Genomic DNA, 53,660 nt, shown 5'->3' with positions numbered 1-53,660 from the left:
TTTTTAAGTTATTGACCACATTGGCCGTATTATCTTTTGACTGACTATCGTCAGATCCAAACCAACCCATTTTGTATATTTTTTTTTTTTTTTTTTTTTTTATTTTTGGGTTTTGGTTTATTTTACTTTAAAAATATGTTGTTTTGATTTTTTTTTTTCAATATAGTTACATTTTCCTGCCTAATTGGTGTGTGGCTTTACGGGCCATTCTTCTCATCGGGCAGAAAAAGTTCCGCTCAATGTTACAATATTTTGTGTAATATTAATATGCAGCGCAGTGCATCGAGGGTGGTGTGCCACGCAGGGCAACAACAAAAAAAAATATATTTTGTTTTTCAGCTCCTACTTGTTTCACTCTGACCCTCCTTGCGTCAGCTGGACGTCGCCGGGGTTGGCACGCTGACACTCCCTCGATGACGTAGTGAGCGGGCTGTTCACCACGTTGATGATGATGTCCTCATTTAGGGTTATGTGCTGGGGCTGCAATGTCTGCACGTTTGGGAGTTGGAGTTTTGTTAATTGTTAACGATTTTATTTGTTTTTCTGAGTGAGCGGGTGTGGTGGGATTTTTTTCTTAGGATATTCGACACAGTGGTCTAGCTCAGCTTGTAGTTTTTGAGCTTTCGACCATTGGGGCGGTGGAGTGTTCGTATATAATAGCCACTTTATGTGCGCTATTCTCTTTTTTGCTTTATTTTGAACACCGCCCCTGTTTTTACCCATCACACCAACACTCTACTCACTCAGATCGCTGTTCCAAAATTGCCGCCGTCTTTGGTGGATAAGCATCGAATGCCGGGCATGCTGATCCTCTCACGTTCAGTGCTATAACGGTCCTGTCACGGTCGCCATGTAATGATGAACTCCAGTTAAGAACACAATTCCGTTTTGAGTTGAATGCAGCCGTCGGGCTGACTTTATATTTATTCAATTTATTCTTTTGATTTTAGAGTAGGCAGAAATGGTTCTGCCAGCTCAACGTCTACAGAGTATCTGATTTTACAGTTTTGAATATATTTGGACTTAGGCTAATCCGCGTAGCTGCGCTGCCGGGTACGCCAGCAGCGGAGCGGCGTTCTTATGTATATCTTATATATCTAGGCTTATCGGGAGAGCGAGCTATGTATGTACGTATGTAATACGCATTGGGTCGGCGTGTGAATGCTGACCATGCACTTATACTTTTTGGCCTTCAAGTGGGCGATCATGTTACATCCGCCCTGGTCTAAACTGCGTGCATAGACATAAACATAAACATAGCAACCAAGTGCTGCCATATGTTAATATGCTATTTTATTTAATTGTTCTTAATATTGCATAGGCACATACTACAGAATAAAAACAAAAATCTTCACTATGGATTTCCTGATTTTATGAAGTTCATCATATATTCATAGCAGTTATTTTTTTCTGATTGCTTATTTTTAGAAAGCATTTTATATATCCATTGATTGTACATTAACTTTATTTATGCTTAACATAAATTGTTGTTCTGTTTATTTTATATATTTCACTTAAACCTGTTATTTATTTATTTATTTGTTGGTTTATTTTTGGCGCGCCAAACTTACTCACTATTCCCCAATTTTATTGTTCAAATATATTTGTTTCTGGTGATTAGATTGGCTTATGGGATATACTTCATGTGCATACTAATGAGCAGAGCACATGCTTAAGGGACAAACCCATTTGATTGCTGTGTGGTCCCAGTTAATCAGATTGATTGGCAAACCAATTACCGAAATTCCGCGCCAAACTTCAGTTAAGACAGGGGTTTTAGCCTCGAGAATTCTGGGTAAGACACCACCACTTCACCCGCGGAAATGAGAAATTCATAACTTCAGCATGGCATGGCACAGCCATCTGCCAAATGTGATCGTCTCGTAGCAGTCATGGAAGGAAGCAGCTGAGTGAAGACAGGAAACGAGGACCTCCACCTCAACCTTCAGCGACAAGGACATGGAATTCGGATGAAGGGAGGCGGCGGCGCCACCCAACTCAGTCATTCCAATCAATTGATTCTTGGGCGCCGAGAATTTCACATTCTCCGGATGACGCCTAAGTCTGTTTGCCAACAAAGCAATTACGCTTTATTCCACAATAAACTTTTGCCTAATCCGTGGCTGTGGCCATCGACCACCGCTGTTCGGCAATTAAATCGAATTATTCCGAATATAAATTTGGCCAACGAGCGCTTCAATCAAATTAGGCAATAATCCGGCAGTTACCTTAAACAAAATCACACTCAAAATGTGGATACACACACGGGGCCCTCAGTATCTGCGAGATATTTTGCCAATTTTTCGTTTTCGTTTCACAGTTGCGGAAGCTGGCACAGCCAGGTTTCCGTGGGATCTGTTTTTCCAGGTGCACATTTCAGCCCGACCAAGTAGCCAAACGGCCAAGTGGCCAAGTGGCCCACAAGCACTTACACTCTCTTTTTAATGTTCGGGCGTTGTGTAAACAGAAGGAACCGCGGAACTCTAACAATAGCAAGCTTGGATGATTAATTGTGCGGATTCTGTGGCCAGCTCTTCGATTTCCATTTGCAGCAGCCCGAGCAACCGAAAACGGTCTGCGAACACCGAGCGCTGGAGCGAAAAGTTGGCCCAAGTTCGCCGCAATTGGACCAAAAAGCTGGCCCTGAGCTTGCGGAAGCTTTTCCGCTTTTCCTCTTTTCATTTCGAGTGGAAAACGCAGCACTTTCGCTCAACTTTTCTTTTCATTCATGGCTATGGCTTCTCCTTGGGCCAACCCTTTCTGCATCCATTCGACATGCTTTACGCATCAGCGCTGGCGAATTAGCTGGTTAGTAGTGGCGCATTCGATAAAGCCACTTTGGTGCCTCCACTTGAGTGCATCTGCCTGCATGAGTTTTGCCTTTTTGGCTCGGGCATGTGCAGATTTGATTTCTCTTTCTTTCACCTCCGCCCCGAGTCTTTGGCTTAATGTGATTTCGCCCACCGGGTCAAGTTCGTCGGTGCGACTTTCGCCTGCAGCTCCAGCGAATTGGGCCCCTCGACCAGCCTTGTTTGGGTAGCAAAGCTACTACGATTAGCTATGCAAGCATTTCATAAAATCTGTTTTACCTAGATTAGTGGCCTGGCAGTAAAGGAAGCGCTCTGCGAAAATATGCGTTGCATATGAACACAGGATAAAAGCTTCACTTTCCGGTTTCAAAAGTTCGCGTTGACCGTCGAGTGTGAAGACGTTTTATCGAGCTCCGCACAAAATCGGTTGTTTTGAGTGAAGTGAACGCCAAATAAAGTAAACTAAATAAAAGATCCGAAAGCGAAAGAGACGCTCTATGCGATGCAAGATCGCTTAAATATATAGTGATTTGTTACTTAAATTAAAAACTATGAGTCAGAACGACACCGCGCTCAGCGACAGCGGCGAGCAAGACGAACGCCGGCTCTCAATTCAACGCAACAACGCGTACTTTTCCTACGTCTCACCGACAATCCAAACGCAGACATCGAGCGGTCAATAACCCATAGCCCAAGAAACCTTCTTCTACAACAAATCAAGAAAGAGCGGCCCTGCTCCCCCGCTCTCCTAGCTCCGACGAAGCCCCGCTACTCCAACAACAACAGCTGGAGATAGACGGACAGCGCCGCTCTACCTCGTCATCGACCCGCTCACGCTCTGACTGAGTCAGCGAAAGCAAAACCGCAAGCAATAAACGGTACTGCTGCACTACCAGCAAAACAAAACGAAAACGTAAACAAAAAAGCTGGTCGACCTGGCAGACTGGAATGGACCGCTACATTACATAAAGCGAAAGCTCAGCCCGGAAAAATCAGATCTGGAAAACAAGCCGAAAAATACACGCGACAACTCTACCTTGATCAAAATGTAGCCCCTGCAAATACAACAGATTTGCCTTGCTGGTAGATGCCGCTGGGATCCGTTGATATCGAACCGAAGAAAACAAAACTCCGCCAATATACATCCGCGAGAAGACACAAGCGGTTTTGTAAATACTTTGATTGGCCTTATTGGAAAAGATAGCTTTCATATAATTCCTCGTAAGAGGTACTATCAATGAAATCAAACTTCAGACGAAAACGGAGGACAACTACAGAAAAGTCACAAACTATTTTACCGCACAAAAAATAGGCTTTTACACCTAGCAGCTTAAAAGCAGCAAGGGCCTGCAAGTAGTCCTGAAGGGCATTGAGTCTGATGTTACGCCCGAAGAGATAACTGAAGCGCTAAAGGAAAAGGGATTTTACGCCAAAAGCGTGTTCAATATCAAAAACAGAAACAGGCAGCCCCAACCACTCTTCAAGATTGAGCTTGAACCAGAAAACAGCCTCCTAGAAAAAACGAGGTTCACCCAATTTACAAACTCCAGCTCTGCTCTGCACCGTAGGATCACGGTAGAAGAGCCGCACAAACGTAACGCTCCTGTACAATGTACAAACTGCCAAGAGTATGGCCACACGAGGTCGTATTGTACACTTCGCCCGGTGTGCGTAGTCTGTGGAGATCTCCACGACTCCAAACAGTATCAAACTAACAAAAAAAATGCATGTGAGAAAAAATGCAATAACTGTGGGGGCAATCACACAGCAAACTACAGAGGCTGTCCAATCTACAAAGAGCTGAAAATCCGTCTTCACAAAGAATGAACACGGCGCGGGCACACCAAGGAAAGCTACGCTGATACCATCAGAGACAGTCCTGAAGTAATTTCTCGAAAGCAGCAAGTTTCGCTCCCTGGCCTACATCCAACACTAGCAAGACAACATTTGCAAACGTTTTAAAATCAGGTATACGCCTCCTACCCAAAATTCCCGAACTCCACATGAAGTGCACACAAAATTAAACCACAACAAAACTATAACCAGCTGCGCAGCAGGAAACAAAACTGAAGCTATGATGCAAGCCTTACAACAGAGCATGATGGAATTTATGACATTCATGAAGACCACCATTCAAGACATGATGCGTAATCAAAACCTTTTGATACAAATGCTTGTAGCCCAACAATCAAATAAATAAGGGCTACCTTACGCATAGCTACGTGGAATGCCAATGGCGTCTCACAGCGCAAACTTGAGCTAGCTCATTCCTACATGAGAAGCATATCGACGTAATGCTTCTTTCGGAAACTCATCTCACAAGCAAATACAATTTTCAAATAAGAGACTACCTCAACAAGCTGTCTGAACCTGATCGACTTCGCAGTTACGAAAATATTTCCCGCAGTTTGGTTAAAGCTGAATGTCTGCCGATCTGTCATCTGATCACTCGCCTGTACTAATTCACCTCCGCCTGTACGCAGAAAACGTGAAACCACCATTCAGATTGACTTCTCACAAAACAAACTGGCTCAGGTATAAAAAAATATATAAGTTCACATATTGAGCTAAGCCAAAACTCAATAACAATCCATCCTTACTGGCAGCAGCTCTTACTGCAACACCCAAAATAACAAATAATACAATTAATCCAAAAAAGACCAACGTACAAATCGAGCAACTCGTCCACGTAAAACGACGCTTACGCAGAGAATGGCAATCTTCAAAAGCTAAAAGTAGCCACACGGAAACTGGCCAACGCTCTGAAACAAGAAGAGGACGACGATCAGCGCCGATACATAGAGCAACTCACCCCAACAGGCACAAAACAAAAGTCACTGTGGCGAGCCCACTCACTCTTCGCCCCCGACTGAAACCGTTTTGCCGATAAGGAATTCCTCAGGTGGCTGGGCACGTAGTGATGAAGACAGAGCCACCACATTTGCCGCTCACCTACAAAATGTGTTCACGCCAAACCAGGCTACTAGCACATTCGCGCTACCGTCCTATCCCGTAAACCGCCACCAGCAACACACCCCAATTGTGTTTCGTCCTAAAGAAGTAACTAAAATAATCAAAGACAATCTCAGCCCAAAAAATTCCCCGGCTGCGACTTATAACACCGGAAATGATCATCCAGCTGCCACATTCTGCAGTTCGCTACATAACCAAGCTCTTTAATGCCATCACCAAACTTGGTTACTTTCCACAACGATGGAAGAGGTCGATTATCATAATGATTCTAAAGCCTGGTAAGAACCACACAGTCGTTTCATCTTACAGACCAATAAGTCTACTCTCATGTATTTCGAAACTATTCGACAAATGCCTGCTGATCCGACTTAATCAACATCTGAATCTACAACGGAAATAAGAACTGCATTTGAATATCGCGAATACTGTACAGCAGTATTTTAGACGTATCCAAGCATTCGACAGAGTCGGGCTCGACGGCCTAATGTTTAAAATTAAAACATCCCTACCCGAAAGCACACACAAACTTCTAAAGTCTTACCTCTATGACAGAAAGTTTGCAGTGCGGTGCAACACTGCCACTTCCACTGATCATACAATTGAGGCTGGAGTCCCCAAGGCAGCGTTCTTGGGCCAACCTTATACCTCATTATACAGCCGACATCCCTACAAATAGTCGCTTAACGGTATCCACATTTGCCGACGACACAGCTATCCTTAGCCGTTCAAGGTCCCCTATCCAAGCTACAGCACAGTTGGCACTGTACCTCATCGACATTGAGAAGTGGCTCTCTGACTGGCGAATAAAGTAAACGAGCAAAAATGCAAGCACGTGAGTTTACGCTAAACAGACAGACTGTCCTCGCTATTGTTGAACAACATACCACTCCCGAAGCAGATGAGGTAGCGTACCTAGGAGTACACTTGACAGAAGACTCACATGGCGCAGGCACATTGAAGCCAAAAAACCCAACTAACTCAAAGCCAACAACTTAACACTGGCTCATCAACTCTGGTTCTCCGCTCATCCTAGATCACAAGGTCTTGCTCTACAATTCTATATTGAAACTATCTGGACCTATGGCTCACAGTTATGGGGCAATGCCAGCAACAGCAATATTGACATCATACAGCGACCACAATCAAAGATTCTGAGAACATCACTGGGGCACGTGGTACGTTCGGAGTGAAAACATCAAAGAGACTTAAATATCCCATCAGTTACCACGCAATCACGGAACTTAAGGAAAATACCATAGCAAGCTTTACACGCACCCAACACCTAGCGCGAGGTCTATCCAGCTCAGCAGCCGTTCCGTCTCCGGCGAAAGGACTACCAACCGTTTAATCATAGAACAGTTGGAAAAATAATACAACTGTTCAAAAAATACTTGTTATAGTTAAGATTTTTAAACTTATTGTTAGTTCTTATACAAGAAGATTCAATAAATAAAAAAAAAGCAAAAACTTTCCGGTTTCAATTTTTATGTTTTCTTCAGATTAAAAATAAGATAAATCAAGCGATTAACGTAAAACTGTTGCGTGAAAATACTTAACACTAAGCTCTTTTATAATTAAGTTAGAGCGATTTCTAATCTTATGTTAGCCCTTTCTGACAGATAATACAATTCATAGTTACATTGAGAAATTGACCCTTAAGATATAAGTGCATAGCAATCCTTGCTAAGTGATCGATATTTTCTTTCAATTTCATGCTAGCATTTTTAAATTTTTTTCTGTGCGCAGTATTTATTCTTAATATTGTATTTCCCTGCTTTTAAAGCGTTTAAAGTAAGCAAATTAGTGAAAGCTGCTTCCATATCTAAATTTTGTGCTGATTAATTCTTGAATTTGCATGTATGTATTTTTTATTATATTTTCAAATGCTCCTCAGAATTCGAAATTCCATATTTGCTCTTTGAAAAGCCAATGTAAATTCAATTAAATGTTTACATTTTCTCTTGGAATAACGATATGAAGATCTAAACAAATTAGATTGAGCTGAAACATTTTTATCGTTTCGTTTAGTTCTTAGGTGTGTGTTAAATATAAATATATTCTTAAGAATATAAGTATTATATAATCGTATTATAAATGTTTTGCATTCGTAAGAATGATTTGTTATTAGTTTGTATGTAATAAAGTTGTCTTTTTTTAATTTACCATTATAATTTAATTGTCAACATATTGCATGGACTGACTAGCTCACTGCCGTAGTCACATTTATTGTCTTACGCGGATTGCTCGCTATCGGCTGTCAATTTGGGCGATTTACCATAAGCCAGTCAGGCGACTGCTACGGCTCTAAAAGCCATCAGTTATCGGACTAACCGGTGCGTAAGAGCGCTCGGCGGTCAAGCGTATGAAAGCTTTGAGCTCAGTCACATGCGTGGGAAATGCAGACAACCACAAGTGGTTGGCATGCAAACAGATGCAGACGTCCATGTCGTGGCAGCAGCGCAGCGGCAGCGCCACGGGCGGCGGCAGTCAGCTGACCGGATCGCGTGCGACGCCAACAGCTGAGAGGCAAAGAGAAACCGCTCTCCGGGAAGAAGTTCTTTACATGCCACAGCGCAGGCGTGGTCAGCTTTGGGCCAGCTTGGAAAGCTCCTTCGGGGAGCTTAAAGCACAAAGGGTAAGGGATTTTCGGAGGAGCCGAGGCGATTTTTCAGTAGACGAGCAACGCGCAAGCGCCACGTTGTCCTTCGCAGCCCGGAAAAGCAAGGCAGGAAAGCGGAAAAGCCAGGCGTCGTGGGCGTGAGCGGGCGTTGAAAGTAGACAACACAGTCCTGCTGGCTGGTGCCACGGTGCGTTGTGCGAGATGTGATGCTGGGCCCAGTGAAATCCGATACGGAAAGCTCAATCTGGGCGAAAATTGTCAGTGAATCGAAATTAACAGAATTTCGGAAATTCTGCTAGTTCAACACAATTTAAAACAACTAAAATTGTCAGTGAAAACAGGGGAAAAAAGGGATAAAAGTTCGTACCGTGTGCGTGTGATAAAAGTTGAGTGGGTCTGTGTGCGCGCAAAAAGAATAGAGAAAGCAAAGCATCCCGAAGGAGTGGCACACAAAGTGTTTGCATAACATAATAATTATTCGACATGATGATTTCAGACAGTCAGAAGAAAGGACTGCGGGAGTTACTTCTAAATGACAATAACTTAACTGTCTGCTACAGTTGGCCAAATGCGCCACAAAAATGTGTGCAAAACCGAAGACCGGAGGAGGCCTTCGTCTGATCACTACACACATTCCAGACATTTACGTACTGCTTTCCAAGCGCGATATAACGAAGGAACTCCTCTTTACGTATTTGAGCATCGACGCGCTGACGCAGCCACAGACTTTAGCAAGGCAGACCTCATAGAAAAGGTTATACAGTATTGGAAGCAGGAGCATCAATCAAGCATAGAGCTTTCCGGAGACCAGACATCCAGCTCACTTCATAATCAGAGCGAAGAGGATTATCCATTAACAAGATTGCGCGCAAGTTCGGCGAGTGGTTCTTCGAAAGCTTCAACGCAGACGCCCTCAGTCTGGTGGATTTGTGGGCAGATGCGACCCTACATCTCACGATCAGAGCCAGTGATGGAATCAATGAGTGGGAGTGTACGACGGCTGCCGAGGTGTTATCGGCACTAAGGAGCGCTAAGCAGTAGTTTGACTTTTACTTTAATCCGAACCTGACGCACGCCGGAATTCAAGGTCGAATGGACTCGTACGGGCAGTTGTTAGTGATCTGCTGCGGCACTCTGCACTCCCGTGACAGCTGCGTCGGAATCTTTGGATGTGCCTTCGGGCTACTGTGGGACCCCTTGGCTGACAACAACTAGAAACCGAAAAAGTGAAGTGCTTACTTAAAAGGGAAGCTCAGCCCCCAGCCCCCTATCTGTGCTCGAGCGAAATTCTGCACACAGCTCTGGAGCTGCCTGTATCCACTGATGACTTGAAGATTTCTCAAGATATTCTGCCTAAGGATTGACTTTGTACTCACTGTAAATATACTATATTCCGTGTAGGTCAGTTAGTGAATGAGTTATAATACACGTGTATAAGTGTTTCCTAATTAATATTTAATATGGTAATGGCTAGCATAGGATTATCTAGTATAATACATACGATATATGTATGCTAAACACAAGTATTTATTGAAATATTGCTTAAGTATATTATCAATACAAGGGGTATTTGTTAGGATATACATCGAATCCTCAGAAGCGACGAATATTCCAAAGAACTCGAAAGTCCGTTGAGCAAACAAGAATATTTCTCGAATTCTTTCTCTTGTTGACCTACCTAAATCCAAATAGTTTCTCAAACTATAATCGTCGCTCATGTTCGAACAGAACATGTTTGAACAGAACATGTCCGAAGAACATAATCGAACAGAACATGATCGAACAGAACATGATCGAACAGAACAGAGCATGTTCGAACAGAACATGTTCTAACAGAACATGATCGAACAGAACGTGTTCGAACAGAACATGTTCGAACAGAACATGTTCGAACAGAACATGTTTGAACAGAACATGTTCGAACAGAACATGTTTCGAACAGAACATGTTTGAACAGAACATGTTCGAACAGAACATGTTCGAACAGAACATGTCCGAACAGAACATGTCCTAACAGAACATGTTCAACAGAACATGTTCAAACAGAACATGTTCGAACAGAACACGTTCGAACAGAACATGTTCGAACAGAACATGATTGAACAGAACATGACCGAACAGAACAGAACATGTTCAAAAAAACATGTTTGAACAGAACATGTTCACGCCAGAAGGGCGCAAACAGTTGAGCGGCAGTGTAAGCGGCCAATGCTTGTACTCGAAGCTCCTCCACGGCTCGCAAGCACCGCTGCTCGCGCTCTCCTTCTCTTCTCTCGCTCTCCTCCCTTCCCGCAAGGTATTCAGTAGGGAGTACTAACAGTATTTCTACTGTTAGTGTTAAGGGAGTCTTAATTTACAAGTGCGCGAATAAAGTACGGAATTTTCGTGAAGTCGATCCCGAGTGTTTCATTTCAGGGAGACTCAGCAGCAGCCGCAGCAACTACAACCACGGCAATTTTCCGCCCACTCCATTTCATGGTCCTTCGAGCCGGATGAGCTCTGATCCTGCCAGCGCTCCTTGCGGAAAATTCAAGATAAGTACGGCTTTAAATCCTATTCCGTCCGTGGTCGCCATTTTCGTTTTTCCAACGGCGTTTATTCTTTCCGTCCATCCGTATCAAGTGAAAAGAGAAAATATATAAGTACATGCGCCCAGCCACCGTGATTACTTTTTTTTAAGTGCATAACAAGCACTTTGCCAATACCGGCCCCTAATTCGTCTCACGGTGCTCCGCTGATATCCAAGCGCATGTACATATATATATATATACACTGTCCAAATTCACTGTTATCGTCCGCTGCTAAACTGCTGTTTTTTTTTGTGCCTCAATAAAATATACAACCCAATACAAATACAACAATACAATACAATATACAAATTTAAGCGGAAAATTCAAGATAAGTACGGCTTTAAATCCTATTCCGTCCGTGGTCGCCATTTTCGTTTTTCCAACGGCGTTCATTCTTTCCGTCCATCCGTATCAAGTGAAAAGTGAAAATATATAAGTACATGCGCCCAGCCACCGTGATTACTTTTTTTAAGTGCATAAACAAGCACTTTGCCAATACCGGCCCCTAATTCGTCTCACGGTGCTCCGCTGATATCAAGCGCATGTACATATAAGTTAATCTTTTCCTTTGTGGAAATTAAACGAGTCCAATTTGCGAGGTTGACCTTTTATTTCGGATTCAAATTAAGAACTAAACATTGAGAATTAGAGTAAGCCCTAAGTAAGCTGTGGGTGTCTGGCAGAGGCGTCGGCAGAACGTTGTCGTCGTCGCTGATGGCGTGATCGGCAGCTAGGCGGAGCATTGGAGTGGTTTGAACTCGATTGAACTGGATCGAATTGCAATCTCTGCAATTTCGGTGTTGCGTGGGTTCGTCGCGGCGGATGTTTATAATATTGTTGATTTAGGATTTTTGAACTCTTGTATTTCTTAGAATACTTTGTTGCACAATTCTTGCAGGAAAGTACTAAGGGTTCATTGTATCGGCCGTCGAGAGGAGTAACAAAAGTTTCTGTTGTTAACTCTCCCCCCTCAGGATCCTACTTGTCCTCAAGTGGGTGTTAGAAATAGGGAATATTGTTGAATTCGGGCTGTATCGGCCTTGGCTTAAGTTTATGGTACTATTAAGCGTGGGAGGCTCTTGTTGAATTTGAATGGTTACTTTCTCTCTGGGCTTAAAGTGGATTTTGGAGATTATTGAAAGAAGTATGACGGTGCACAGTAAGCACAAGATCGCGATGCGGTTTATGGTAGAGTGTGTTGTTACGTTATTTAAGTGCTTTATGTTTTTGATGTTGAGGGCTCCAGTGATTCCAATGACAAAATTTTTAACCTCTCCACTTCTATGGGTGACATTTGAATTATTGGTGTTCCGGGTTTTAGGATAGATTTTTCTTTATTGTTGAATTGCTTGCTATTTATTTGAACGGTATCGTTCCAGAAATGAACCAGGTATGTTCCTTTTAGATTGTAAGTTATGTTGTTGTGTATTAAGTTGCCGGTGTAGTTGTTAAGTAATATTAAGCTGCCATCGATCTCCTCTATTTTCTGAATATGTTCTGCATTACTGAAGTCACACAGCGCTTCCTTTCCCTCAATTAACTTAGCAATACATTTTGTTTGTTTTAGATTTACAGTGTTTTCTTTTTTACATATTTTTAAGTAATTGGATATTTTACAGTTTTTGAGTACATTAATGATTTCTTTTTGCGCTATGAATATTTCATTCGTTTCTAAGTGTACAATAAAGTTATTTTTTATAACGGGTTTTATCAACATATCTTGATAGGTAGTGGGGTCTAGTTCTGGTATTTTGATGATATAGATAATCGCTGTTTTATTATGTAATACTGAAACATCAACAAATTCTAGCATTTCTTCGATTGATAAAGAGGTAATATTGTTTTTTTGAAATATTTTATTTACTTCATTTAGTTCAAATTCGTTTAAAAGGAGTGTGTTAATTACGTTAATTTTTGCCCATTGAATGGCATATTTAATGTTTACAATTTCTTCTTTTATCAATCTGACCTGATTTTGCAGACTCGTTGCTATTTCATTGTTAAAATTGTTATCCTTTTTTATTGAGTTCGTAAGCATATTTGAGATTGTTGTTAAATTATTGATTCTACTTTGCAGTTGTTTATTAACTATTACCTGATCGTTATTGTTAGTTATAAGGCTATTTAAATTATTTTCGATCATAGTTAAGTCGTCATGATCCGGATTTCCTGCCACAAATTTCCAAGCGGAACCAATCCAATTGATTGATCGAGCTTTGCGATATTTTGAGGTCAGAGTACTTAATGCGGTAAATGCCTGAGCTATTTCGTGTGTTAGTGTATGGTAGAGGTAGCTTCCTTTTAAGTCATTAATTGTGTGTTCTCGTATTTTGTACAATTCTGTTTCTAGCTGTTCTAGGTCTATTAGATGGATTAATTTAGTTGATGATATTTGTAGTTTCCCTAATCCTTTGTACACTGAGACGGTTTGAGCGTCGGTGTAATTAGTGATTTCCATATTTGCCAATGCTAATGGCAGAAGCATTAAAAATAAGAAAATCCTGTAATGGGGAAAAGGAGAAGAAGAAAATCATTTATTCAGTGAACGAATTAATTTTTTACGGGTATAGGCCGATCCCTCACGATCGGATCGATACCCGCAAACGGACAAAAATACTGAGTTAGAGGGTATTATTACTCTTGTTTTATGTTACTCTTGTGAACGATTCTTCCTGTTTCTGTGATAATAGTTGTATGTCTATTTTCTTTTACTGTTTCTTTCTTGTACCGTGGGGAAAGTTTAGAACCTAGTCTTGTCTTTTGCTTTATAAACACTATTTGCCCTGGCTCATAGTCTTTGATCTTATTGCGTTTTTCATTATGGTTTTTTAAGTCTGTTGCTTGTTTTGATTTCAGTTTTTCAATGTTATCTTGTCTGCTTTGTCATATTCTCCTGGGTCAGTGGTTATATTTCTGCCAAAAAATATTTCTAATGGACGCTTTATCGTTACAGAGTGAATTGTGAAGTTGTATTCGTAGACAGCTGAATCTAATAGTTCTTCAAAAGTTCGGTGTACCTGTTTAGTTTTTAAGCATCTCATAATTTCAGCGAGGGTAGAATGAAACCGTTCTATTTGTCCGTTTACGGAACTTTTATAAGGGGGTGCTTTAAAAATTTGTATGCCCAGCTGGTCTCTCATCATAAAAGTTGATGTAGCGGAATTAAAGATTTTTCATTATCCATTACGACGTATTTTGGTACGCCAAAATAGAATAGGATGTCATGTAAGGGTTTTCTTATGTCTTCTATTGATTTTGAATTTATTAATTTAGCTTGCGCAAGTTTAGAAAATTTGTCAATTGCCGTTAGTACCAGTTTTTTTTCTGTAGAGAAAATATCTATATGGATTGTGTGTCCCGGAAACTCAGGAATTGGAGTTTCCATTATTTCTGGGTTTGTGGGATGCCTATCATATTTTCCTTCCTTGCACACCTGACACTGTTTTACTAATGTTAAAATTTTAGATTTCATTTTGGGAAAATAGCATTTTTCGGATAATTGGATTTTATTCTCTTCAGCATTTCTATGTGCCCTATTATGAGTTTTAAGGATAAGTTCGTCTTGGTCTGTTTCATTAACTATGTCTTCTACCCGGTTTTGACTAAATCTGACTTTAAAAGATCGAAAATGTTCTGGATAAATTCGTTGTATTTGGCCCATTATATCTTCTGTTGTGTGAATGCCATTAATGACTGTGGGATAAAGATGTTTTCTTAAAATTTGTATTAAATCATCGTCTGAGTATGTTGGCTGCGATACTGTATGCCTATGGAATGTGGGAAATGGAAGGGTAAATTTATAGTCAGGTGGCTCTTCTTTAAGTATAAAAATTTGGTTTTTAAAAACATTAATCGGAGATTCAACATTTCATATCAAATTGTGGCTAGAACTTTGAGTGCTATGTTGAGTTGCTGTCAATGAATTAATTTCAACTTGTCTTGGTGCCCTCGATAGTGCGTCTGCTACTACATTTTCTTTCCCTGGCTTGTAGAGCAATTCTTTATTATATTCATCCAAATAAGACTTCCACCTTCTAATAGCTATCCCACCTTTCCAATTGCAATCGTGCGTAAGTGGTTCGTGATCGGTATAGATTTTGACCTTTGAACCACCGTAAAGATATCCCTTGAAGAAATTAACAGCCCAATGTATTGCTAACATTTCTTTCTTTGCCGTTTCGTATTGTTCTTCAGTTTTGGAAAGTGTTCTAGATATAAATGAAATCGGTCTGTTGGATTGTGATAATACTGCTCCTATCGCATAGTCAGAGGCGTCTGTCGTTAGTGTGAATTCCTTATCAAAGTCTGGGTATTGGAGTATTACATCTTTGGATATCAGTGTACTGCGCAACTGTTCGAATGCTTTTATTGCTTTATCGTCTAAGTGAATCAATTTCTTTGCCGACATTCCTTTGAAATGCGTCCGTCTTCCCCTCTAAGCAAATCGGTCAGTGGCTTGGCCATTGTCGCATAGCCCAGTATAAACCTCCTGTAGTATCCTGATAGCCAAGGAAGGATCTTAATTTCTTTAAGGTCTTTGGTCTCGGATAGTTAGCTATAGCTTCTACCTTTGTTGGGCTAGTCTCTATTCCTTTATCTGATATAACGAATCCTAAGAATTCTACTTTGTTCTTAAAGAACTCGCACTTGTCTAGTTGGCATTTAACGTTTGCTGCACTTAGTGTTTCAAAAATTGTTTTCAGATTTTTGCAATGAGACTCTTCGTCTTTGCTAAAAACAATAATGTCATCAATGTAAATGTAGCAAATGTTTCCTATGTGTTCTCTAAGGATGTCGTCAAGGGCGCGTTGGAATATTGAAGGGGCATTTTTTAAACCAAAGGGGAGCCTAGTAAACTCGTACTTTCCATTGTTTACGGAAAATGCTGTTTTTTCTATATCTTTCTCTTTTAATGGAATTTGGTGAAATCCGCTTTTAAGGTCTAAAACGGAAAAAAGCTTGTTATTACCTAACTGTGCAATGACTCCGTTTATGTCAGGTATAGGGTATTTGTCAGCTATTGTTACATTATTCAGTTTTCTATAATCAATGACCAGTCTATATTTTTTTACGTTGGAAGCATCCTGTTTTTTTGGAACGATCCACACAGGTGAATTATATGGGGAACGCGATGGTCGTATTATATCATTCTCTAAAAGGTCTTTAATCTGTTTGTCAACCTCAGCTTTTAAAGCCATTGGGTACTGATAAAATCTAGAGTAAACTGGTGTGTCAGTATTTATTCGTATTTCGGCTTTCACATTTGTGAGGTAGGTCAGTTTGTCATCCGGTTCGGCAAATAAGGTTGGGTAATTTTTGAGTAAGCGATTTAATTCAAATCGCTGATTGTGTGTAAGGTGATCCAACCTTGGTATTATTACATTGACTGATTCAAATTTTTTTCTTTAATGGGAATATTCGAGCCATTTTTAAATGCATTATTTGGTTTTTTGTGTCAATGACTGCGCCTAATTCTTTTAAGCTGTCATTGCTAATATCGCGTCAAAAGTTTTGAGGGTTGGTAATAGGAAAAATTTAACTATTGTATTCAGATCGTTAAATAAATTGGCGTTTTTGTGATGAGTTATTTTTATATCGCCACCTACAGAGACAGCATTGAATATGGTTTTGTTTGGTAACGGGTTTGAGACATGTTTTGGTTGAATATAATTTCGATTAGAGCCGGTATCAATTAATATTTTTAAGATTTCTCCACTCCTCACCTTACATTCAAAATATGGCAGTGAAGAGTCAGTTACCCTAAAAAATTGAGATAGGAATAGTCATGCTCTGGTTCTTGGTCATTGCTGTCAATCACTTCTGTGTATTCACCAAGTGTTTGTTCATAGTCTGTCTGTTCATTTTGTTCTGCTAAAGTCTGTTCGTAATCGGCCATTGTCGGTGCTCCTTGTTCTGCCTCAGTTTGTTGTTCGATTTCAGTTTGGATATTAAAATTTCTTTGTCTTTTGGTTGGATCTGTAATAGGTATTGGGGGTCGTTTACCAGAGGCATCAAATTGAGGCCTGTTCATATAATTAATTTGCCTAGATTGAAGGCTTCTGTCCACGTCCATTGGCTCTGGTCGTGGTTGGGGTTTTGTTGCAATCGGACGAGGTGGTGGATACGGTTGGTGTGCTGGGGGTTGTGCTATCGGAGCTTGTCGGAATTGTTGCCCAAAATTATTCGGTGCTGGTCGGTATTGTGGGTGTCCAAAGTTAGCATTAAACACTCTGCTGGCATGGGTCTGGGTGGTAGTATTGGTCTGGTTTGGTAACCCATATTATTGGGTATAGGTAGTGGGCGTGGAGGCGGCCCTTGAGGTGTGCTTCTAAAATTGTTCTGTTGAATTTTGCCCGAAGCGTGATTGATACGGTAAGTCTGGTTTTCCAATTTTAGGCACAAGTGCAAAGCAGATGGCAAGTCAGTGGGTTCTTTTATGCCCAGCAACCGGGGAAGGTCGCCACGGAGACCTCGGATAAAGGTATCTAAAGCTTTATCCCTGTACAACTTGGTCATAACCAATTCTGATTCCCTGCCCAATTCCATGCAACTTATTTTATTGAGTATTAGAGACAAATGTCTGTAAACAACTTGATGGAATTCTTCAACTGTCTGATTGGGCTTTTGGAATATTGTTGTCATTTGATATTCCAAGGTGGAAATATCTCGTTTGTCTGCGTAATGTAATGTTAAGCACTTTGAGATTGCTGCCCAGTTCAACGGGACATTATAAGAATCGAGGGCAATGTCTGCGATGCCTTTTATCTTATTTCGAATTGTGTGCAAAATACCGAAATACTTTGCTGTACTACGGTGTGAGCATAAGTTTCTAATATTCTATCTACACTCCTTTTCCAGGAACCGAATTCAGCTGGGTCACCGGAAAAATCATGCAAAGATCTTACAATATCGGGGACTTTGTCTAAATCTTGTAAATTATGTTGATGTTCTGGATTAATACCCTGGTTCTCGACATTTGCGAAATCAAAGCTAGAGCTTTGACTTTGATGCAAGAGAGTTGGGAGTTGTTCGGCCAGAATCTGACGAACGATTTCGGCTAGTTGTTCGGGCTGTGCCATTATGTTTCTGTTTTGTTGGTGTGTTTGTTGTCTTGCGACTTGTCCGTGTTGTTGAATTAGATTAGGTGCGTTAGGTTCTGTTCGGTTTATTGCCTCACATTCTGTTTCTAAGTTGAGCACTAGTGGTCTAATTAAATTGTTGAAATTTGCCATAAGGAGAAATTTCCATTGAGGTAAAGAATTACTGTGATATCGAATAGTCAACTTGTTTAGTATGGTTACGCGTAGCTAAGTATGGTTATAGCAATAGAATCAATTATTTAAGTGTATAAAATGAATGAGGGAACAAAATATTTTAAATTGTGTCACTTAAGATTTGTTGATAGATCCGTTCAATTATTTAGTTAATTTATGTTTGATTTAAAATTTAAATAGGTCTTAATAATCAATAGTGTTTAGTAGCAAAATTTTATAGCACGTTAATATTGAAACTTACTCTAATTTAATTATTTTATGGTAAAATTTAATCGCGTATTAAAAATTTTATTTAATTGAAATTTAAATTATGAATCATAAAAATTTTTTTTTAAACCTATTTAGTTGCGTATGAATTGTAATTTCTTTTAGTTTCGAATTTTACTTTATTTAGTTTTAGCAAAGGAACGTGATCAAAGAACTGTGTTCTGTTTAAAGTGAATTTAATTTATTTTAATTGTTGAAAACCAGTGTCTGGTTTTGCTCTTTTACCTTGGAGGGTCCCTTGGGATTCGCAAGATTGAGCTTGTTATACTGCTTTTTTTTATTGGTAGTGCAGCGATATTTTATTTTATTGCTTTACGCCTATTTATTTTATTCACAAACTTTCGTCAATTTCTTTAAACACTTTCACTTTGTTTTTGCTTTTAACATATCGCTATTTTTACTTTGAATTATTTTAGTTTTCTTGACTTCTTATTACGTTTTAGGTAATCTGATTCACTTAACTCTACTTACATTGCTAACTTGATACGGCTACTCCTCCTGGTGATCCGGATGTTGTCCTTTTTACGTTGTTACTCGGGATCCTGCGATGCACACACGTAGAGGATGTTCTGCGGTCGTACCTTACAGAACACGTAGACCGCCTATGGGTTGCCTTTAGTAAATCCGCGTACCAAAGAATGCAACAGGGGTTTTTGGGACTGATGGAGTCGTACTAATGTATAATCTGACTTAACAAGATTTCCTTCTCATCAGGTCCTGTTCGGGCGCCAGTTAATCTTTTCCTTTGTGGAATTAAACGAGTCCAATTGCGAGGTTGACCTTTTATTTCGGATTCAAATTAGAACTAAACATTGAGAATTAGAGTAAGCCCTAAGTAAGCTGTGGGTGTCTGGCAGAGGCGTCGGCAGAACGTTGTCGTCGTCGCTGATGGCGTGATCGGCAGCTAGGCGGAGCATTGGAGTGGTTTGAACTCGATTGAACTGGATCGAATTGCAATCTCTGCAATTTCGGTGTTGCGTGGGTTCGTCGCGGCGGATGTTTATAATATTGTTGATTTAGGATTTTTGAACTCTTGTATTTCTTAGAATACTTTGTTGCACAATTCTTGCAGGAAAAGTACTAAGGGTTCATTGTATCGGCCGTCGAGAGGAGTAACAAAAGTTTCTGTTGTTAACTTATATATATATATACACTGTCCAAAATTCACTGTTATCGTCCGCTGCTAAACTGCTGTTTTTTTTGTGCCTCAATAAAATATACAACCCAATACAAATACAACAATACAATACAATATACAAATTTAATTAAATTCAATTAAATACCATATACACATACATATAATCACCAAAATTTCACATACACACAAATATACATAGCCATATACATACATTACGACATATCCATTGTCATACATAGATTCCAACGATATTCACATAGACACAGTCGCGACTTACACAGACTTGCCAAGTGCAAGTTCTTTCGTCTCCTCTTTGTTCGTTATTGCCCTGACAAAAAACCAGCGCATAGCGACGAGAGAATACCCTATTGTCGAGACATAAAATAAAATAAATAAGTCCGACGATAAAATTTAAAAATAAATAATTTAATAAAAAAAATAAAAAGGAAAGAAACGATTGTTTTAATTATTATTATTATTGATTATTATTTAATAATTATTTAACCCAATAATAATTTTTTTTTTTTACAAGCTATTTCTGGCTCCCATTTCTGGTTCCTAAATTAAAATAATAAAATTGTGGTCGTAAATCCGGTAGCTATTTTTATAAATTTAAACTGAATTTTCTAGCTATATTAGCTATTTTATATCTGTTTTCTAGCTATTTTCTATATTTTTTTTTTTTTTTTTTTTTTTTTTTTTGCTTTTCGGGATTTTCAGTCGGTAGCGATTTTTATAAATCCTTGGCTATTATCCAGACTCCAGCTGTAGCTATTTTTTAGCTATTTTTCCAGAAATTGCAATTTATAGTCTTTTTATAAATTTGAGCTACTGTTTTTTCTAGACTCCAATATAGCTATATCTTCTTGTGGACTTCACTCTAGCTGTTGCTGTTTCTGAATCCTCCTAGCTATTTTTTCACACTGAGTTTTAGCTATATGAAATCCGGTAGCTATTTTTATAAATTCAAGTTTATAGCTATTTTCTATATTAGCTATTCTTTTTCGGAATTTCCAGTCGATAGCGATTTTTATAAATCCTTGGCTATTATCCAGACTCCAGCTGGTAGCTATTTTTTAGCTATTTTTCCAGAAATTGCAATTTACAGCTTTTTTTTATAAATTTGAGCTACTGTTTTTTCTAGACTCCAATATAGCTATATCTTCTTGTGGACTTCACTCTAGCTGTTGCTTTTGTGAATCCTCCTAGCTATTTTTTCACACTGAGTTTTAGCATATGAAATCCGGTAGCTATTTTTTATAAATTCAAGTTTATAGCTATTTTCTATATTAGCTATTCTTTTTCGGAATTTCCAGTCGGTAGCGATTTTTATAAATCCTTGGCTATTATCCAGACCCAGCTGGTAGCTATTTTTTTAGCTATTTTTTCAGAATTGCAATAAACTGAATTTTAGCTATATTGTACTTCATTTAAGCTTTTTTCCAGTTGATTTAAGATTATTGGGGCCTTATTCACAAAATTGGGATTTTTTTTCCTTCGTGCTCCAATCTCCAGATCCCAATTGCAACTTTCTCCCGAATTCCGACGGGATCCTTTGTCCATCCAGATTTGGACGCCCTCTGGTCTGGTTCCTTTTCATTCCACATTTTTTGCGGCGTGCAGGCCTTCTTGACTTCCTTCTCTAGGGCATAGCTGAGCATGCCCCTAGAGGGAGACAAGAAAAAGACCACCGCACCTGGAAAAGAACAAAAGTTCAACCCGCAATCTCCGCTATCCACTCGCGGTAAGCCAGCACCCAAGTCCGTTAGTCCTAGGGTCAAACCCGCGACTCCCACTCCGAAAGCAAAGGTTTTGCCATCGACCAGTTCGAAGACAACTCCTAGGTTGGTCATTTCCCGACCAGTGACGCGAGCGTCTAGTGAGTCTTTCTATCGAGAAAATCGAGAGTCCTCCGCTGTCGGGACTGATTTCCTCCGCGTCACACGCTCTAACACAAAGAAAATGGCATCCTCTGAGCAGCCAACGCCCGCAAACGCAGCGTTGCATAAATTCATCGCCGTCAGCGATCGCGTAAGCTTTTCGAAGCGAAGATCAACATCCTGATCAAGCCTCTCCGTCCCTACACACGTTACAAGTCCGTCTGCAACAGGTGCGAGCCTTATGGGACAAAGTGGAAAGAGAGTACGAACATGCTCTGACCTAATGGCCCAAGAAGGATCCTCGACACAGTGCCTATTCTCCAGGCCAAATATGACTACTGCTATCAGTATAACGAGTCATGTGCAGCACAAATTGGCGAAACAATCGACAGAGCAACGCCTCAAGTCGCGCAAGCACCTCTCAGCCGCTAATTGCGTCCGGCTGCCGCTTACCTCATGCGACACGGAAGTCTTCGATGGCGACTACCTCCGATGGCCCACTTTCCGGGACCTATTCACGGCAATTTACGTAAACAACCCAGGTTGACTCCGGTCGAGAAGCTATTCACCTCCTTACCAAACAAGTGGCGAAGCAAAGCCATCGTGGCGAAATCTCCTCTCACGAATGATGGTTTTGCTTCGGCTTGGGAGGCGCTTCGAGATCGGTTCCAAAATAAGCGACTTTTAGTCAACAGCCAGCTCAAGCTTCTTTTTAACTTGAGTTCAATTTCGCAAGAATCTGGTCATGCTTTAAAAGAGCTACAATCCACGATTCAGGGGTGTTTAACAGCACTGGCGCATTCCCAGGTATCCACAGAAAACTGGGATTGTCTCTTGGTTTTCCTTTGCGCGAGCAAACTGCCCAAGAAGACCCTGTCCTTATGGGAACAGTCGCTAACTGCCAAATCCGAGATCCCAGCTTGGGAAGAAATGAATGCTTCTGAGCGAAAGGTATCGGACATTGGAAGCCATCGAAGATATGAAACCGACTCAGGCGGTTCCAAAAAGGCTTCAATCCTTCGAGACAAAGGTCAGCACCAAACAGAAGGGTGTGACTTATGTTCTAAGGAGAACCATCCGGTACGATTGTGCCCGCGTTTTCTTCAAATGTCTGTTGACTCGCGCTCCGGATATATAAAAAAGAAGCAGCTATGTCTGAATTGTTTTGCCAGAGGTCACCAGCTACGTGATGCACAAGCACACACAGCTGCTTTACATGTAAGGGCAGGCACCATACGCTGCTGCATCGCAGCCCCCAAATTCCGAAAATGCGAGTTCCTCAACCTCGCCCCTACACAGCAACTTCCGAGACCCTCTAGCAGAAATGCATCGGCAAGCACCTCAGCGGTGCAAACTTCTTCGCGTCCGGCACTTCAGCCGTCCTAACTGAGCACAGCGATGATTGACGTGTGCCATTTGGGGACGAACTACCGAGCCCGAGCCTTAATCGACTCGGGATCCGAGGCGACGTTCATTTCAGAACGCCTGTTCAACCTCATCAAGTTGCATTCCGCAACACCCAGACCCAAGTCTCGGGTTAAATCATTCGGTCTCCGCGAAATCCTCGAAGCTGTGTCACTTCGGGATTCGCGTTCCTACTAAGCCAGGTCTACAGTTAGACACTGAAGCGTACGTCCTTCCGGAGCTCTCAGGCAAACTGCCCTCCTATCCGATCCTCGGAATTCTTTGAAGGACCTGCCCGCACTCCGCTGGGCAGATCCTACTTTTTTGAGAGCTCTCAAATTGATGTACTGATCGGGGTGACATTCTACATCCATAATGATGGATGGCACCGACAAAATATTTGCGGCTCGCTCCTGGGCCAAGAAACTATTTCGGGTGGGTGCTAACGGGGCCGATTTCCAAGGGTAAGCCGAAACGGGTCGCATCCTTCACGACCCAGGTGCACCAAAAGGCGACCTGATTCGCCCGAGATAAAGGGCGAAGCCAAGTCGATAATAAATCGATGGCAACACCTCAGGCACAACATCAGCAGTTTAGTGCACGGTGGAAAGAGGAGTATCTCAAAGAACTCCATAAACGAAGCAAATGGCAATTTCCGACCAGGAACCTACAGCCGACGATATGGTAGTTGTCAAGGAGGACAATCTACCACCGAACGAATGGCGGCTCGGCAGAATTGTTTCTGCTTTCCAGGACCGACGATCGCATTCGAGTCGTTGAGATCCGTACGTCTCGCGGCACATAAAACGCCTGTCCACAAAGTAATTCTGCTACGATGGAGACAAAGAGTCCTCCGTTCTAGGATTAGGGCACTTCCCCATTCGGGGCCCAATAGTAGTCGGCTCACACTAAGCTTTTTCATTTCTTTATTGGCAGACTTACTACTTCCTCATAATGGCTCCTCGTCCTCGTGCCACCCGTGTTGGAGAGCAGACGTACTCGAGGTATTAATCCTACGCTGCCGAGTCTGCTCTGGAATCCATCTCTTCGAAAGTGCACGAGGTTCCACAAACTGAGCGCTGAAAAGCGCCTTCGGGCAGTACTTATTAATAAGTACTGCTCGAACTGCCTCGCCCATCAGCATCAGGAGGAGACTGTCGCAGCCAAGAGGGATGCAAGAAGTGTGGAGGAGACCACCACACCCTACTCCACATGCACGAGGTCCTCCCCGCTCCGAACCGGCAGCGCTACCAGCTCCGACGCGCAGAGAGCGCCATCCCGCTGCACCTCGTCCGGTCCGGATTTCCGCACTCCGCCACCAGTCGCCAACAATCGCCCGCGTCAGCAGCAGCAGAAGGCTGTCCCCATACTTGCCTACAGCCATCGTCGTGCTGGACACGGGCTCGAAGACCTTCGAGACCGGGCCATGATCGACCCATGCATGCCGGTGAGCAGCATCGCCGGTCGTTAGCGGCTGCGTTCCAGCTGCCCATCACTCGGCTGGGAGGCAACGAGGTCTGCTCGGTGACACTCCGGTCGGAACAAGCACCTTCCGACTCAACGGTCGTCCTGAAGATCGAACCCAGCCTAAGGATCCGGACACCATCCGGCTCTGAGCGACGCCGCCAGGGCCAAGTTTGACGGTGTTCGTCTCGCGGACGAGCGCTTCCACCGGCCGGCCTCCATCTCCCTCGTGTTGGGATCAGATGTATATGCCAATTTGATCCAACCGGGGTTCCTAAAAATTGATGATGGGTTGCCCGTCGCGCAGAACACGGTGTTCGGATGGACCGTTTCTGGAACGTGCACGAAATGAAGAGGCCGATCCTGCTGTCTAGCCGGCAGGGATACCTTTGCCTACGCAAGGGGGGGGAGAATGTTCACGCCAGAAGGGCGCAAACAGTTGAGCGGCAGTGTAAGCGGCCAATGCTTGTACTCGAAGCTCCTCCACGGCTCGCAAGCACCGCTGCTCGCGCTCTCCTTCTCTTCTCTCGCTCTCCTCCCTTCCCGCAAGGTATTCACCACTCCGCGGTCCCGCGGTATTTCACTGTTAGTGTTAAGGGAGTCTTAATTTACAAGTGCGCGAATAAAGTACGGAATTTTCGTGAAGTCGATCCCGAGTGTTTCATTTCAGGGAGACTCAGCAGCAGCCGCAGCAACTACAACCACGGCAATTTTTCCGCCCACTCCATTTCACATCGAACAGAACATGTTTGAACAGAACAGAACAGAACATGTTCGAACAGAACATGTTCGAACAGAACATGTTCGAACAGAACATGTTCGAACAGAACATGAACATGTTCGAACAGAACATGTTCGAACGACAGAACATGTTCGAACAGAACATGTTCGAACAGAACATGTTTCGAACAGAACATGTTCGAACAGAACATGTTCGAACAGAACATGTTCGAACAGAACATGTTCGAACAGAACATTTCGAACAGAACATGTTCGAACAGAACATGTTCGAACAGAACATGTTCGAACAGAACATGTTGAACAGAACATGTTCGAACAGAACATGTTCGAACAGAACATGTTCGAACAGAACATGTTTGAACAGAACATGAAAATTCGAACAGAACATGTTCGAACAGAACATGTTTGAACAGAACATGTTCGAACAGAACATGTTCGAACAGAACATGTTCGAACAGAACATGTTCGAACAGAACATGTTCGAACAGAACATGTTCCATGTTCGAACAGAACATGTTCGAACAGAACATGTTCGAACAGAACATGTTCGAACAGAACATGTTCGAACAGAACATGTTCGAACAGAACATGTTCGAACAGAACATGTTCGAACAGAACATGTTCGAACAGAACATTCGAACAGAACATGTTCGAACAGAACATGTTCGAACAGAACATGTTCGAACAGAACATGTTCGAACAGAACATGTTCGAACAGAACATGTTCGAACAGAACATGTTCGAACAGAACATGTTGAACAGAACATGTTCGAACAGAACATGTTCGAACAACAGAACATGTTCGAACAGAACATGTTCGAACAGAACATGTTCGAACAGAACATGTTCAGAACAGAACATGTTCGAACAGAACATGTTCGAACAGAACATGTTCGAACAGAACATGTTCGAACAGAACATGTTCGAACAGAACATGTTCGAACAGAACATGTTCGAACAGAACATGTTCGAACAGAACATGTTCGAACAGAACATGTTCGAACAGAACATGTTCGAACAGAACATGTTTGAACAGAACATGTTCGAACAGAACATGTTCGAACAGAACATGTTCGAACAGAACATGTTCGAACAGAACATGTTCGAACAGAAAAAAAAAAAAAAAAAACAGAACATGTTCGAACAGAACATGTTCGAACAGAACATGTTCGAACAGAACATGTTCGAACAGAACATGTTCGAACAGAACATGTTCGAACAGAACAGAACATGTTCGAACAGAACATGTTCGAACAGAACATGTTCGAACAGAACAGAAAGAACATGTTCGAACAGAACATGTTCGAACAGAACATGATCGAACAGAACATGTTCGAACAGAACATGTTCGAACAGAACATGTTCGAACAGAACATGTTCGAACAGAACATGTTCGAACAGAACATGTTGAACAGAACATGTTCGAACAGAACATGTTTGAACAGAACAGTTCGAACTGAACATGATCGAACAGAACATTTTCAAACAGGACACGTTCGAACAGAACATGTTCGAACAGAACATGTTGAACAGAACATGACGAACAGAACAGAACATGTTCAAAAAACAGAACATTTTCGAACAGAACATGTTCGAACAGAACATGTTCGAACAGAACATGACCGAACAGAACAGAACATGTTCAAAAAAAAAATGTTTGAACAGAACATGTTCGAACAGAACATGTTCGAACAGAACATGTTCGAACAGAACATGTTCGAACAGAACATGTTCGAACAGAACATATTTGAACAGAACATGTTTGAACAGAATATGTTCGAACAGAACATGTTCGAACAGAACATGTTCGAACAGAACATGTTCGAACAGAACATGTTCGAACAGAACATGTTCGAACAGAACACTTGCGAACAGAACATGTTCGAACAATTGAAAAATAATCCACCGAGAGTTAGAATGTTGAACCCAAGCGCTTAATGGTTTCAAAAATAATCCAATTACATTAGTAAATTAGCTAGGCCTTATCTTAGCACATTAGATATCAGAAAATTTAAATTTAAAAACTGTAAAAAAGTTGCACGTTTGTTGTATCTGCATATTAAGTCCCAGATCTTTAGTTTAATAACTGAGTTCATAGAGAGTTCAGTATTTTTAATAAACTTATGTTTTTTAATATATTCCCATTTCGAGTAATATTACATTGTAGGTTATTTATTTCTCCAAACCTATGTTGTTTCACACACAACAATTTCCGTTAAAGCGCCTAAAATATTTATATCTAAATTCCTTAATTGATTTCCCTGCTGCACGCTAAGACACAAAAATGTCTCCAAATGCTCCAAAGGCTTTCAGCATTAGCTGGTTATAAAATATTTATGAAAAGTCGGTCAATCACCCACATTACTTTGTATCGTGGGACACCCTGGCGTATTGGTAATATTTCCACCCTTGTCGAGACATCAAAGTCGACTGCCCAATATTTCCAATAAACATTTCTCCTTGATGTCCGCATTCTGAGAGTGTACCAACTAAAGTTGTCACTTTTCACGATTTTTGTGTCGACGCTTTTATGCTTTTTTTTTTTATTTCCCCCCTTGCTATCCATCCATAATGGTTGTTCGGCGAATGGGAACAACAAGTAGGAATGTACTTTGGCATATTAAGTCACAATAGAATGAGGCAAATGCTTCCATTGTTTGGCAAGTTCCATGGAAGCAAGGCATAAAAGTTTGTGCTAAGATTTTTGTTTGAATGATTCCTGAAAGTTGTTCAATGTTCTACGTCAATGTCAGGCTTTTATTTCCCACTTTCTTGGTTCAAATAAAACTTGTGACAGCATATGTGCAATTAAGCATACTATTCGCATTTCACATTTTTAATTCGTTGTCCAAGGAATAAAAACAAAAATCTTCACTATGGATTTCCTGATTTTATGAAGTTCATCATATATTCATAGCAGTTATTTTTTTCTGATTGCTTATTTTTAGAAAGCAGTTTATATATCCATTGATTGTACATTAACTTTATTTATGCTTAACATAAATTGTTGTTCTGTTTATTTTATATATTTCACTTAAACCTGTTATTTATTTATTTATTTGTTGGTTTATTTTTGGCGCGCCAAACTTACTCACTATTCCCCAATTTTATTGTTCAAATATATTTGTTTCTGGTGAATAGATTGGCTTATGGGATATACTTCATGTGCATACTAATGAGCAGAGCACATGCTTAAGGGACAAACCCATTTGATTGCTGTGTGGTCCCAGTTAATCAGATTGATTGGCAAACCAATTACCGAAATTCCGCGCCAAACTTCAGTTAAGACAGGGGTTTTAGCCTCGAGAATTCTGGGTAAGACACCACCACTTCACCCGCGGAAATGAGAAATTAATAACTTCAGCATGGCATGGCACAGCCATCTGCTCAAATGTGATCATCTCGTTAGCAGTCATGGAAGGAAGCAGCTGAGTGAAGACAGGAAACGAGGACCTCTACCTCAACCTTCAGCGACAAGGACATTGGAATTCGGATGAAGGGGAGGCGGCGGCGCCACCAACTCAGTCATTCCAATCAATTGATTCTTGGGGCGCCGAGAATTTTCACATTCTCCGGATGACGCCTAAATCTGTTTGCCAACAAAGCAATTACGCTTTATTCACAATAAACTTTTGCCTAATCCGTGGCTGTGGCCATCGACCACCGCTGTTCGGCAATTAAATCGAATTTATTCCGAATATAAATTTGGCCAACGAGCGCTTCAATCAAATTAGGCAATAATCCGGCAGTTACCTTAAACAAAATCACACTCAAAATGTGGATACACACACGGGGCCCTCAGTATCTGCGAGATATTTTGCCTATTTTTCGTTTTCGTTTCACAGTTTGCGGAAGCTGGCACAGCCAGGTTTCCGTGGGATCTGTTTTTCCAGGTGCACATTTTCAGCCCGACCAAGTAGCCAAACGGCCAAGTGGCCAAGTGGCCCACAAGCACTTACACTCTCTTTTTAATGTTCGGGCGTTGTGTAAACAGAAGGAACCGCGGAACTCTAACAAATAGCAAGCTGGGATGATTAATTGTGCGGATTCTGTGGGCAGCTCTTCGATTTCCATTTGCAGTTCCCGAGCAACGAAAACGGTCTGCGAACACCGAGCGCTGGAGCGAAAATGTTGGCCCAAGTTCGCCGCAATTGGACCAAAAAGCTGGCCCTGAGCTTGCGGAAGCTTTTCCGCTTTTCCTCTTTTCATTTCGAGTGGAAAACGCAGCACTTTCGCTCAACTTTTCTTTTCATTCATGGCTATGGCTTCTCCTTGGGCCAACCCTTTCTGCATCCATTCGACATGCTTTACGCATCACGCTGCGAATTAGCTGGGTTAGTAGTGGCGCATTCGATAAAGCCACCTTTGTGCCTCCACTTGAGTGCATCTGCCTGCCATGAGTTTTGCCTTTTTGGCTCGGGCATGTGCAGATTTGATTTCTCTTTCTTTCACCTCCGCCCCGAGTCTTTGGCTTAATGCGATTTCGCCCACCGGGTCAAGGTCGTCGGTGCGACTTTCGCCTGCAGCTCCAGCGAATGTGGCCCCTCGACCAGCCTTTGTTTGGGTAGCAAAGCTACTACGAGTAGCTATGCAAGCATTTCATAAAATCTGTTTTACCTAGATTAGTTTGGCCTGGCAGTAAAGGAATGCGCTCTGCCGAAAATAATGCGTTGCATATGAACACAGGATAAAAGGTTCACTTTCCGGTTTCAAAAGTTTTCGCGTTTGACCGTCGAAGTGTGAAGACGTTTTTATCGAGCTCCGCACAAAATCGGTTGTTTTGAGTGAAGTGAACGCCAAATAAAGTAAACTAAATAAAAGATCCGAAAGCGAAAGAGACGCTCTATGCGATGCAAGATCGCTTAAATATATAGTGATTTGTTATCTTAAATTATAAAACTATGAGTCAGAACGACACTCGCGCTCAGCGACAGCGCGAGCAAGACGAACGCCGGCTCTCAATTCAACGCAACAACGCGTACTTCTCCTACGTCTCACCGACAATCCCAAACGCAGACATCGAGCGGTCAATAACCCATAGCCCAAGAAACCTTCTTCTACCAACAAATCAAGAAAGAGCGCGCTCCTGCTCCCCCGCTCTCCTAGCTCCGACAGAAGCCCCGCTACCTCCAACAACAACAGCTGGAGATAGACCGACAGCCCGCTCTACCTCGTCATCGACCCGCTCACGCTCTGACTGAGTCAGCGAAAGCAAAACCGCAAGCAATAAACGGTACTGCTGCACTACCAGCAAAACAAAACGAAAACGTAAACAAAAAAGCTGGGTCGACCTGGCAGACTGGAATGGACCGCTACATTACAATAAAGCGAAAGCTCAGCCCGGAAAAATCAGATCTGGAAAACAAGCCGAAAAATACACGCGACAACTCTACCTTGATCAAAAATGTAGCCCCTGCAAATACCAACAGATTTGCCTTGCTGGTAGATGCCGCTGGGATCCGTTGATATCGAACCGAAGAAAACAAAACCTCCGCCAATATACATCCGCGAGAAGAGCACAAGCGGTTTTGTAAATACTTTGATTGGCCTTATTGGAAAAGATAGCTTTCATATAATTCCCCTCGTAAGAGGTACTATCAATGAAATCAAACTTCAGACGAAAACGGAGGACAACTACAGAAAAGTCACAAACTATTTTACCGCACAAAAAATAGGCTTTTACACCTACCAGCTTAAAAGCAGCAAGGGCCTGCAAGTAGTCCTGAAGGGCATTGAGTCTGATGTTACGCCCGAAGAGATAACTGAAGCGCTAAAGGAAAAGGGATTTTACGCCAAAAGCGTGTTCAATATCAAAAACAGAAACAGGCAGCCCCAACCACTCTTCAAGATTGAGCTTGAGCCAGAAAACAAGCCTCCTAGAAAAAACGAGGTTCACCCAATTTACAAACTCCAGCTCCTTCTGCACCGTAGGATCACGGTAGAAGAGCCGCACAAACGTAACGCTCCTGTACAATGTACAAACTGCCAAGAGTATGGCCACACGAGGTCGTATTGTACACTTCGCCCGGTGTGCGTAGTCTGTGGAGATCTCCACGACTCCAAACAGTATCAAACTAACAAAAAAAATGCATGTGAGAAAAAATGCAATAACTGTGGGGGCAATCACACAGCAAACTACAGAGGCTGTCCAATCTACAAAGAGCTGAAAATCCGTCTTCACAAAAGAATGAACACGGCGCGGGCACACCAAGGAACAGCTACGCTGATACCATCAGAGACAAATCCTGAAGTAATTTTCTCGAAAGCAGCAAGTTTCGCTCCCTGGCCTACATCCAACACTAGCAAGACAACATTTGCAAACGTTTTAAAATCAGGTATGACGCCTCCTACCCAAAATTCCCGAACTCCACATGAAGTGCACACAAAATTAGACACACAACAAAACTATAACCCAGCTGCGCAGCAGGAAACAAAAACTGAAGCTATGATGCAAGCCTTACAACAGAGCATGATGGAATTTATGACATTCATGAAGACCACCATTCAAGACATGATGCGTAATCAAAACCTTTTGATACAAATGCTTGTAGCCCAACAATCAAATAAATAATGGCTACCTTACGCATAGCTACGTGGAATGCCAATGGCGTCTCACAGCGCAAACTTGAGCTAGCTCAATTCCTACATGAGAAGCATATCGACGTAATGCTTCTTTCGGAAACTCATCTCACAAGCAAATACAATTTTCAAATAAGAGACTACCTCAATAAGCTGTCTGACCTGATCGACTTCGCAGTTACGAAAAATATTTCCCGCAGTTTGGTTAAAGCTGAATGTCTGCCGGATCTGTCATCTGATCACTCGCCTGTACTAATTCACCTCCGCCTGTACGCAGAAAACGTGAAACCACCATTCAGATTGACTTCTCACAAAACAAACTGGCTCAGGTATAAAAAATATATAAGTTCACATATTGAGCTAAGCCCAAAACTCAATACTGAATCTGATATAGAGAGCTGCACGTGTGCATTGCAATCCATCCTTACTGCAGCAGCTCTTACTGCAACACCCAAAATAACAAATAATACAATTAATCCAAAAAAGACCAACGTACAAATCGAGCAACTCGTCCACGTAAAACGACCTTACGCAGAGAATGGCAATCTTCAAAAGCTAAAAGTAGCCACACGGAAACTGGCCAACGCTCTGAAACAAGATGAGGACGACGATCAGCGCCGATACATAGAGCAACTCACCCCAACAGGCACAAAACAAAAGTCACTGTGGCGAGCCCACTCAACTCTTCGCCCACCGACTGAAACCGTTTTGCCGATAAGGAATTCCTCAGGTGGCTGGGCACGTAGTGATGAAGACAGAGCCACCAATTTGCCGCTCACCTACAAAATGTGTTCACGCCAAACCAGGCTACTAGCACATTCGCGCTACCGTCCTATCCCGTAAACCGCCACCAGCAACACACCCCAATTGTGTTTCGTCCTAAAGAAGTAACTAAAATAATCAAAGACAATCTCAGCCCAAAAAAATCCCCCGGCTGCGACCTTATAACACCGGAAATGATCATCCAGCTGCCACATTCTGCAGTTCGCTACATAACCAAGCTCTTTAATGCCATCACCAAACTTGGTTACTTTCCACAACGATGGAAGAGGTCGATTATCATAATGATTCCAAAGCCTGGTAAGAACCACACAGTCGCTTCATCTTACAGACCAATAAGTCTACTCTCATGTATTTCGAAACTATTCGACAAATGCCTGCTGATCCGACTTAATCAACATCTGAAATCTACAACGGAAATAAGAACTGAATTTTAATATCGCGAATACTGTACAGCAGTATTTTTAGACGTATCCCAAGCATTCGACAGAGTCTGGCTCGACGGCCTAATGTTTAAAATTAAAACATCCCTACCCGAAAGCACACACAAACTTCTAAAGTCTTACCTCTATGACAGAAAGTTTGCAGTGCGGTGCAACACTGCCACTTCCACTGATCATACAATTGAGGCTGGAGTCCCCCAAGGCAGCGTTCTTGGGCCAACCTTATACTTCATCTATACAGCCGACATCCCTACAAATAGTCGCTTAACGGTATCCACATTTGCCGACGACACAGCTATCCTTAGCCGTTCAAGGTCCCCTATCCAAGCTACAGCACAGTTGGCACTGTACCTCATCGACATTGAGAACTGGCTCTCTGACTGGCGAATAAAAGTAAACGAGCAAAAATGCAAGCACGTGACGTTTACGCTAAACAGACAAGACTGTCCTCCGCTATTGTTGAACAACATACCACTCCCGAAAGCAGATGAGGTAGCGTACCTAGGAGTACACCTTGACAGAAGACTCACATGGCGCAGGCACATTGAAGCCAAAAAAACCCAACTTAAACTCAAAGCCAACAACTTACACTGGCTCATCAACTCTGGTTCTCCGCTCATCCTAGATCACAAGGTCTTGCTCTACAATTCTATATTGAAACCTATCTGGACCTATGGCTCACAGTTATGGGGCAATGCCAGCAACAGCAATATTGACATCATACAGCGACCACAATCAAAGATTCTGAGAACCATCACTGGGGCACCGTGGTACGTTCGGAGTGAAAACATCCAAAGAGACTTAAATATCCCATCAGTTACCAACGCAATCACGGAACTTAAGGAAAAATACCATAGCAAGCTTTACACGCACCCCAACCACCTAGCGCGAGGTCTAATCCAGCTCAGCAGCCGTTCCCGTCTCCGGCGAAAGGACCTACCAACCCAGCGAATAAATTATTAGGGCCGTTTAATCATAGAACAGTTGGAAAAATAATACAACTGTTCAAAAAATACTTGTTATAGTTAAGATTTTTAAACTTATTGTTAGTTCTTATACAAGAAGATTCAATAAATAAAAAAAAAAAGCAAAAACTTTCCGGTTTCAATTTTTTATGTTTTCTTCAGATTAAAAAATAAGATAAAATCAAGCGATTAACGTAAAAACTGTTGCGTGAAAATAACTTAACACTAAGCTCTTTTATAACATTAAGTTAGAAGCGATTTCTAAATCTTATGTTAGCCCTTTCTGACAGATAATACAATTCATAGTTACATTGAGAAATTGACCCTTATGATATAAGTGCATAGCAATCCTTGCTAAGTGATCGATATTTTCTTTCAAATTTCATGCTAGCATTTTTTAAATTTTTTTTCTGTGCAGCAGTATTTATTCTTAACTATGTATTTCCCTGCTTTTAAAGCGTTTAAAGTAAGCAAATTAGTGAAAGCTGCTTCCATATCTAAATTTTGTGCTGATTCTTCTTGAATTTGCATGTATGTATTTTTTATTTATATTTTCAAATGCTCCTCAGAATTTCGAAATTCCATATTTGCTCTTTGAAAAGCCAATGTAAAATTCAATTAAATGTTTACATTTTCTCTTGGAATAACGATATGAAGATCTAATGACGAATTAGATTGAGCTGAAACATTTTTATCGTTTTCGTTTAGTTCTTAGGTGTGTGTTAAATATAAAATATATTCTTAAGAATATAAGTAATTATATAATCGTATTATAAATGTTTTGCATTCGTAAGAATGATTTGTTATTAGTTTGTATGTACATAAAGTTGTCTTTTTTTAATTTACCATTATAATTTCATTGTCAACATATTGCATGGACCTAGCTCACTGCCGTAGTCACATTTATTGTCTTACGCGGATTGCTCGCTATCGGCCTGTCAATTTGGGCGATTTAAGCCAGTCAGGCGACTGCCTACGGCTCTAAAAGCCATCAGTTATCGGACTAACCGGTGCGTAAAGCAGCGCTCGGCGGTCAAGCCGTATGAAAAGCTTTGAGCTCAGTCACATGCGTGGGAAATGCAGACAACCACAAGTGGTTGGCATGCAAACAGATGCAGACGTCCATGTCGTGGCAGCAGCGCAGCGGCAGCGCCACGGGCGGCGGCAGTCAGCTGACCGGAATCGCGTGCGACGCCAAACAGCTGAGAGGCAAAGAGAAAACCGCTCTCCGGGAAGAAGTTCTTTACATGCCACAGCGCAGGCGTGGCTCAGCTTTGGGCCAGCTTGGAAAGCTCCTTCGGGGAGCTTAAAGCACAAAGGGTAAGGGATTTTCGGAGGAGCCGAGGCGATTTTTCAGTAGACGAGCAACGCGCAAAGCGCCACGTTGTCCTTCGCAGCCCCGGAAAAGCAAGGCAGGAAAAGCGGAAAAGCCAGGCGTCGTGGGCGTGAGCGGGCGTTGAAAAGTAGACAACACAGCTCCTGCTGGCTGGTGCCACGGTGCGTGTGCGAGATGTGATGCTGGGCCCAGTGAAATCCGATACGGAAAGCTCATTCTGGGCGAAAATTGTCAGTGAATCGAAATTAACAGAAATTTCGGAAATTCTGCTAGTTCAACACAATTTAAAACAACCTAAAATTGTCAGTGAAAACAGGGGAAAAAAGGGATAAAAGTTCGTACCGTGTGCGTGTGATAAAAGTTGAGTGGGTCTGTGAGAGTGTGTGTGCGCGCAAAAAGAATAGAGAAAGCAAAGCATCCCGAAGGAGTGGCACACAAAGTGTTTGCATAACATAATAATTATTCGACATGATGATTTCAGACAGTCAGAAGAAAGGACTGCGGGAGTTACTTCTAAATGACAATAACTTAACTGTCCTGCTACAGTTGGCCAAATGCGCCACCAAAAATGTGTGCAAAACCGAAGACCCGGAGGAGGCCCTTCGTCTGATCACTACACACATTCCAGACATTTACGTACTGCTTTCCAAGCGCGCTATAACGAAGGAACTCCTCTTTACGTATTTGAGCAATCGACGCGCTGACGCAGCCACAGACTTTAGCAAGGCAGACCTCATAGAAAAGGTTATACAGTATTGGAAGCAGGAGCATCAATCAAGCATAGAGCTTTCCGGAGACCAGACATCCAGCTCACTTCATAATCAGAGCGAAGAGGATTATCCCATTAACAAGATTGCGCGCAAGTTCGGCGAGTGGTTCTTCGAACGCTTCAACGCAGACGCCCTCAGTCTGGTGGATTTGTGGGCAGATGCGACCCTACATCTCACGATCAGAGCCAGTGATGGAATCAACGAGTGGGAGTGTACGACGGCTGCCGAGGTGTTATCGGCAATAAGGAGCGCTAAGCAGTAGTTTGACTTTTACTTTAATCCGAACCTGACGCACGCCGGAATTCAAGGTCGAATGGACTCGTACGGGCAGTTGTTAGTGATCTGCTGCGGCACTCTGCACTCCCGTGACAGCTGCGTCGGAATCTTTGGATGTGCCTTCGGGCTACTGCGGGACCCCTTGGCTGACAACAACTGGAAACCCAAAAAAGTGAAGTGCTTACTTAAAAGGGAAGCTCAGCCTCCAGCCCCCTATCTGTGCTCGAGCGAAATTCTGCACACAGCTCTGGAGCTGCCTGTATCCACTGACGACTTGAAGATTTCTCAAGATATTCTGCCTAAGGATTGACTTTGTACTCACTGTAAATATTCTATATTCCGTGTAGGTCAGTTAGTGAATGAGTTATAAATACACGTGTATAAGTGTCTCCTAATTAATATTTAATATGGTAATTGGCTAGCATAGGATTATCTAGTATAATACATACGATATATGTATGCTAAACACAGGTATTTATTGAAATATTGCTTAAGTATATTATCAATACAAGGGGTATTTGTTAGGATATAAATCTAATCCTCAGAAGCGACGAATATTCCCAAAGAACTCGAAAGTCCGTTGAGCAAACAAGAATATTTCTCGAATTCTTTCTCTTGTTGACCTACCTAAATCCAAATAGTTTCTCAAACTATAATCGTCGCTCATGTTCGAACAGAACATGTTTGAACAGAACATGTCCGAACAGAACATAATCGAACAGAACATGATCGAACAGAACATGATCGAACAGAACAGAGCATGTTCGAACAGAACATGTTCTAACAGAACATGATCGAACAGAACGTGTTCGAACAGAACATGTTCGAACAGAACATGTTCGAACAGAACATGTTCGAACAGAACATGTTCGAACAGAACATGTTCGAACAGAACATGTTCGAACAGAACATTTTCGAACAGAACACTTGCGAACAGAACATGTTCGAACAATTGAAAAATAATCCACCGAGAGTTAGAATGTTGAACCCAAGCGCTTAATGGTTTCAAAAATAATCCAATTACATTAGTGAATTAGCTAGGCCTTATCTTAGCACATTAGATATCAGAAAATTTAAATTTAAAAACTGTAAAAAAGTTGCACGTTTGTTGTATCTGCATATTAAGTCCCAGATCTTTAGTTTAATAACTGAGTTCATAGAGAGTTCAGTATTTTTAATAAACTTATGTTTTTTAAATATATTCCCATTTCGAGTAATATTACATTGTAGGTTATTTATTTCTCCAAACCTATGTTGTTTCACACACAACAATTTCCGTTAAAGCGCCTAAAATATTTATATCTAAATTCCTTAATTGATTTCCCTGCTGCACGCTAAGACACAAAAATGTCTCCAAATGCTCCAAAGGCTTTCAGCATTAGCTGGTTATAAAATATTTATGAAAAGTCGGTCAATCACCCCACATTACTTTGTATCGTGGGACACCCTGGCGTATTGGTAATATTTCCACCCTTGTCGAGACATCAAAGTCGACTGCCCAATATTTCCAATAAACATTTCTCCTTGATGTCCGCATTCTGAGAGTGTACCAACTAAAGTTGTCACTTTTCACGATTTTTGTGTCGACGCTTTTATGCTTTTTTTTTATTTCCCCCCTTGCTATCCATCCATAATGGTTGTTCGGCGAATGGGAACAACAAGTAGGAATGTACTTTGGCATATTAAGTCACAATAGAATGAGGCAAATGCTTCCATTGTTTGGCAAGTTCCATGGAAGCAAGGCATAAAAGTTTGTGCTAAGATTTTTGTTTGAAGGATTCCTGAAAGTTGTTCAATGTTCTACGTCAATGTCAGGCTTTTATTTCCCACTTTCTTGGTTCAAATAAAACTTGTGACAGCATATGTGCAATTAAGCATACTATTCGCATTTCACATTTTTAATTCGTTGTCCAAGGAATAAAAACAAAAATCTTCACTATGGATTTCCTGATTTTATGAAGTTCATCATATATTCATAGCAGTTATTTTTTTCTGATTGCTTATTTTTAGAAAGCATTTTATATATCCATTGATTGTACATTAACTTTATTTATGCTTAACATAAATTGTTGTTCTGTTTATTTTATATATTTCACTTAAACCTGTTATTTATTTATTTATTTGTTGGTTTATTTTTGGCGCGCCAAACTTACTCACTATTCCCCAATTTTATTGTTCAAATATATTTGTTTCTGGTGATTAGATTGGCTTATGGGATATACTTCATGTGCATACTAATGAGCAGAGCACATGCTTAAGGGACAAACCCATTTGATTGCTGTGTGGTCCCAGTTAATCAGATTGATTGGCAAACCAATTACCGAAATTCCGCGCCAAACTTCAGTTAAGACAGGGGTTTTAGCCTCGAGAATTCTGGGTAAGACACCACCACTTCACCCGCGGAAATGAGAAATTCATAACTTCAGCATGGCATGGCACAGCCATCTGCTCAAATGTGATCATCTCGTTAGCAGTCATGGAAGGAAGCAGCTGAGTGAAGACAGGAAACGAGGACCTCTACCTCAACCTTCAGCGACAAGGACCATGGAATTCGGATGAAGGGGAGGCGGCGGCGCCACCAACTCAGTCATTCCAATCAATTGATTCTTGGGGCGCCGAGAATTTTCACATTCTCCGGATGACGCCTAAATCTGTTTGCCAACAAAGCAATTACGCTTTATTCACAATAAACTTTTGCCTAATCCGTGGCTGTGGCCATCGACCACCGCTGTTCGGCAATTAAATCGAATTTATTCCGAATATAAATTTGGCCAACGAGCGCTTCAATCAAATTAGGCAATAATCCGGCAGTTACCTTAAACAAAATCACACTCAAAATGTGGATACACACACGGGGCCCTCAGTATCTGCGAGATATTTTGCCTATTTTTCGTTTTCGTTTCACAGTTTGCGGAAGCTGGCACAGCCAGGTTTCCGTGGGATCTGTTTTTTCAGGTGCACATTTTCAGCCCGACCAAGTAGCCAAACGGCCAAGTGGCCAAGTGGCCCACAAGCACTTACACTCTCTTTTTAATGTTCGGGCGTTGTGTAAACAGAAGGAACCGCGGAACTCTAACAAATAGCAAGCTGGGATGATTAATTGTGCGGATTCTGTGGGCAGCTCTTCGATTTCCATTTGCAGCAGCCCGAGCAACGAAAACGGTCTGCGAACACCGAGCGCTGGAGCGAAAATGTTGGCCCAAGTTCGCCGCAATTGGACCAAAAAGCTGGCCCTGAGCTTGCGGAAGCTTTTCCGCTTTTCCTCTTTTCATTTCGAGTGGAAAACGCAGCACTTTCGCTCAACTTTTCTTTTCATTCATGGCTATGGCTTCTCCTTGGGCCAACCCTTTCTGCATCCATTCGACATGCTTTACGCATCGGCGCTGCGAATTAGCTGGGTTAGTAGTGGCGCACTCGATAAAGCCACCTTTGTGCCTCCACTTGAGTGCATCTGCCTGCCATGAGTTTTGCCTTTTTGGCTCGGGCATGTGCAGATTTGATTTCTCTTTCTTTCACCTCCGCCCCGAGTCTTTGGCTTAATGCGATTTCGCCCACCGGGTCAAGGTCGTCGGTGCGACTTTCGCCTGCAGCTCCAGCGAATGTTGGCCCCTCGACCAGCCTTTGTTTGGGTAGCAAAGCTACTACGAGTAGCTATGCAAGCATTTCATAAAATCTGTTTTACCTAGATTAGTTTGGCCTGGCAGTAAAGGAATGCGCTCTGCCGAAAAAAATGCGTTGCATATGAACACAGGATAAAAGCTTCACTTTCCGGTTTCAAAAGTTTCGGGTTTGACCGTCGAAGTGTGAAGACGTTTTTATCGAGCTCCGCACAAAATCGGTTGTTTTGAGTGAAGTGAACGCCAAATAAAGTAAACTAAATAAAAGATCCGAAAGCGAAAGAGACGCTCTATGCGATGCAAGATCGCTTAAATATATAGTGATTTGTTATCTTAAATTATAAAACTATGAGTCAGAACGACACTCGCGCTCAGCGACAGCGCGAGCAAGACGAACGCCGGCTCTCAATTAAACGCAACAACGCGAACTTCTCCTACGTCTCACCGACAATCCCAAACGCAGGTATCGAGCGGTCAATAACCCATAGCCCAAGAAACCTTCTTCTACCAACAAATCAAGAAAGAGCGCGCTCCTGCTCCCCCGCTCTCCTAGCTCCGACAGAAGCCCCGCTACCTCCAATAACAACAGCTGGAGATAGACCGACAGCCCGCTCTACCTCGTCATCGACCCGCTCACGCTCTGACTGAGTCAGCGAAAGCAAAACCGCAAGCAATAAACGGTACTGCTGCACTACCAGCAAAACAAAACGAAAACGTAAACAAAAAAGCTGGGTCGACCTGGCAGACTGGAATGGACCGCTACATTACAATAAAGCGAAAGCTCAGCCCGAAAAAATCAGATCTGGAAAACAAGCCGAAAAATACACGCGACAACTCTACCTTGATCAAAAATGTAGATACCGCTGAGGACGTGCCGCTGGGATCCGTTGATATCGAACCGAAGAAAACAAAACCTCCGCCAATATACATCCGCGAGAAGAGCACAAGCGGTTTTGTAAATACTTTGATTGGCCTTATTGGAAAAGATAGCTTTCATATAATTCCCCTCGTAAGAGGTACTATCAATGAAATCAAACTTCAGACGAAAACGGAGGACAACTACAGAAAAGTCACAAACTATTTTACCGCACAAAAAATAGGCTTTTACACCTACCAGCTTAAAAGCAGCTCCTTCTGCACCGTAGGATCACGGTAGAAGAGCCGCACAAACGTAACGCTCCTGTACAATGTACAAACTGCCAAGAGTATGGCCACACGAGGTCGTATTGTACACTTCGCCCGGTGTGCGTAGTCTGTGGAGATCTCCACGACTCCAAACAGTATCAAACTAACAAAAAAAATGCATGTGAGAAAAAATGCAATAACTGTGGGGGCAATCACACAGCAAACTACAGAGGCTGTCCAATCTACAAAGAGCTGAAAATCCGTCTTCACAAAAGAATGAACACGGCGCGGGCACACCAAGGAACAGCTACGCTGATACCATCAGAGACAAATCCTGAAGTAATTTTCTCGAAAGCAGCAAGTTTCGCTCCCTGGCCTACATCCAACACTAACAAGACAACATTTGCAAACGTTTTAAAATCAGGTATGACGCCTCCTACCCAAAATTCCCGAACTCCACATGAAGTGCACACAAAATTAGACACACAACAAAACTATAACCCAGCTGCGCAGCAGGAAACAAAAACTGAAGCTATGATGCAAGCCTTACAACAGAGCATGATGGAATTTATGACATTCATGAAGACCACCATTCAAGACATGATGCGTAATCAAAACCTTTTGATACAAATGCTTGTAGCCCAACAATCAAATAAATAATGGCTACCTTACGCATAGCTACGTGGAATGCCAATGGCGTCTCACAGCGCAAACTTAAGCTAGCTCAATTCCTACATGAGAAGCATATCGACGTAATGCTTCTTTCGGAAACTCATCTCACAAGCAAATACAATTTTCAAATAAGAGACTACCATTTCTACGGTACCAATCATCCCGACGGAAAAGCACACGGTGGCACCGCCATACTCATAAGGAACCGTATGAAGCACCACTTTTACAAAGAATTTGCGGAAAATCATCTTCAGGCCACATCCATCATCATTCAGCTGGATGACAACACTCTCCTTACACTAGCGGCCGTATACTGCCCCCCCCCCCCCCCTTTCAAAGTATTAGAAGCTCAATTCCTGGATTTCTTCCAAGCACTAGGGCCACACTTCATTGCAGCAGGCGACTACAACGCTAAACATACTCACTGGGGATCGCGACTTGTGAACCCAAAAGGAAAACAGCTTTATAAGACTATAATAAAAGCCACTAATAAACTTGACCATGTTTCCCCCGGGAGTCCTACATACTGGCCATCAGACCTCAATAAGCTGTCTGACCTGATCGACTTCGCAGTTACGAAAAATATTTCCCGCAGTTTGGTTAAAGCTGAATGTCTGCCGGATCTGTCATCTGATCACTCGCCTGTACTAATTCACCTCCGCCGGTACGCAGAAAACGTGAAACCACCATTCAGATTGACTTCTCACAAAACAAACTGGCTCAGGTATAAAAAATATATAAGTTCACATATTGAGCTAAGCCCAAAACTCAATACTGAATCTGATATAGAGAGCTGCACGTGTGCATTGCAATCCATCCTTACTGCAGCAGCTCTTACTGCAACACCCAAAATAACAAATAATACAATTAATCCAAAAAAGACCAACGTACAAATCGAGCAACTCGTCCACGTAAAACGACGCTTACGCAGAGAATGGCAATCTTCCAGATCCCCAACTGCAAAACAAAAGCTAAAAGAAGCCACACGGAAGCTGGCCAACGCTCTGAAACAAGAAGAGGACGACGATCAGCGCCGATACATAGAGCAACTCACCCCAACAGGCACAAAACAAAAGTCACTGTGGCGAGCCCACTCAACTCTTCGCCCACCGACTGAAACCGTTTTGCCGATAAGGAATTCATCAGGTGGCTGGGCACGTAGTGATGAAGACAGAGCCACCACATTTGCCGCTCACCTACAAAATGTGTTCACGCCAAACCAGGCTACTAGCACATTCGCGCTACCGTCCTATCCCGTAAACCGCCACCAGCAACACACCCCAATTGTGTTTCGTCCTAAAGAAGTAACTAAAATAATCAAAGACGGCCTCAGCCGTCTCAGCCCAAAAAAATCCCCCGGCTGCGACCTTATAACACCGGAAATGATCATCCAGCTGCCACATTCTGCAGTTCGCTACATAACCAAGATCTTTAATGCCATCACCAAACTTGGTTACTTTCCACAACGATGGAAGAGGTCGATTATCATAATGATTCTAAAGCCTGGTAAGAACCACACAGTCGCTTCATCTTACAGACCAATAAGTCTACTCTCATGTATTTCGAAACTATTCGACAAATGCCTGCTGATCCGACTTAATCAACATCTGAAATCTACAACGGAAATAAGAACTGCATTTTAATATCGCGAATACTGTACAGCAGTATTTTTAGACGTATCCCAAGCATTCGACAGAGTCTGGCTCGACGGCCTAATGTTTAAAATTAAAACATCCCTACCCGAAAGCACACACAAACTTCTAAAGTCTTACCTCTATGACAGAAAGTTTGCAGTGCGGTGCAACACTGCCACTTCCACTGATCATACAATTGAGGCTGGAGTCCCCCAAGGCAGCGTTCTTGGGCCAACCTTATACCTCATCTATACAGCCGACATCCCTACAAATAGTCGCTTAACGGTATCCACATTTGTCGACGACACAGCTATCCTTAGCCGTTCAAGGTCCCCTATCCAAGCTACAGCACAGTTGGCACTGTACCTCATCGACATTGAGAAGTGGCTCTCTGACTGGCGAATAAAAGTAAACGAGCAAAAATGCAAGCACGTTTACGCTAAACAGACAAGACTGTCCTCCGCTCTTGTTGAACAACATACCACTCCCGAAAGCAGATGAGGTAGCGTACCTAAGAGTACACCTTGACAGAAGACTCACATGGCGCAGGCACATTGAAGCCCAAAAAACCCAACTTAAACTCAAAGCCAACAACTTACACTGGCTCATCAACTCTGGTTCTCCGCTCATCCTAGATCACAAGGTCTTGCTCTACAATTCTACATTGAAACCTATCTGGACCTATGGCTCACAGTTATGGGGCAATGCCAGCAACAGCAATATTGACATCATACAGCGACCACAATCAAAGATTCTGAGAACCATCACTGGGGCACCGTGGTACGTTCGGAGTGAAAACATCCAAAGAGACTTAAATATCCCATCAGTTACCAACGCAATCACGGAACTTAAGCAAAAATACCATAGCAAGCTTTACACGCACACCAACCACCTAGCGCGAGGTCTAATCTAGCTCAGCAGCCGTTCCCGTCTCCGCCGAAAGGACCTACCAACCCAGCGAATAAATTATTAGGGCCGTTTAATCATAGAACAGTTGGAAAAATAGTACAACTGTTCAAAAAATACTTGTTATAGTTAAGATTTTTAAACTTATTGTTAGTTCTTATACAAGAAGATTCAATAAATAAAAAAAAAAAGCAAAAACTTTCCGGTTTCAATTTTTTATGTTTTCTTCAGATTAAAAAATAAGATAAAATCAAGCGATTAACGTAAAAACTGTTGCGTGAAAATAACTTAACACTAAGCTCTTTTATAACATTAAGTTAGAAGCGATTTCTAAATCTTATGTTAGCCCTTTCTGACAGATAATACAATTCATAGTTACATTGAGAAATTGACCCTTAAGATATAAGTGCATAGCAATCCTTGCTAAGTGATCGATATTTTCTTTCAAATTTCATGCTAGCATTTTTCAAATTTTTTTTCTGTGCAGCAGTATTTATTCTTAACTATGTATTTCCCTGCTTTTAAAGCGTTTAAAGTAAGCAAATTAGTGAAAGCTGCTTCCATATCTAAATTTTGTGCTGATTAATTCTTGAATTTGCATGTATGTATTTTTTATTTATATTTTCAAATGCTCCTCATAATTTCGAAATTCCATATTTGCTCTTTGAAAAGCCAATGTAAAATTCAATTAAATGTTTACATTTTCTCTTGGAATAACGATATGAAGATCTAAACAAATTAGATTGAGCTGAAACATTCTTATCGTTTTCGTTTAGTTCTTAGGTGTGTGTTAAATATAAAATATATTCTTAAGAATATAAGTAATTATATAATCGTATTATAAATGTTTTGCATTCGTAAGAATGATTTGTTTTTACTTTGTATGTACATAAAGTTGTCTTTTTTTAATTTACCATTATGAAATGTAGAGGGCGGAAATGTTTGTTTTTGTTGTTGCTGCGGCTGCTGCGGATTCCTCCAGAAATTAAAAAAACGCGCGGGGTTGACTTCAACTTTTCGTTCTTTATTCACGCACTTGTAAATTAAGACTACCTTAACACTAACAGTGGAAATACCGCGGGACCGCGGAGAGGTGAATACCTTGCGGAAAGGGAGGAGAGCGAGAGGAGAGAAGGAGAGCGCGAGCAGCGGTGCTTGCGAGCCGTGGAGGAGCTTTGAGTGCAAGCATTGGCCGCTTACACTGCCGCTCAACTGTTTGCGCACTTCCGGCGTGAACATTCTCCCCCCCCTTGCGTAGGCAAAGGTATCCCTGGCCGGCTAGACAGCAGGATCGGCCTCTTCATTTCGTGCACGTTCCAGAAACGGTCCATCCGAACACCGTGTTCTGCGCGACGGGCAACCCATCATCAATTTTTAGGAACCCCGGTTGGATCAAATTGGCATATACATCTGATCCCAACACGAGGGAGATGGAGGCCGGCCGGTGGAAGCGCTCGTCCGCGAGACGAACACCGTCAAACTTGGCCCTGGCGGCGTCGCTCAGAGCTCGGATGGGTGTCCGGATCCTTAGGCTGGGTTCGATCTTCAGGACGACGTTGAGTCGGAAGGTGCTTGTTAGGGACCGGAGTGTCACCGAGCAGACCTCGTTGCCTCCCAGCCGAGTGATGGGCAGCCGGAACGCAGCCGCTAACGACCGGTCGATGCTGCTCACCGGCATGCATGGGTCGATCATGGCCCCGGTCTCGAAGGTCTTCGAGCCCGTGTCCAGCACGACGATGGCTGTAGGCAGTATGGGGACAGCCTTCTGCTGCTGCTGACGCGGGCGATTGTTGGCGACTGGTGGCGGAGTGCGGGAAATCCGGACCGGACGAGGTGCAGCGGGATGGCGCTCTCTGCGCGTCGGAGCTGGTAGCGCTGCCGGGTTCGGAGCGGGGAGGACCTCGTGCATGTGGAGTAGGGTGTGGTGGTCTCCTCCACACTTCTTGCATCCCTCTTGGCTGCGACAGTCTCCTCCTGAGTGCTGATGGGCGAGGCAGTTCGAGCAGTACTTATTAATAAGTACTGCCCGAAGGCGCTTTTCAGCGCTCAGTTTGTGGAACCTCGTGCACTTTCGAAGAGGATGGATTCCAGAGCAGACTCGGCAGCGGTAGGATTTAATACCTCGAGTACGTCTGCTCTCCAACGACTGGGTGGCACGAGGACGAGGAGCCATTATTGGAGGAAGTGAGTAAGTCTGCCAATAAAGAAATGAAAAAGCTTAGTGTGAGCCGACTACTATTTGGGCCCCGGAATGGGGGAAGTGCCCTAATCCCTAGGAACGGAGGACTCTTTGTCCTCCATCGGTAGCAGAATTACTTTGTGGACAGGGCGTTTTATGGTGCCGCGAGACGTACGGATCTCAACGACTCGAATGCGATCGTCGGCTCCTGGAAAGGCAGAAACAATTCTGCCGAGCCGCCATTCGTTCGGTGGTAGATTGTCCTCCTTGACAACTACCATATCGTCGGCTTGTAGGTTCCTGGTCGGAAATTGCCATTTGCTTCGTTTATGGAGTTCTTTGAGATACTCCTCTTTCCACCGTGCACTAAACTGCTGATGTTGTGCCTTGAGGTGTTGCCATCGATTTATTATCGACTTGGCTTCGCCCTTTATCTCGGGTTCCGCCGTGGAAAGCAACGGCCCTCCAATAAGGAAATGGCCTGGTGTGAGGGCCAGCAAATCTGAGGGATCTTCGGACATAGGGGAGAGGGGTCTAGAGTTGAGGCAAGCCTCAATCTTAGCGAGAAGCGTCGCCAGCTCCTCAAATGTATATTTGCGGACTGACGTCGATTTAAGGAACAGGGTTTTGAAGCTTTTCACCCCTGCTTCCCACAAACCCCCCATATGTGGAGCCCCTGGTGGGATGAACCGCCATACGAGTCCCTGATGGCTATATGCATCAGTCACGGACTCTTTGATAGCTTGGAGAAAGTCCCTGGAAATCAAAGTTGCCGCCCCCACAAAGGTTTTACCATTATCCGAATGGACCCGCTGAGGACAACCGCGCCTCGCTACGAAACGAGCAAAGGCCGCTAGAAATTTCTCGGTTGTTAGATCGGAAGTGGGTTCCAAATGGATAGCCTTCGTGGAAAAGCACACAAACACACAAACATATCCCTTCGTTATGAGACACGCTCTCCCTGTATAATTTTTTATTTCGAAAGGGCCGGCATAGTCGATACCCGTGTAGGTGAACGCCCTTGAAAAGGAGACTCTATCTGTCGGGAAGTCGCCCATCAGCTGTGTTTGGAGCCTCTTCTTGTAAATCGTGCAAATCTTACACGGATTGACCACAGCCTTCACCAGATTCTTGATTTTAGGAATCCAATACTTTGTTCGGATCAGGCGTACGATCAATTGACTACCGCCATGAAGAGTAATTTGGTGAGTAAATTGGACGATGAGGCGCGACAGTCTACAGTCATAGGGGAGAAGAATCGGATGACGTTCATCATATTGCAGGGTTTTGGATGCAGTGAGACGGCCGCACGCCCTTAAAAGGCCGTGTTGGTCAATGAACGGGAACAAATTCACCAAAGGACTTGACACTGGAAGAGGCCTTTTCTCGGTCAGATGCTGAAGCTCTTGGCCATATGCTCTGCGCTGCGCAATGGAGGTCAGAGTTCGTTCTGCCTCTCGGATCTCTTTACTTGTAGGTCGTGAACTGGGCAAGAACGAACCTTTGCGGCAGCGTTTAAGGAAGCGTTGAACATAGACCAGAACTCGCAGGGCCTTGTCCAATTTGGAGAAACGTTCGAGAAAGTCGATGGACGGGCCCTTGACAAAATGCACTTTGACCGCGCGCTGCTCTAGCTCTGTCACTGGAAGAGTGTCGCTTTGTGCTGGCCATAGCTCTCGTGGCCCTTGCAGCCACTCTGGTCCGTGCCACCAGAGATGGTTTTCTGCCAATTCATGTAGGGATACGCCTCGACTGGCTAGATCGGCGGAGTTTTGTTCTGAGCGAACGTGTGCCCAACAGTCGACTGGCGTCGCCTGCGTGATCTTGGCAACTCTGTTGGCCACAAATGTGGTCCAGTTGCACGCAGGCTTTCGTAGCCAGGCTAAGACGATTGTGGAATCTGTCCAGCAGCGGATATCTGAACTGGCGGAGGGCATGTGCGGAAGGATTGCTGTCACCATTTCGGTTAACAGCACGGCACCACAGAGCTCTAGCCGAGGAAGGGAGACGGTTTTTACCGGGGCCACTCGTGTTTTGGCTGTAAGCAGGCGAGTCAGGATCTTTTGCCCCATCTCGACGCGGATGTATATAGCCGCTCCATAGGCTCTCTGAGACGCGTCACAGAAACCGTGGTGCTCTATGATTACCTCAGGCTGGTACCAGATCCATCTCGGAACCCGGATCTGGTTGAGGTCGGAATACTCATCTAAAAACGATTGCCACCGCTGACTCATTTCAGTGGGAAGCTTATCGTCCCAGCCTAAGTTTTGCAACCAAATCTCCTGCATGAACATTTTTGAACGGATTATGAACGGCGCGAGCCACCCGGCAGGATCGAACAACCTAGCGATTTGGGACAAAACTTCTCGCTTTGTATGGGAGGGTTCCACAACTATGTCGGGGGGAACGAAATAGAATTCGTCGGACTTTGCCCTCCACCGAATACCGAGCGTCTTGGCCGTGCTTTCGGCATCGATGTCGAGGAACTCGCTATGAAGGAGGTGTTCGGCCGGGACGTCTTTAAGGACGCTTTTGTTGTTCGAGGTCCACTTTCTTAGCGGAAACCCGGAGGCACTTAGGGCTGCTTGCAACTCTCGAATTGAACTTTGGGCTTCGTTTACGGAATTCGCCCCTGCCAGAACGTCGTCGACGTACATGTGCTGCTGGATGATGCGGCTGGCATTTGGAAATGGCACTTGGATATCCTCTGCCAGCTGTTGCAAGACTCGAATAGCGAGGAAGGGGGCGCAGTTGACCCCGAAGGTAACTGTTTTTAGTTCAAAGTCTCGGATATCTCCTTCCTTGTTTCGGAACAGAATTCTTTGAAACGGGGTATGTTTTGGATCGACCCAGATCTGACGATACATTTTCGTAATGTCTGCACTGAAGACGTATTGAAAATAACGCCATTTCAGGACCTGTATCGTTAGATCGGATTGTAGGACTGGACCAGCATGAAGGATATCATTTAAGCTGGTCCCATTTGCCGACGGACTTGAAGCGTTGAATACAACGCGAAGCTTTGTAGTGGTGCTTTCGGGCTTAACTACCGCGTGATGAGGAAGATGATACGAATCCATCCTCTTCGAAAGTGCACGAGGTTCCACAAACTGAGCGCTGAAAAGCGCCTTCGGGCAGTACTTATTAATAAGTACTGCTCGAACTGCCTCGCCCATCAGCACTCAGGAGGAGACTGTCGCAGCCAAGAGGGATGCAAGAAGTGTGGAGGAGACCACCACACCCTACTCCACATGCACGAGGTCCTCCCCGCTCCGAACCCGGCAGCGCTACCAGCTCCGACGCGCAGAGAGCGCCATCCCGCTGCACCTCGTCCGGTCCGGATTTCCCGCACTCCGCCACCAGTCGCCAACAATCGCCCGCGTCAGCAGCAGCAGAAGGCTGTCCCCATACTGCCTACAGCCATCGTCGTGCTGGACACGGGCTCGAAGACCTTCGAGACCGGGGCCATGATCGACCCATGCATGCCGGTGAGCAGCATCGACCGGTCGTTAGCGGCTGCGTTCCGGCTGCCCATCACTCGGCTGGGAGGCAACGAGGTCTGCTCGGTTACACTCCGGTCCCTAACAAGCACCTTCCGACTCAACGTCGTCCTGAAGATCGAACCCAGCCTAAGGATCCGGACACCCATCCGAGCTCTGAGCGACGCCGCCAGGGCCAAGTTTGACGGTGTTCGTCTCGCGGACGAGCGCTTCCACCGGCCGGCCTCCATCTCCCTCGTGTTGGGATCAGATGTATATGCCAATTTGATCCAACCGGGGTTCCTAAAAATTGATGATGGGTTGCCCGTCGCGCAGAACACGGTGTTCGGATGGACCGTTTCTGGAACGTGCACGAAATGAAGAGGCCGATCCTGCTGTCTAGCCGGCCAGGGATACCTTTGCCTACGCAAGGGGGGGGGAGAATGTTCACGCCGGAAGGGCGCAAACAGTTGAGCGGCAGTGTAAGCGGCCAATGCTTGCACTCAAAGCTCCTCCACGGCTCGCAAGCACCGCTGCTCGCGCTCTCCTTCTCTCCTCTCGCTCTCCTCCCTTTCCGCAAGGTATTCACCTCTCCGCGGTCCCGCGGTATTTCCACTGTTAGTGTTAAGGTAGTCTTAATTTACAAGTGCGTGAATAAAGAACGAAAAGTTGAAGTCAACCCCGCGCGTTTTTTTAATTTCTGGAGGAATCCGCAGCAGCCGCAGCAACAACAACAACAAACATTTCCGCCCTCTACATTTCATGGTCCTTCGAGCCGGATTAATCCTGATCCTGCCAGCGCTCCATGCGGAAAAAATCAAGATAAGTACGGCTTTAAATCCTATTCCGTCCGTGGTCGCCATTTTCGTTTTTCCAACGGCGTTCATTCTTTCCGTCCATCCGTACAAGTGAAAAGTGAAAATATATAAGTACATGCGCCCAGCCACCGTGCATAAACAAGCACTTTGCCAATACCGGCCCCCTAATTCGTCTCACGGTGATCCGCTGGTATCCAAGCGCATATACATATATATATATATATACACTGTCCAAAATTCACTATTATCGTCCGCTGCTAAACTGCTGTTTTTTTGCCTCATTAAAATACACAAACCACAAATCCAACTAAAATTAATTCAAAATTTTACATACACATAAATATACGCATACATCTCCATATACATCACACATATTAGCGACATACATTGCGCAGATTATCTGCATTCCCTTTAACCAAAGTGTACCAAAGTTTACATTGCCTGATTCCCAAGTGCCGACGCGGAAAAGGCGTATAACCAAAGTTTACCTAAGTTTTGATTGTTTCCCGTCGGCAAATCCATACCACAAATAAAATTTATTCCAAGTGCCGACGCGGAAAAGGCGTTTTATTTTGCATCAATGTTTTTAATAATATTATATTAATAAATAAATATATTATATAATATAATAAATAATATTAAGAACAAATTTTATGTCTAAACTCCAAATAATACATACATATTCACATACACACAGTCGCGACTTACATAGACTTGCCAAGTGCAAGTTCGTTCGTCTCCACTTTGTTCTTTATTGCCCTGACAAAAACCGGCGCATAGCGACGAGAGAATACCCTACAATCGAAATATAAAATACAAAATTTAAAAAAAAAAAAAAAAAAAAACGCGCGGGGTTGACTTCAACTTTTCGTTCTTTATTCACGCACTTGTAAATTAAGACTACCTTAACACTAACAGTGGAAATACCGCGGAGAGGTGAATACCTTGCGGAAAGGGAGGAGAGCGAGAGGAGAGAAGGAGAGCGCAAGCAGCGGTGCTTGCGAGCCGTGGAGGAGCTTTGAGTGCAAGCATTGGCCGCTTACACTGCCGCTCAACTGTTTGCGCCCTTCCGGCGTGAACACATTATAATTTCATTGTCAACATATTGCATGGACTGACCTAGCTCACTGCCGTAGTCACTTTTATTGTCTTACGCGGATTGCTCGCTATCGGCCTGTCAATTTGGGCGATTTAAGCCAGTCAGGCGACTGCCTACGGCTCTAAAAGCCATCAGTTATCGGACTAACCGGTGCGTAAAGCAGCGCTCGGCGGTCAAGCCGTATGAAAAGCTTTGAGCTCAGTCACATGAAATGCGAAAACAACGCGGCAGACAACCACAAGTGGTTGGCATGCAAACAGATGCAGACGTCCATGTCGTGGCAGCAGCGCAGCGGCAGCGCCACGGGCGGCGGCAGTCAGCTGACCGGAATCGCATGCGACGCCAAACAGCTGAGAGGCAAAGAGAAAACCGCTCTCCGGGAAGAAGTTCTTTACATGCCACAGCGCAGGCGTGGCTCAGCTTTGGGCCAGCTTGGAAAGCTCCTTCGGGGAGCTTAAAGCACAAAGGGTAAGGGATTTTCGGAGGAGCCGAGGCGATTTTTCAGTAGACGAGCAACGCGCAAAGCGCCACGTTGTCCTTCGCAGCCCCGGAAAAGCAAGGCAGGAAAAGCGGAAAAGCGAGGCGTCGTGGGCGTGAGCGGGCGTTGAAAAGTAGACAACACAGCTCCTGCTGGCTGGTTTTTTTTTTTTTTTTTTTTTAATTCGTTTATTGTATTCTTATGATAAACTATATACAATACAACATAATAACATTTAGGAGGGCAAATCCAGGACTCCCCGCGGTATGGCCGTGAAGCATTGCTTCGCGAGGACGATCAGGATTTGCTCACTCGTGGACCCTCCTGGCTCTCTCGGCTCTTCTGAGCTCGGTGGTTATCGCTGCGGCGAAGCTGTTGACCGCTTGCCATTCCGCCTCCCCTGCAGCATGAATGGGACTAGGTTGTCCGCATTCAGTCTGCCGCCAAGTACGGTTTCCAGAGAGCTCCGTTCCCTAGCGTATTTAACGCACGAGAAGAGAACGTGCTCAGCTGTTTCGCTCCGACCACCTCCGCACCATGGACAATCATCCGCATCCTCGTGTCACGGCTTGAGGGTGGGTATCAGCTGCTGCGTCCAGCGACCCTTGGGCTCGTTGGTCCACCTGTGCTGCCATGTCTCCAGGGTGTGCTGCCTTGCTTCAGCTCGTATTGCCTTCTTGGCGCCGGGGGAGAGTCTTCGACCGTGGGTTTGGTTGAAGACCACTTCGTTTTCCTTCGCTAACAGGTCCAGAGGCGGTATCCCTGCGATCACCAATGCCGCCGCGTTGGACACTGTTCTGAAGGCGCAGCAGACACGTAAGGCCGAAAGTCTGTGGGTAGCATTTAGGCCCTGGGCGTAGCTTTCGGTACCAAGCGCTTTTGCCCACACCGGGGCGGCATATAGCATGGTCGCTCGGGTGACGCTCGTCAGCAGCCTTCTGCTCGCCTGTTTTGGGCCTCGGGAGTTCAACATTATGTTTGAAAGCGCCCGATTTACTCCTGCTGCTTTGGAGTTAGCGTAGGCAAGGTGTTCTCGGAACGAAAGCCTGGTGTCTATCATGACTCCCAGGTACTTGATTGCCCGAGAGGAGGACACCTTGGTACAGCCTACTTCGACAGTGGCCGTCTCCACCGCTTTCCTTGAGCTAATCAGGACAGCCTCAGTCTTCTCCGGCGCCAGCTCTAGCCCCATTGAACTGAGCCAATGTTCGATGGCCCTGATGTTTTGGTTGCAGCTTTCTTCGGCCTTGCCGGGATACTTGTCGACAACGAGCAAGGCCACGTCGTCCGCGAAGCCTACGATCTCGCTCCTCCCGACCAGCGGTAGACGAAGTATCCCGTCGTACATGGTGTTCCACAGAAG

General features: G+C 43.4%; 1 long non-coding RNA gene and 2 pseudogenes across 1 annotated transcript; 2 read left to right on the top strand and 1 right to left on the bottom strand.

The window, feature by feature from the left end:
• Positions 1 to 8,739: 8,739 nt before the first annotated feature.
• On the top strand, positions 8,740 to 9,815 carry LOC117149739 (annotated as a pseudogene).
• Positions 9,816 to 12,988: 3,173 nt separating this feature from the next.
• LOC117149740 lies at positions 12,989 to 19,040 on the bottom strand. The gene is made up of 2 exons (XR_004460487.1): positions 18,986 to 19,040; positions 12,989 to 13,474 (listed from the first exon to the last, which is right to left on the bottom strand). It is a non-coding gene; the product is annotated as an uncharacterized LOC117149740 (long non-coding RNA).
• A 16,441-nt stretch (positions 19,041 to 35,481) lies between these two features.
• LOC117149738 lies at positions 35,482 to 36,676 on the top strand (annotated as a pseudogene).
• The last annotated feature ends 16,984 nt before the right edge of the window (positions 36,677 to 53,660 follow it).

This window comes from Drosophila mauritiana, unplaced genomic scaffold (assembly GCF_004382145.1).
Source record: "Drosophila mauritiana strain mau12 unplaced genomic scaffold, ASM438214v1 U_305, whole genome shotgun sequence".
Taxonomy (NCBI): domain Eukaryota; kingdom Metazoa; phylum Arthropoda; class Insecta; order Diptera; family Drosophilidae; genus Drosophila; species Drosophila mauritiana.
Note: the sequence above shows the minus strand (reverse complement) of the source record. Positions and strands in the feature narration are given on the sequence as shown.